We start from the raw sequence: 60,564 nt of genomic DNA, 5'->3' as shown, positions 1-60,564 counted from the left end.
GTGTTTTGAAATGTGCTGGTCAACAATTCCTAATGCAACCTGAGTTTTAGGTTGTGTTCACACTTGGCAAGTTTGCTTTGATTAAAAGAAATTCTGGTTTAATTGCTCTGTTAGTGCTGTTAATTTTAGTAAGTGTGAATTCTAGGGTTGTCGTGGTGAAGGAATTGTATTATCTCCATATATGTGTGTGTGTCTGTTTAAATGTGTTACAGTATAACGAGGTCATATTCAGTAACCAATAAAACCGAAACCAAACAGGGCTCCAAACAAAAAAAACTTCAGTAAGGAGCTATTGGCTCCTATAAGAAAAAAACATAGGTGCCATATAATTTTTTTTATGTGCCACAGAATAAACGTGTTTCATTTTATTTTATTGTATTACTATGATTATTTTTTACATTTTTAACATTACATTTCAGTTATACTGTCATGTGTGTCTCCTCTTTTCTTAACCTTATCAGCATTTAATCCATCTTGTCTTGTAACTAAATGTCTTTTCCGACTTGAAATATACAGTCACAAAGACTTGTTCATTATCTGTACCAATATCATGTACCATAAGCATCCCTTGGCCAGTTTGCGCTCCTCCTCAATGCATCCTGTAAATGTTGTCATACACTCTTAAAAATAAAGGTGCTTCATGATGCCATAGAAGAACCTTTTGTGTCTAAATGGTTTCATAAAGAACCTTTAACATCTGAAGAACCTTTACGTTTCACAAAAGGTTCTTTGTAGCGAAAGAAGGTACTTCAGATTATAAAAAGTTGAGAAAGATATGTTTTTTTTTAAAGAACCTTTGACTGAATGTTTCTTTGTGGAACCAAAAATGGTTCTGTGAAGAACCTTTTAAGCACCTTTATTTTTAATAGTGTATGTCTTTTACACTTTCAGTCTTTTTTTGTTAATTAGTAAAATGCAATTTTATAGGAGGAGTTGAATCATGTAAACAACAGGTTAAGTAAAAATATTAAAATGCAATAGCGCTTAAATGTAGCAAAATGCTCCTCTTTATAGCTATTATTAATGATAATAAACAAGAATCGTTAACGATATTGCCAATATCCACACAGCTGACAGCTTTACCTTATGTAGTTTAAATAGACTCTGCTTTTCTACACTTTCACTTCTTATGTCTCCATCATTTCAGCCTCTCTCACACTGCACAACTGAGCTGTGTTTAGCACGGCAGACTGTTTGAAACTCTTTTTTCCACTAAAACTTTAATGCGCATTAGGGCTGTAGCTATCGAATATTTTAGTAATCGAGTATTCTACCAAAAATAAATGTGTGGATAAAATTTGTTTTTACTTAATTATATTGACCCGATATTGATGTGCGCATGCGCAGTAAACCCGGGTAGGGAAATCTGACGGGTAGGATAAAATGTCTGGACACTGGACTTTTATTTTGACGGGTTGACGTACCTTTACAGTTCTGTGTATGTGATGTGCTAGATTTACTTAAATCAAACGGTCAAATGCTCATGAAGTGACTGTCAGAGCAGTTCTGGAGATGTTGTTCATGTGTTCACGTTCTTATTTAGTGAGAAAGCAGACGCTGAAATTACCGCGAGCGTCACACATGCTTCAGTGTGTGCTAGTGACACACTGGCTGCGTGGTGTTTCTGCTGCGTGGCACCAGAATCTTGCCTGGCGCGCTGCTGCTGCTGTAGGTGACATAGAGGGAGGCCGCCGACAGACCAGGCTCTTGTCTTCACGACAACAATTTAAACCTATTTAAATTTATCACCGTATCATCACAAAATATCTTAAATTGTCTTCCAAAGATGAACGGAGCTTTTATGGGTTTGGAATGACACGGGGGTAAGTGATTTAATGACAACATTTTCATTTTAGGGTGGTGTATCCCTTTAATAAGGTATCTTTTCTAAGGGTGTAATAACACTTGGAAATGTATCAATGCATAAAAAATCATTTTGAATTCATATCCTGACCGCTAGATAGCGGTCTTCAACTCTGAACTTGACAGGAAATAGTATCATTAAGGCACGCCACTATCATTAGCGTTAATATAGTTTGCTGCCAGTAATGGAGGATGAAAGAATTGTTCCAGTTCCCATTTTCAATGTACAAAGCTGAAGTGACGGTCACAAGACTCCAGGTTTTCATCCAAAATATCTTAAATTATGTTCCGAAGACGAACAAAATCTTTTCCAGGTTTGGAACGACATGGGGGGTAAGTGATTGAAACTTTTTTTCTTTTGGGGTGGAGTATCCCTTTGAGCATGATTAGTGGATGATTTTGGATATCAGCTCACTCGCTTGCAATGCAGAAAATGCGAATGTAATCGCAGAATCCCTCCGGGATATTTATCTCGAGAAAGATGGGAGAGGAGAAAAAAGATAAAAAAAGATAAATGTTCTGGTTCTCAGACACACTGCCGCTCGGCCCCCCACCAGCTGTGTGAACTCTTCCGTGGTGCCTGGCAGTGGCACTAAATGGCCCTCGGTGGGCGGCACGACACTCCTCCACCGGCCGGTGGACGGTGACGGCTCCTCCGCTTTCGGGCAGCCAGCAGGAATGCTCCTCCCCAATCATGGTGGATGGCAGCAGGCTCCGGCCTCCTGGCGAATGGCGCCAACTCCTCTGCTCCCTCATGAACGGCAGCCACCCCTCCACATTGCTTGCGGCGGCAGCGAGTTCGTCCGTCTCCCTGGCAACTCTCTCCATTCCACCACCTCAAGCGTCCACAGCGCCAGACTGCTTCGCCCTGCTCGATGCCCCCGCAGATTCACCCCAGCAGCAAGGGATCTTCAGCGGCGCGTCCCTCCTTCCTCCCGGGCTTCGGCACTAGTGTAACGACGTAAAAACTTCACAATCAAGGGAAGGAGGAGGCAGGAACCGGCGGACATTTAAATAAAACTTTAATAATATAATTAACATAAAACAGCATGACAGCCCCTCACGGACGACTGCCGCGCACAAAAAAAAAACCAAAACACAAAATAAATCCCAGGCCTGGTCCTCTCTCGTCCTTCACTGTCGTCGCTCCTCTTTTGTATCCTTCCAATCTCCTCTGTGGGACTCGAGACCGGGGAGTGGCGCAGGTGTCGCTCATTTCCAAATCACTCCACCGGCCTCGCTCCATTCCCGCGGCTCTCGGCCCTGCCCCACTCGTCACAATGAACTAAGATTAATAAATGCTGAAGAACTATTATTCATTCTTAGTTTGTTATCTAAAGTAGTTAACTAATGAACTTTATTGTAAAGTGTTACCAATATTAATATAAATTCTGTCTAGTTTTATTGTTAGTTTCAGTCAATGTGTGGTTATTTTATTGGCTTGTGTTTTTTTATTTTTATTGTTTTTATTCATTTTGTTATTCAGTATCATAAAAATGTAGTTACATTTTTAAAAAGTCTTACAAAATTATATTATTTAATAAAAAGATAAATAATCATTACAAAGCATTTTCGGCCAATTGCATCCAGAATTTTCGGTTTCCGTTTTTGCCCAGAATTTTCAGTGCATCCCTAGATGTAAGACTAAATGTTTTTTTTTTATTAATTAAATTAAAATTTAACAGTAATTTACTTTCAAATGCCTAAATTGCTGAAGGCTCTGCACAACATTTTTGTATAAAATCAAGTTGCACTGTTATATCGCAATATATTTAAAATCGCAATAATATTGTATCGTGACAAGTATCGTGATAATACCGTATCGTGAGGCCTCTGCTGATTCCCACCCCTAATATATATATATATATATATATATATATATATATATATAGACACACACACACCTGTTTGGAACCCTCCATAGATGACTAATATGGTTCACTGCAATAAAAGGTGGAAACCAACACATAATTTTGGATTAAGCGGGTTAAGATTTCATGACATTTATGATGTCTACTGTACTGTCTATGAAGATTTACTACTGATTACAGAACCGGCTTTACTGACAAGATGCACATTCGATTAATCATGCAGCCCAAATTATAATCAGTCATTGAAACTGCAAAATGTAGGTTTGTGCATAATACCAGTTCAGTAATCACATTGAAAGATCAAGTCATGTTATTTAGTTGTTTTCCAGTTGTTTGCTTCAGCTTTTCAAGGTTATTAGTCTGTCTGCTTTCATGGTCATGGCATTCTAAAAAATAAATATCCTAAAAAGAGTACTTTAACCAAAAAATAAAAATGACCTTACATGATATTTTAGAAGTATTGATGATGGAATATATTTTTTCTTAGCTCTCTTTTTTATATCAGACAAAGTAATTGTAGACTCCTTTTGCATGAGTTAGTTCATATTGATTTGCTACTATGAATTGCACATTCACCCCTTTATTCATTAATTGATGAGAACAACTGTCACCTACCAGCTGTTACTCTAAGATCCTTTTCCTTTATTTTCAGCTGTTTCCACCTGCAGCATCAACTTTGTTATGATTGTGTGTTTTTTTTATACATAATTTAGACTGGTTACGTTAAATTGGTTTTACAAAAAAAATAATATAGACCCCATGACATCAAAAGGCTTTTGTGTTCTTATGGCATCTATGTTAGTGTGTTCCTGAAAGTTGGCAAAATTAACTTTTATCAGATTAAAATGTGTACAGTACAGGTGCTCAAACTAGTCATGATTAGGGATGGGTACCGAGAACCGGTATTTTTTTGGACCGTGGTGCTTGTCATTTCCCTTCACTGAATGATGTGGCCGATGTTTGCTTGACGTGCATGTGATATCCAGCGCATGTGCGGTGTGTGTTTGTGTGCAAAGAGTGAAATGTTCGAAAGTGTGGGCTATCGTTACAAAACTAAGCAACCCCAGTGTCCGATGCAATATATGCAATAGTGAATGAAGGAGTCAACACAAGTAATACAATGAAACATTTACTAACAAAACCTAACATCTACCTCAAGGAATGCGCTGTATTATGTCTCGCGGCTCTAGGTCCAACTGCAATTCGTGAGACACTCACATCAAGGACCCTATAATACACACGGAGCAATGCAACGCAAAGCGCAGCGCAAGTTTGTTTGCTAGTTTCAGTCCGGCGCCGTTCGCATTTTCCCGTCCAGCGCCACGTCGTTCAATTAACAAATGCGTTTGCGCTCATTTTTGCACCCATGGGCATGCTGGTCTAAAAAAGAGGTGTGTTTTAAGGAGCTGAAAATAGACTGTGCCATAGACCAGCTAGAACCTGGTCTAAAGTCTGGTGCAATGTTTTTTCTTTGTTATTTAAAGAGCGTACACACTGCTTATTAAACACAGGGATCCACAGCACATTATAATATGCCTACATGTCATAATGGATAGTCATCACATGTATCAGAATTAGGCTATTTGCTCACACACGAGCAGCTCTGTTTCATTTTGGAGACGCATTCTGTCTTTGCTTTTGTCAAATTTCGCCGTGTAAATAGCAAATCCATCATGCCACTTGTGCAACTGGCTATTAAAGGGAATGGAAGATGAGACTCTGATTGGTTTATTGCACGTTATGCCCAAAAAACACCCATTACTCATTAAGAGAATAGGTACAACCCATTTAGACCATGCTCCCGGGCGTGCCAACCGTTTTTCCGCCGTTAAAATAGCAAAAGTGGATTTGGACAAGACCTAAGTGCACCTGCGCCGTGCGCTTTACACTTTGCGTTTAGATCGTTAAAATAGGGCCCCAAATGTCAATTCAGCAGGGAGTTACACTCACGAGACACTGCACTTATTTGCTATCACAAAAGTACATTATTTGCATGTGCTTTAAGGCTTTGCTGGTAAAACGTTTTATTTGTGTGCTATTCTAACGTGCTTATTCAGAGCACATACACCCGAAGTGTCCATACTAGTGACTAGGGTCCCGCTTTTATGAAATTATTTGGCCCGCCCCGCAAATAAAGTAAAAGTTCTTTACCCACCCCGACCCGCGCATTGGGGACATCACGGAAGATACGTTGCTACTTAGACCTTCGTATTGTAACCTTATCAAAGAACCTAATAAAATATATATATGAAAATATATATTCCCAAATATTTAATATAGGCTATATGAAATTGCACTTGTGATTGTTTGTCCGTAAACGAATCTTTTAGATGAATGAATCGTTCTCGTTCAGGTAACCCACTGACTTATATTTCTCGTTCACTAAAGTTCCTCTCTCCACAGCAGCGCGCGAGCTCGGCGCTATTAGCAGCGCATGCGCATCTCGTGAACAGCTCTGTGAACTGTTTCATCCTGTCAAAGAGTTACTCAAGATGTGACGGAGCATGTGATTTGTTGAATGTAGTGAACGAATCCACCCTTCACTGAACGAGATCGAGAGATCTTCTCATTCGTGAATGAGTTGAATAAACTGACACATCTCGTTCGTGAATGAAATGAATGAGTATACATGGTCAGTGAGCCAAGCATGTAAATCTCGATCAGCAATCAGCAGATACTAAGCGCAGTTATAGGTGCTGTGCAGAAATGCTCGTTTTCATATTTAGTATACAGAACATAACTCCACGTTTAATCCCCGATTAATGTGAATATTATATATGAACTGTCTGACCAAACAATTAAAATGTTAATTATGCAAAAAAAACACGTGCTTTGTTCATCTGAACAACTTATTTAAATTATTTAATGCGATTATGCACACATTTTAGTAAAGCCAAATCAGTTTAGTAAAGCCACTAATGCAGCCATCTCGCTGTAGTGCTTTTTTGCTTGCGTGAGGAGAAAAAACAGACGTCCATAGGGAGGCACTGGAAGCGTGCGTTGCACACACCAACATAAAATAATTATCTTACAAATCTGGAACGCAGTCATTATTTGAAGTATCGATACTAATACATTTAGGAATCGTGACGTTTTTAATTTCCGAGAATTGCGATACTTTTGTAGTATCGGTGCACCGTGCAACACTATAATAAAATATGAAAATATGTATTCCAGATATTTAATATAGGCTATAGGTAATTGCACTATGATGGTTCGTTCGTGAACAAATCTTTTAGGTGAACGAATCGTTCTCGTTCACGTAATCCACTGACCATAAACAGTAAAAAACTCATATTTCTTGTTCAATGAAGTTCCTCCCTCCACAGCAGTGCGCGAGCTCGGCGCTATTAGCAGCGAATGTTCAGCTCGTGAACAGCTCTGTGAACGGTTTCATCCTGTCAAAGAGTTACTCAAGATGTGACGGAGCATGTGATTTGTTCAATGTAGTGAACGAATACAATCTTCTCGTAGGTGAACGAGTTGAATGAACTGATACATCTCGTTCGTGAACGAAATTAATGAGAGTATACAGGGTCAGTCGGTCAAGCATGTAAATCTCAATCAGCAATCAGCAGATACAAAGCGCAGTGTCAAAAACATACAAGGTTTAAATATAAACACAGTTTATGATGTCTAAAGTGAAAGTAAAAAGGAAGAGAGAAATGGGTGCGTGCATCTCTTAAATGTTGTACCAAACATGTTTTCATATTTTTTTTTCTTGTGCTGAACACAAAAGAAGATATTTTGAAGAATGTGGGTAACAACAGTTGCAGGTTCCCACTAACTTTGATAATAGAAAAAAAAAAAAGTCACTGGGGACCAGCAACTGTTTAGTTTCCAACATTCTTCAGAATAATAACTTATATTCTGTAGAAGAAGAAAATCATTCAGGTTTAAAGCTACTTGAGAGTGAGTAAATAACACAATTTTCATTTTTGGGTGAACTATTCCTTTAATGTTAATAAAATAAAACACATTGAGAAAAAAAACTCACTGCTCTTAACTTGAGAACATTAATACAGTTATACAGCAGTAATAAAATATCTTGAAATTTTCAACTGCTTTTCACTTCATATCTTTTTGCACCAAATAGTATTGATAACAGTATCGATAAGTATCGGTATCTGTAAAGTGTAAACGATGCCCATCCCTAGTCATGATAGTATTGCTGTACACATGCTTGTTTCATGATGTGTGTGTGGTTTCATGATGTAGTTGGCAATACCCAGCCCTAATGTGTGTGCACACTTTCAGAAAGCCTTGAGGCTTTGCAAACATCCAGACATTACCTTAGTTTGCATAACATTTGATAGTGAAAGCTTATGTGATGTCATTTCAATGTGTTTTTGGTTAACTAAGAGAAACTGGTTAGAGATTGCCCTACAGATGTCTCTGTAATTAAGGTCAGTGTCCCCCCCCCCCTATTGTTTAGTGTCAATAAAAGGGCTTATTCTTCAGTCTGGCCTGTGATGTCTCTGCTTACGATGTTTGAGCATTCATTTGAATGTGGCTTGATGGTGTATATAATTGGGCTGCAACAACTCATTGATAAAATCAATAATGAAAACATAAGCAAATAATATAAGTTTAGTTTATGTAATGTCACTGTGGATGCTTCGAACACATCACTATGTAGCACTTTATGCTTCAAACATTTTTTATGCTTGTACATAAAATACATTGGAGAGAGAAAGCACAGTCATTTTGATAAAAAAAAAAAAAACTATATATATATATATATTTCACTGAAATAATCTGGACTCTAGAGTTTTTACAACAAAATGATGTAAAAAAAATTATCTTTGAAAAATTGTAGCCTAAACAATGCCATGTAACAATACGTTTACCTCAGAATAACTATTCGGTGTCCATAAGCTCATCAGCCAACCAGAAAAGAATAACTATAAATAGAATCATTTTGCTAAATTTTGTGTTATATTGCATTTTCATATTTTTACTTAACCTGTTGACATAAGAATGCAAGGAGCTAAAGGTTAAACTACACTCAGTGGCCAAGTGATGCTGACATTATGGTCCGTGATATTGGCACAGATACAGTGTAATAAAAAGTTCTTGGTGATTGTATATAATTCTGTTGGAAAAGACATTTAATTCCTAATTTAAGTGACCCTTAGTTTCCAGGACATCTACAAGATGGATTAAAATGCTGATAAAGACAAGAAAAGATGAGACAGACACACATGACAGTATGTGTAAAAAAAAAAAAAATAGAACACATTTATTCTGTTGCACCTAAAAAAAAAAAACATAATTTGTTGCCAAATTTAGTCTTATAGGAGCCAGTGTCTCTTTAATTGGAGCCCTGTAATAGACAATTTAATTGCCAAATTTTTTGTTTTGTGTCAGCCCTACCATTTAAAATTTTCTGCTCAAGCCTTTTTTGGCTCAGAATTCTAATTTTTTTTCTCTCTTTTGTTCTTTTCAGGTGGAGTTTATTTCCATTCTCTCCGGCACACCCACTCAAAGACCCCATCATTGGATGAGTGCATGCTTACTCTCTCTGTGTGTGTGTGTGTGTGTGTGTGTGTGTGTGAATGTGCGTATGGTCAGCTGAAAGAGGAGAACTCCACGGAGTCAGAGAAGAAGGCGTAGGCATGGCTCAAGGCACTCCCTTGAGGCTGCGTCCCCCTGAGGTCCTTATGTAATGCTGCCTCATCTTCTAATAGATGGCAGCAGGACCTGATACACCCACACGTACACATTTAAAGAAGTCTCTGAAATGTCCCAAAGGGGGAGAAGTTGAACTCTTGTTTGTTTTCTTTTTGAATCAATCTTCACATACTCACCTGTGGATCCCAGGATTCAAAAGCTCCAAAGTCTTTTTTTTTCTGAATCGCTCCACTGACCTGGATCAATTCCCAGTAATGTTGAGATGTGTGCTAGCTAAGCGCTGCTCTTCTCACCTGTTTTTTGTCTCTGTGCAAGCTCCATCAAGAGAGGTGTTTTAGCTGGAGCATTCCTCTCATTTCATGCCTCTTGTCTCAAAAAGCAAGAATTTTGATCTAATCAGACATGCAGGTGTAAGCCTGTTTACTTGTAAAGATACTGGCCTGTCCTTCGAAACTAACCTGTGGATCAGCAATGCATCGACTCTGGAGAGAGACACTAGAGATTCCATTTCTTAAGGTGCAGTGTAGCGCACTCATTGGTTGAAATGAAGGAAAGACATTTTTATATTTTCTGATGGTGTGGATGGTGGGGTTAAACTGTTAACGGTTGATTCCGTCTGATTCCTTCGCTGTCATTTCTCCCTTCAAAAGTGAACTACACCAAAACTGAGAAAAATCCTTTGTGTCTTTTGCGGTTTCATTTTTTTTTTATTAATTTTTTTTTTTTTATCCAATTTCACAGCAGAAGGTAACTCCAGGGCATTAATTGACTTCAGGCCTGCTTATCAAAACATCAAACCCAAATATAATATTTTTTAATTTGTCAGCATCCAAAAAAAAAAAAAAAGAGGAAAAAAACTCATAACCGTTGCTCTCCTCTACCTCTTATTTTATACAGTAACACCAAATCTTTTTCATGAGAAAAACAATTATATAAAAAAAAGCACCTCACATTTTTATTCTTCTTCTTTTTAAAGCAGTTCCCATATTACAGTCCTTTTGAAACTTTTTTCCTAAATAGTCAGAAAATATTTAGACATTAAAGCTTTTCAGCCATTTTTGTTAAATGATTAATAATTTATAAGCCAGTGTCCAAATATCAGAAACTTTAAATCAGTTTGTTAAAAGCCCTAATTTATTCATTTTACCACTTTTTTTTTATTTTTTTATCCTTTGTTAATCCTTTTTAACTTTGAGAATTTGTTTTGTACTGTTGAAACCATGCTCATCATGTGGCCTTTTTCTATAATGCTAAAAGACCAACGGCTTCTCCTCTAGCCTTTTTTTGCATTTGTGCTGTCTCAACAACACAAACACTCAAATATATAATTTTCTGGGGTGCGCTGCCATCCTGCCCCCTGGGTGATGCCGAGCGGCAGCATGAGTGGGGGCCTGTCTGGACCCACTTCCCCACCCCACCCCACTGTCCCATCCAGACCTCTCCGGCCTAGTCGCTACGTGCCGGTCTCTGCCGCAACGGCCTTCTTGGTTGGAGCAACCACCCTCTTCTTCTGCTTCACGTGAGTACACAGACACGTTTACCAACACTGATTGCTGCAATCATTTATGATGGATGAGTAAACATGTACCAGTAAATAACAGTGATCAAAAAGTGTATTGTATTCTTTTACGAAATAACATGCAACTTTTATCATTTTTTATATTTTTAAAAATCCCTTTTAAAACTCTCCAAACACACATGATTCCAATATTTTACATTACAAAATAGCTTGCCTGATGATGATCATACGGCAGCAGTTGCTAAGTAGGACAGTATAGTTAACATCATTTCAGTCAGTGTTGTCATTTTTTATCATTAAATGAGTCACATCTAAGAGTGTTATAGTCTTAGTATTCAAATAACTGGAATTGTCTTTTTGTATTGTCTTTTCTTTTTTTGTTGTTGAGATTTTTGACCGCTTACATCTAAGGAATTCACTTCTAATAATATCCTCAGTTCTTAAGTTAATGTTCAATACAGCAGGCTCTTAAATATCAGAAAGGTTTTTCACACAGCTTCGAAGATCAGAATCTACCTTGCCTGTGCTGTATTAAAAGGTCTCTTTGCTTAATCATTTTTATTAACGTTTTGAATGACAACAAGATCAATCCTCTACAGATTTTTCTTGATTTAGATTTTCAAAAGACTCACAACTTTCAACAATTCTGATCTAACTTAAATGAGCCTCTGTGTCCTATTTAATTTCTTAGATGAGGCAATATAAAAGATTTTTCTAGTCAGGAATGCATTATGCATTTTGACAAAGTAACCCTAACTCTAACATTGATGTAATTCCGTACAGCATGTCTGGTCTCAGGAGACACTTTTCTGCCAATGTTACAGTACAAATAAAGTTACATAAAAAAAAAGAAAATACCAAGGCAGACATGCATAGGAATTTGTTATTTACAGCACCTTCGCCAAAGTCCTCTGTGAAGAAAATAGCTAGACCTATTAACATTGAAATGGACATAATGTTTGTATGAAATACATGTTTACATAAATAAAAGGTCTTAATGCTAAGCTCTTTAATGACCTACTTAATGGCTTGTGCACACACAGACTGATAATGCAGTATCAGCATTAAAAGTGCAGTCAGAGCTCTTTTGATGAGAAATCATGTCAACTTCCTGTTGACTTCTTGTGGCCTGGATTCTGTATGTCGTTACCTGTAAATATAGCAGGAATATGAAATAGTCATCATGCCAAAAAAATAAATGAACAGCCCTTCCAGTTGGCACAGAAGAGGAAATCTGGGGGTTTTAAGTCAGATGCCTTGTCACGTCTGTTCATTCTTGTCATTTGCCCCCTCTGATCCCTCTCTTCTCACCAACCCATCAGATTAATCACTGAAGGGCAATGAAAATTAGGACAGCATCTGTCATAAAGTGCCACTTTCCTCTCTCTTTTTTTTCTTTTTATTCCTCCCTTCTTCCTGTTTTTGTGTTCTCACACATTGTATATTTTGTGGTACCCTCTGTTTCCCAGGAGGAATTGAGTGGTTATCTGTACATCTGTATCGCTTATAGTAAGGAAGTGGCTAAAACATTATCAGTCAGTGTGTTCCCTTGACAACCAGTTCTTTTTCCCTAAATTAAGATGGTTAAGCAGACTAGCACACTTGAGAAAGATTACATAAAACATACATGTGATTTCAGTCCCATTCTGTCTCTTACAGGTGCCCTTGGCTTTCGGAGCAGTTTTCCGCCGCTGTGCCGATATACAATGGCATTATATTTCTGTTTGTTCTGGCCAATTTCTGTATGGCCACCTTTATGGATCCTGGCATCTTCCCTAGAGGTAGTGAAGCCATCTTTGATATGATGCTTCTGTGTGTGAGAGTATACAACGTCAGCTAAATCAACCTTAAAGCAGTGTTCTTATTGTTAACTAACAAAAATTATTTTTAATGTTTTTAATTGAAATAAACTAAAATATAAATATTAGATAAAACTTGTTGATAAACTTGATAACTTGATAAAACTAAACAAAGATTAGAAATGTTGCCTAAACTAAAAAATAAGTTGAAGCCAGACATGGGGACTTGTGACTTGGTGACTTGGACTCGAGTCGACTCGAGTCGCTATTTTTATGACTTGTGACTTGACTTGACAAAAAATAAAATACTTGAGACTTGACTCGGACTTGGAAGTTAAAGACTCGGGACTTGACTTGACTTGAGACAGGATGACTTGAATGACTTGAGTGTTAATCACATTATGTTTTCAGTTTGAATATAAAATATATAAATTATTTTTAAAAAATAAAATTGATTACTCAGCTGGAGCGCAGGCTGAGAATCGCGTTGTCATGTCATGACATCATCAGTCATGCCCTCTCTACCTTACGCAGACCACGCCCACTTAGATCAGATATCACATCACATCAATATCTCAGCTTGAGGGGTACTGAGGGTCATCGCTTTTGTCGTCAATAATTCGCGCCTAAAAACGCGTGGAAATCGCTAGTCGCGCCGCTGTCTCCTTGTTTCCAAAGCGCTCGGGCAGTTGCGCCCCTGAGGCGTCGAGCGTGTCGCACCGCGTGCGCGTCGCGACCGCGTTGCTTCCATTGTGAGCGCGCATACCGGTGGCGCATACATGGTGGGATAGGCCACATCGTGCTCGGCTTGCAGACAAGACTCTCGAATCTTATATTTTGCAAGTGCAATACCTTGTAATAGAGGTAATGACTTACGGATGTACTCTGAGAGAGAGATTGTGTGTGTGTGTGAGAGAGAGAGAGAGAGTGAGAGAGAAACACACTCGTGCTTCACCTGATGAAGGAAATCCAAACTGAGTCTGACTCCAATCACAACCCCAACATTCAGAAACTAATTGACAAAAATCTGAAGTATAATTAAGATGAAAAATGAAAAAATAAATTTGAGCTCCAAACCAAACTCCAGTGTTATTCGGCCCTAAACAGAACCACAAAACTGGCAAAGTACTTATCACTCAAGCAATTAAAAGAAAGACAAATCCTTTCAAAATATCGACTCAGTGATCATGATTTGGAAATAGAGATTGGTAGACATAAAAGATCCTGGCTACCGAGAGAAGAGAGGCAAACACTGTGAGCTGAATCAAACAGAGGATGAGAAACACTTCCTTCTTGTCTGTCCCAAATACAGCACTACAAGAGAAACATTCTTCCCACAGTTTGAAGCTTTGAATCATTCATTCTTGTCTCTAAATGACTCGGAGAAACTACTCCATATACTTGGAGAGAATGAGACGGCAGTCACAATAGCTGCTAAATATTTATACACCATACACACCATACAAAAGGGATAATTTATTGTATTTAACTGTTTTATTTGATATTCTTAATTGTATATAATTACTATTATTAATATTAGAAATATTATCTGCTGCTGCTATTTTTATTGTATTTTATTGTAATCATATTTTATTCTGTATCTAAATGCTAAATTTGGCAATACTGTAACTCAAATGTCATGCCAATAAAGCAACTTGAACTTGAACTTGAGAGAGAGGAGAAATGTAAGAAAGTTTAATGTTGTATGTAAACTGTGTTTGAGGGGAAGTTGTGGCCTAATGGTTAGAGGGTCGGACTTGAAATCAAAGGGTTGTGAGTTTGAGTCCCGGGCCGGCAGGAATTGTGGGTGGGGGCAGTGCATGTACAGTTCTCTCTCCACCCTCAATACCATGACTTAGGTGCCCTTGAGCAAGAGAGGAGAGGGGAGGGGGGGTGTTCAGAGAGGAGTCTGTTGGATGTTTAGCTGTTATTTGTTTTATGGACTCAATATTGATAATGTAAAACATTTCTGTTGGCAGAAGTGAAAAATAAATAATTTTATGAAGTTACAATTTTGTTTGATTCCATGATGTATTTTACTGAACATGAGTATTTACAATGCAAATCCAAATTATTTTAATTTACTGTTACTTATATCTTGTCTTTAACTTTATTAAGATCAGATTCTGCAGGTAAAATTACAATAATAAGGTGACTTGACTTGGACTTGACTTGACTTACTACAAGACTTGACTTGACTTGACTTGACATAACTTGTGACTTGACTTGACTTGACTTGCCCAAGAAAAAAATACTTGGGACTTACTTGAGACTTGAAGGTCAAGACTTGAGACTTACTTGAGACTTGCACATGTGTGACTTGGTCCGATCTCTGGTTGAAGCACTCAAATTATTACAAATAAAACAAAAAATAAAATGTAATATTAAATGTTAATCAATACTATAATAGTATATACTAACATAACACTGCATTTAAAGTCCATTTTACGTCCCTAATGTTCCTAAAGGGGGAATGGAATAATCAATCTACAAAAAAAAATAAAAAAATCTGTATATTAATTGGCTATTAGTGATGTCACTTGAATATGTGTATTAATTTTATGGAAAAACTATGAAGACCGTTTTTATTCATTTGGAGTAGCGTTGTACTGATGAATTGTGCAGAAGATGTGTGCTAAGAAACACAAAGGTCATAAAGTAAACAGGGTTTGGATTCCATGTTGACTTTTAAGCAGGAGGTTAATAAAATACAAGTGTAATTTGATGTTGCAGCTGAGGAAGATGAGGATAAAGAGGATGATTTCCGGGCTCCTCTTTACAAGACTGTGGAGATTAGAGGCATTCAAGTCCGGATGAAGTGGTGCTCCACCTGCCGTTTCTATAGACCTCCACGTTGCTCACACTGCTCTGTGTGCGACAACTGTGTGGAGGTAAACACATACACACACCTTATTCCAGTGATTGTGTTCAGCAGTGACCCTAGTATGTCCCTTAAAAAAAACATGACGTTACAGTACATAGCAATTATCATAACATTTGTATTTATTTTTACTATCTTGTCTATGTAAGGATGTATCTTTGTCGTTAATCAGTCTGTCCACTCTTGCTCTGAATAATGCTTTGCAGACTAAATGATTGATTTGTGTTAATTAGAGAAGTGTGTTTGCTTTGGACAGCCTTAAGCTTTTCTCTCTCTCTTTCATCATTATGATTCCCATACACTCAACTTGCCTCTTCTCTCCTTGCAGGATTTTGATCATCACTGTCCGTGGGTCAACAACTGTATCGGCCGGAGGAACTACCGCTACTTCTTCCTGTTCCTGCTCTCTTTGACGGCTCACATAATGGGAGTGTTTGGCTTCGGCCTGCTGTATATTCTCTACCACACCCAGCAGCTGGACAGAGTGCATTCGGCTGTCACGTATCCTCAAACAATTGTTACATTTTATGTGTGCTCAAACCCAAAGTTTCTGTCCAAAATTCAGAGTGTGACTGTGCAACAATCTCTGCAGTGTCTTTGAGTGAGAGCTGAACTTGACTGACTTGTATTACGATGTGCTGTCTCTTCCTTGACCCTTTATCAGTATGGCTGTCATGTGTGTCGCTGGGCTTTTTTTCATCCCAGTAGCAGGTCTCACTGGTTTCCATGTCGTTCTGGTGGCAAGAGGCAGGACCACCAATGAGCAGGTTGTTATATGCGCAACCATAATCTTCTGTTGTGGTGTTTGTGTTCCTGTCAATAACCATGTTGTTGTTGGTGGTGGTGAACTGGGATTCAAATCCCTATCAAGCAGTTTTATTATCCTACAAAATATGACTTTCTCTCAGCCCTCCTTCTTTAGATTATCTCATCTTAATCCTTTTCCCAAACCAGTTTCCTGCCTTCTTTTTTTCCCATCTCTCCTCCTCTTTATGTGTTGACTACATGAGTCTCACTAGTTTTCTCTACTGCCTCTTTTCATCCCTTTTTTATGTTTAAATGTTACTTTTCACTTTAATTTTTTACTATTTTTTAAAAAATTATAATTTGAATTGACAAATAACTAATAAAGTAGCTAATAAGGTTATTGTTTAATGGTCAACTGTTTGTAGGTAACAGGGAAGTTCAGAGGAGGTGTGAACCCCTTCACAAACGGCTGCTTGAGGAACGTCTCGCACGTTCTGTGTAGCTCACAGGCACCCAGGTATGTTTTCTCCTGCATTTATAACTTTGACCTATATGTTTTATTTTCTCATTGAAGTTTTAACTCAGTGTGTTGTATTCTGATCTCTTAGGTATCTGGGTAGAAAGAGGAAGGCTGAGACAGTGTCTATTCAGCCTCCTTTCCTCCGACCACAGCTTACTGAGGCTCAGCTGGCAGCCAAGGTGCTCGACAACGGAATCCAAGGAGACCTTCACCGGGTAAGGAAATAATGTCTTCGTACTTATTTGCTTCAGTGCTCTCACGGCTTCTGTCCAGCCATCTGCTTTTGGACAAGAAGTCTCTCAATTGGGATGAAATATCTGCAAATATTTAAATTGTATTTTCTAGACCTCAGAAAGCCATAGAAATGAATAAAATTGTAGATATTGCTCTTTTTTTTGTGAGCAAGTTGTACCTTTAGAGTCTGGTCTTTTTTAATAGATTGATTCACAAATCACTAATTGTTCTAAACGATTAATTAGGAAGTCTGAATTTGAATGATTAAAAAAAAAAAGATCAGTTATTTAGATGGCCATGGAAATATATAACTTAAATGTTTGAATGTGGCCATGACTGTTACCTCTGCCACTTGATGCAGATGTTCCTGCTGAAGCCAAAATCCCTTTACAAACAAGCTCCAATTCCCCTCTCTGGCAGACGAAGCTCAGAAAATATCTGTTTGTGCCATTTACCATCTGATTGAGGACAGCTAGCACAGACAGGCTTGCATTAAAGGGTTAGTTCACCCAAAAATGAAAATTATGTCATTAATTTTTCACCCTCATGTTGTTTCAAACCCGTAAGACCTCCGTTTATCTTTGGAACACAGTTTAAGATATTTTAGATTTAGTCCGAGAGCTCTCAGTCCCTCCATTGAAGCTGTGTGTAGGGTATACTGTCCATGTCCAGAAAGGTAAGAAAAACATCATCAAAGTAGTCCATGTGACATCAGAGGGTCAGTTAGAATATGTTGAAGCATCGAGAATACATTTTGGTCCAAAAATAGCAAAATCTACGACTTTATTCATGATTGTCTTCTATTCCGGGTCTGTTGTGAGAGTTGCACTGCAGTAACACTATTGGGCGCACCAGAAAACACGTCAGCAGCGTCGTGAATGCACTTACAACAGGTTTGGAACGACATGAGGGTGAGTCATTAATGACATAATTTTCATTTTCGAGTGAACTAACCCTTTAATATGGCTGAAATGTAGACTGGTTTTTAAACTGTCAAACATTCTTTCTTATTCCATAATGAAAGGTTGCGTTCTGAAATGTCACTTGATTTTTGTTCTTTAAGAATACAGGAACTTTCTATCAATTTGGAGCACTTCATTAAATGTTTGACATTTTTCAACATTGCAGCCTGGAGTTATGCTTTTTGGGATGGCATGGATTTTTGTATTAATGGTTTATAAAATGAAAGGCTCAGTCAGCTTGTAGCTTGCTGAGTTGTAAGCGCGGATAGCAAGAGGGAGGAAGGAGGTGCAGAATGCCAGAGAGAGCTGCTTGATAAATGTGCACCACTGTGCAGAAATGGAAGGAACTGATTATTGGAAATGTTCATACACTTTTCCTCCATTAGCTTCAGAATTCCCGGTCTTATCGCTCTAATAAGGTTGCTGAATCTTTTGGCATCCTCTAATGTAATACCATTGCACTAGTCCCAAATATTACAGAGGTGTGCCTGCTGCAACCTGCGATTACTCATGGAAAGTTGGCACACCAAATGTTCCAGAACCTGAGAAAGGGCCTAAAGTGTCCACAAGTTGCCTCACCCTGAACTTGTTGGTCTGTGATAAATAGGCTTGCATGGTATTGTGCTTCCACGATGATGGTTAAACTGGTAATCACAATTTCTTTGCTCAAATCATAATCACGATTAATAATAAATGCTAATAAAGTATTCATTACAAATTACCAATCAAGAGAATGCCAATTCGCAAGGTTTATATTATCTTATCCAGATTCCTGATGTGTTCTATAAATCATATAATTAAAAACAACACATGAAAACTGTACAAACACACACAAACACACACTCACACAGATCAGAGTCCTGCACGCGGGAGCTTACCTGATGGGTAAACTGCTAATATTGGATGTAACGGAGGGAAAAATAAATGTATGTGTTGAGCGGGTACAGGTTGGATGGGCGACAGGCGGACAGGGTGTGGGTCCAATAGCCAAGACTATTTTGACTCACTCCAGTGGAAGCTGATAGACAGCTGCTTTCAAACAGTCCCATGCTTGTGTTCACGCTCTGTTTGAAGACTGTTAAAAGCAACTATTCACAAAGTAAATAAAGGGAAGTCGTGGCCTAATTGTTATAGTGTCAGACTTGTAACCCAAAGGTTGCGGGTTCGAGTCTCGTGCCGGCAGGGAATGTAGGTTGGGGGTAGTGTATGTACAGCTCTTTCTCCCACCTTCAATACCACAACTGACATGCCCAAGGCACTGAACCCCCAACTGCTCCCCGGGCCCCCAGCATAAATGGCTGCCCACTGCTCCGGGTGTGTGTTCATGCTGTGTGTGTATTCACTGGTGTGTGTGTGTTTGTGTGTGCACTTAAGATGGGTTAAATGCAGAGCACAAGTTCCGAGTATATCCAAACTTGTCCACATGACACATCACTTTCACAAAAGTTTTAGACTACTTTTCAGGACAAATGGTCACGTATACACTGCAGAGAATGCACAATTTTTTCAAAATAGATTGTTCACATGATGTACACAATATTTTTATGGCAATTTTTCTATTTGCACTGTGTAAATAGCAATTAGATGCTATTTAGACTTAGTGAAAATAGCATATTTTCTTTGCAATGGATGTTATTTACACTATGCAAACAGCGATGGATGCTATTTACACTGTGCAAATAGATATCGATTCTTCTTACACTACACTATGTAAGATTTTATCAGGATTTTCTGCTATTTATACTTTTTTTTTTTGCAAATAGTACCAATTATCTGCACCTCAGTATTGTAGTAGATAATACAATTCTAAAACAGTATGCAAAAACTTATTGACTGTAAATTTTATTCAAATTATCAAATGGATGCCACCTTATTGGGACAATACAGCCCTCCCCACACCTACCCTAACCCTACCCTATACTTCATTTTCAACTTTTTTATTATTTCCTTCATTTTCATTGAAAATAAATGCTTTTCTGATGTTACTTGAAATTTGAATAGCGAGAAAAAGTTAGCCAAAAGGCAGATTCAAACCCTGGTTGATAGGTTAAAAATGGTTACGACACACATTGCATCATCTGCATCACTGAAGCTGACAACTGTCGACAGTCTTTCGTAATGTTGACTAGCTCAGTGGTTCCCAAACTTTTCCATTCCACGACCCACCTAGACAAGTGTAATCTATTTCATGACCCACCACAATATTTGAGGAAAAAAAAGGTTGATATTACTTTAAGCCTAATCTTACTTAAAAGTTTGATGACAGAAATGAAGTATTTAAGAAAAAAAAACTTTTTATTTTAGAGTAGGCCTACACCTGAAAAAAATCACTATTAATATTTAAGTTTTAATTTTTGTTTACAGACTTTAGAATATGTAGTGTCCATAAAAACGTTAAACAGGCTCACTCCAGTGAACTGTAATCTGCGCTGCTGTGTTTTGTTGCAGAAAATGCATTCACGATCCTTCCGTGTGTGTCGGTGAGAACGGAGCACAATCCAACACTTTTTTTAGAAAAAGCATAAGAAGCAAAGCAGAACTATCTAAAACTGTTTGGAGATTAAAATAATTGTGAAATAGGTAAAAAATAATAATAAACATGTGTCTCGTTTTAAATAAACAAAAAAAAAAAAAACTGGATGACATTAAGTTCAGGCAGAAATTTATTTTAGCAATGGTTAAATTAATGTTCAGCAATATCTTCAAAAGATTTCTGAACTTTGGCAAATTTTTCTCTAAAAAGAGATGATACGTCAAGGAGTATTGCATTATTTTTTTGTGCATTTTGTTATGTGGAAATGTTTAAATCTTGTAGTGTTACAATTAACCCTGCGTTTGTGCACTGCTCACCCTGTACATGTGAAATGCTTTTTACAAACCGTTTCCCGAACGAAAAAAGTGCACAGAGCTCAAACGGACGATAGAAATGAATGAACATGGCCTACCTGAAACCGTTTTCGTAACATTTGTTTTCTGGTGTATGCAATCTCATGCGGAATATAGTGTATTGAAGTGAGCAAGTTTTTCTCTTTTAATAATGCGGACCGATTGAACCTTTTAATGACATTGCTCTGAGACCTTCACTGTTATTACAACTCGTGCGCGCCCGCGCTTCAAAACACGCAAAGCACGCGGACTTAATTGCAATTCGAAAATCACACTAAGGATATTGCAGTCCTTATTAATGTTGGTGGGCTATATCATTGTGACGAGTGGGTTCCCGGTTCCCGCCTCCTCCTTCCCGTGATTGAGAAGTTTTTAATGTGTTAGACTGGTGCCGAAGCCTGGGAGGAAGGAGGGACGCGCTGCCGAAGATCCCTCGGCACTGAGGTGAATCCGCAGTGCCATCGAGTAGGGCGAAGGAGGATGCTCGAGGCGGTGGGCTGGAGTGAGTTGCCGGGGAGACGGACGCTCCTCTTTTGTATCCTTCCGATCTCCTCCGTGGTTCTCGAGACTGGTGAGTCGAGCAGGTGTCGCTCAATTCCAATCACTCCACCGGCCTCGCACCGTTCCCACTCGTCACTTTCGTGCAGCCCTAGACTGAACTGTGTGTGTGTGTGTCATTGAAACGCAAATTTAGCTGCAGCCAAGTGACTTTGTGCGACCCACCTTGTTCCATTCTGTGACCCACAAGTGGGTCGCGACCCACAGTTTGAAAACCCCTGGACTAGCTGAATCCCACGTTCGCCAACAAGGCGGGCTATTTGCACTTAGTCTAAATAGACACTCCGTATTTTTATATCGTTTACAGGATGTCGGATGGATGTTTTTTTGTTAACAGTTTGGCCTGCGTGTCTGTTATTTTTTTCTTTAATACATTAACTCAGAATGCCTAATGGTTTATTGCTTATGTTACATGAGAAAATAAATGTTTACCTCATGTAGGAGTTTTGTTTACCTCATGTAGGAGATTTTAATGCGGGTGTGTTACGGGTCATAGTTTTTATGTGAAAAGGGTCAGGTACGGAATTAAATTAGTGTTGCTGTCGGATAACAGGTTGGGCGATTTCTTTTAATCACTGCTGGTGTGGGTTTATCAAACAGGACCCTTGCAGGACTCTCGTATACACACACACTCCTTTTTTTTTCATATATAAACCTTCAGAATCACGTTTCACTTGTTCCATTTGTTTAATATTCAATTTAGATTTAGACAACCTTAATTTTTTCAGTGACTTTGGCATTGGGGAGAAAGGAGTCAGACTTTGAATGTTTTTCCAATCTTGACACTCTGATAAATACCCTTATTCAGCTGTTTTGTCTCTTCCTTTATTTAATTGACCTTCTGTTTTATCCTCTCTTTTTTGTGCAATATTTCAGTCTAAGAGCAGTTTGATGGAGAGTCAGTCTGCGGACGCCGAGCCTCCGCCTCCACCCAAACCAGAGCTCAGATACCCTGGGCTGTCCCGAGGACCTGCCGGACACTCTGAGGGTTAGAGCAAACAAACATGACAAATTACACCAGCATTTTAATTGATTAATATCTCTCAAATGTTCATAGATCATTACTGCCTTATTTGTGCAGTATTTATTTTTATTTTTTTAAGATTTACTTTACCTTTAAGATATGACTTGCATTGAATAGTGTTGAGTCAAGCTTTCAAAATGTAACAGCAGTAATGTCACATGATGCTTCTTGTCTTTCTTGCATATATTTAGCCATTTATGAAACTAATATTAATATTTGGAGTGGAGCAGGATTGGAATTCGAGTACTCGATTTAAAGAAAATCCTCCACTGTATTTTCCCGGTGTTGAAAAACCGGCAAAATGTTGGAAATATCGGACGAGAATCCATGAAACGCATTATCAGACTAGAGAATACAATCAAGGGGGAATACATCAATATCCTTCTCAATATGTTAACTGTTCATCGTGTTTTCTAAATATACGTTTAAACCCTCACTTTGAGTTTTTGATGTCAGCATATTCAAGAAATTACAGTAGCTGTAGCATTTCTGTCATAAAGAAATATTAAAGATTAAATGGACATTTGAATCAACTAAATGTTGAATCAATATTAAACAAGGATTAGATCACACTGTAAAGTGAAAAAATTATTGTTAGGCCGTTGTTGTCAGGCATTTGTTATAATGCGTAATGTACATTAGCTCGGTTAAATTATGAATTTAATTCCAGTTCTGTTCAATAAAACCCTATGATTGTCTTTGATACTTTATTTGAACTAATTATTATTGCTATTATACAGTATATGTATTTTAAGTTACTTTAAATGCTATTGTTTGCTTTGGTCTATTTTTATCACCACAAAAAAATTATTATAATTATCTGATTAAAGATCAGAATAATCAACTGATTACTCGATTAACGAAATAATCATTAGAGAGAGCCCTTGAATAAGGTATTAAGGCCTGATCATACCAAGAATAACTATAAATGAACAACTAAATGAGAACTATATTAGCAGTCACACTAAAGCATGATTAGTTTATTATAAGCAGGCGCTGCAGTAATGTTGTGTGCCACTTTAATCCTCAAGCTCTTTAAGATCTGGACAATTCTTATTGTCTGTCAGTGTATTTAATGTTCATCAGTTAGAGAAAAATCATTTGCAAAGTGATTTGAATGATAGTGTTCCTCTGGGTCATTATTGTTATAGTTGTGATGTGAACTTCTCTATTCTTGTAGAATAAGAACTATAATTAAAACTTTATAGTTGTGATTGTTGTTAATGTGCTTGTAATTAATTACCTGTTGCAAAGCTGTTGTGTCAACGTAATTCACTTAACACATTACTAAAATGTGTTTACAGCTCTAAATCTGATCTTTCATTATTGTTTGTTTGCAGAGAGTAGTCTGTTGAATAAAGCCCCTCCCACCCCCACCATGTTCAAGTACAGGCCCACATACAGCAGTCCGGCCAAGAACCACACTGCCCTCACACATGCCTACGCCAACCAGGTAACTTTTCTCTGTTGATGTACAGTATGTGTTGCTTATCCACGGTAAAGAGGTCTGTGTATTCATTCACATCTATGGTGATGATTCACTAAATTTAATTTGACGTCCATCATGTTCTTTTGCATGACTGTAATTATTATTTCCTTTGTACCACACATTAAGTCTTTTTTTTTTTCTCTAACATTTTTTTCTATCCATTCAATTGTTTTCCCCCTCCAATTTGATTGACTCAGTGGCTTTCAGTTGAACAGTATCAGTAAGTTTACACTACTACTTTTTCTGTGTCTCTGTGTGCGTTATTGTTTAATTATGTGCCAATGGTCCTCTCCTTACTCTAATATGTTTATGCATATGCATTCATTTTAAATGCAGCTTGTTAATGCTACTGAGTTTCTATTATATTGTCATTGTTTTATGAATTTCCCACTATTTAGTTTTCCACTATAGTAGTTATTTTGTATCTTTATCTTAAGTAAAGGTTATTATATAAAGATGTTGTCTCTGATGCTTTCTCAAAACGACAGCCACTTGTACAAAGGAAAAAATTGGTTGTTTATGAAACAAAAGCATAAATAAAATCTCTTCCTTTTGTTTAATTATACTCTAGTAGTGTTAATAAAGTCTACAGGTTGACAACAGTTGGCTACAATCAAATCAAAAATGTTAGGCTAACGGGATAAATGTCAAGCTTGCTTGTAGCTTACTGTTTATACATGAGGTACCAGGGCTTTTTACCTCCTACCAAAAAAGACCACAAAACAAAAAAAAGTGAGATGATGTGGTCTTTAAATTGGTGCCTACTGTGGTCTTTTAACGTCGCTCATGCGATGTGGTGTGCTATACTGAAACAAAAGCAAAAATGACATGCATTCAGACTCCTGTGGAAAACGCTCTGCCTTCGGTGCATCTAAGTTTGTTCCCCTGCCTTTCCAAGCTTAGCCTCTCTGTCTGTCATAATGCTGCCTCTTTATCATAGCTAGAGAAAATGCTTTCCTAAATCATGTGTCCCCAGTGGCCCACACGATCAGTACCCAGGGGTTTGTCCTTGACCTCCCTTTGAATTTAGCTTTCAGATTTCCTTTGTAACTTTATAAACTCTTCTGCTTGCTGTCTCTCTCTCGCTCTCTCTCTCTCTGTAGATGAGTCGTGGGGACAGTCTTAAAGAGTCCTCCTCCTCTCTCCTCCAGTCCAGTCAGCAGCCAGGCTATCGCTCTGAGCCCAGTCTGGATGGGCACGAGGGGGGTGGAGTTGAACGAAGCGGGCCAGAGCGAACAGGTGGGGGTCCCGGAGGACCTCCAGGCTCAGGGATCACAGGATACTCTCTAGGAGGGCGTTCATATCCCTCCTTCTCTGATCCCCCAGTTCTTGCCGGAGGGGCCTCGCGGTCCTCTAGTGTTCGCTCTTCTCACAATGCCCCACCATCTGAGGCTACCACCTCCACCAGCTACAAGAGCTTAGCCAATCAGACGCCACCACCGGCTCCTAGGAACGGCAGTCTGTCATATGATAGTCTACTTACACCTTCCGAAAGCCCAGATTTTGAGTCTGCAGTGCCAGAGGTGTCACCAGGGCGCCCGCGCACACCTGTTGGATACAGTTCGCCTTTCCTGTCGGCACAGATCGCCCAGCAGCGGGAGGCAGAGCTCCACCAGCCGTGTGCCTCCAGCACCGCCCTCCTTGCCTCCCCGCAACACGCCGGCTATCTACGTGGCTTCACCTCCTCTCCTCCCGCTCCACCTGAACGAGAGCGGGAACGACAGCTGCATGACTCTCAACCACCCCACCACCATCATCATCATCACCACCACCATCATCACCATCACCATCGGCCGCCCCGCTTCTCTCGACCCCCTCTGCTCTCTGACTCGGGCCCATCTCAGCCCTCATATCCGTACCGCACTCGCTCCACTGACACGCCTCTGCCGAACACCACCCACCCTCTACACTCGCCCCACCCCCCGCCGCTGGGGAAGTCTCTGTCTTACTCTAGCGCTGCTGCTGCAGAGATGCAGTACCGCCTGGTCCGCAAAGCCTCGGCCTCGGTCGGGGGAGGGGGCATACAGGGGCCAAAGTGAGTAACTCCCCATCAACCTTACGACGCTCTGCGCAGCCTGCTGCCTCCTTCCTTCTACTCTTCCTCCTCCTCCTCCTCCCAGACTCCTGTGAGTGTATCTCTTTCACTTCTTCCTGCTGCTTTGTCCATACCAGTCTTAACTCATTCTGTCTGGGCAACTCTCCAGTAATATTACACTTTCAGTAGTGATCATCTGTTGCTCTGTGCTACTTGGTGTCATCATGTTGAACTTTTGTGAATCATTCTTACCAAATTAAAATGGCATAAAATCAGTTATCTTGTTTGATTAATTGTTGATTAAAAGACGTTGTAAATTAAATTCCATTTTTTCTCATTAACCCTCTCAAGGCAGGCGTTGCTGATTTGCAACAGTTAAAAACTAAAAACCTTATTACTCCAGATACATATTTTATGTATCTGGAGTACTAAAAACTTTACTAAAGTTACTAAGTTACTAAAACTTAATTTGAGCCTGAGAGGGTTAAAACAAATTGCCTAGACATTAAAAAAATAAATAAATAATAATAATAATGAAATTTAATTGAATACATTCATTAACCATTGAATTTAAAATGTCCAGTTTTATAATTATTTAGATTATAAGCTCCATTATGGTTGTTGTTACTATTGTTACTTTATTAGTTAAAAAGTTCTATAAATCTCTAAATAAGATTGTTAAAGGTATTACTAATTCAACTTAAAACATCATCTTTTCAACATCACAACCTTTTAATATTAAATATCTGGTCAACCATTACAGGTTTTAAAGAAATCAAAGACTTTGTTCACACAAGCACTGTAATTTCTTTTATGTCTTTTGTTTTGAACGAAAAAAAAAAAAAACTTTTAACTTGGCTTTTCGTTTAATCTCAACAATCAGGTCAGTTTTCAGGTTGTTTTTCTTGCAATTTAGGACAGCATCAGACTTTTGCGTGAATGCATAACATTTAGTAATGCCTCTTATGTATCATGTGCCTTAGTTGTCTCAGTGCCATATCATGATGTCATAGTAAACATGAATAGAATTAAATAAAGCACTTGTCTGTGTGGAGAGACAAGATGGAAAAATTTTAAAAATCTTTTGACATCATGCTGCCACTTAAGTTTTTACCATGGTGACCTACGTAGATAAACTGGATATTGTGTACTTCAGAATAAACCGATCCAGTTTAATAACTGGCAGAATGGCTAAATGGGTAGATCTGAGACAGACAGAAAGCTTCATCACTGTTCTCATTCAGAAGTCTGGAAAGCCTGCTTTGGCCTGAGTTATTATTCAGCATTTTAAAAGCAACAAAAAATCAACATGGTGTCTACCAAGAAGCAAAGAATAAATCTTTTCTTTACCGGAAACATTGTTATTTGGAAGCAAACCAAGGACCAAACAATGATCTCTCATCATTAACAGTCATTTCAGTTGCCTGCTGATGGTTGTAATAAACCTGTCATGCTTCAGTGCTTAAGAGAACGTTTTCTTTCCAAATTGTGTGGCAGAGAAATGAAATTGACTAGCAGCCAAGGCTGAATATGCCACTGTGGTTTAACTGTTTTCAATGGTGCGTCATTATTCACTTATTATTCTCATTATAAACATGGTCAAAACTTTTCCACACCTCAGACTTTGCTTTAATTGCTGGTGCAACCAAAACGTAATCACCAGAGGCAAGCCTCCGTTTCACCTACACAACATCCATTTTCGCATCTTTCTCGCGCTAATTGAAACATCACATGACCGCTCGTTTACCTCGCAAACCGGAGCACAAGCCCGAGCCTGTGTTAAATGATCTAAATTAAGACCCGTCGGGTTCCAATTGGGTTCGGACAAAGATCTTCAGCTCTAGATCATACCTTTACTCTCACACACTGCTGTTTTAAAGTTTGGGGTGGGTTTTTTTTTTGTCTGCATTTATTTAACTAATAATAATTCAACTAATAACTAGTTTACTATTTTAATATCCCTGTGATGTTAAAGCTAAATTTTCATTAGCCATTACTCCAGTTTCCAGTTTTACACTTTGACCCTATACTTTTGAACAGTATTGTAAGTACTATACAAGTGTTTATACTAATGTAAATTTTTCTCTCTGTTTTTCTGGTTTAGGGACGAGATTCAGATGAAGGCGTATAGTCGGACAAATGGGCAGCCAAAACCTTTTTCCACCCCCTTGTCCCCCTCTAATCCTGTCAGCGTGTCCACTCGGCCAGGACAGGCGTATTCCAGTGCTGGCTCTTCTCAGAGCCCCGCCCACAAGCCTGGAGGCGGAGTGAAGAAGGTGACGGGCGTTGGAGGGACCACTTACGAGATATCGGTGTGAGATCTCGAGTCACTGTTCTGAGCCGTGGAATTATTTTCTTCACTCTGTTTGGCGGACAATTATTGGTGCCTACTGGAAAGATCTGAAAACCTCTTCAAAATTGAAGCAGACCTCTGCTGTTATTTTTTAAAACAGATGTAATGGTGACCAGCAGTTTTTTTTTGGAGGAGGAGGAGGAGCAGTTCAAGCCCTGACATAGTGAACTTCAGGACTCCTCACCAGTAAGGAGCTGGAACACAGAATCGGTGTGACTGCAAAGGACCAGTTTGCCTTCAAAACATTTCAGTACAATACAACAACAAAAAAAGATTTTTATCCAACATAAAGGTGTAAATTTTCCTGTATAGAGAAAAAAAGGTAATTGTTTTCTTTTTTCACCGGGTGGAATTGAATTTTACAATAGGGGACCTGTGGTATTCAGTATCCATTTCAGACCACTGTGATTGGCATGCGACAACGTTTTGTCGGTATCCGTTGTGGACTTTTATCTAATCGGAGGGATAAAGAGCTAATGGCCACTCCAGCCAGAGAGATCAGCTGGTAATCAAAGGGTTAATCGTAGCATAAAAATGCATCTCAAGCTGGGACGTTTTTCAATTTTTATACAGGAAAAAACATTGATTGGCTGCCTCTTAGATGTTGTTGTTTTTTTTTTTTTTTTTTTTATGAATATGTGAGAGCCAAATCTCACCGGTGGCCTTGACTAGCCAGCCATATAGGATTTAAAGCTTCCTGTTCACAATGCCACAGAATGCTGGGTAACCAATTCGGTTCCCTCTGATTGGACACCAGTTGAACCAATCAATGGAAGTTAGCTGTCATTATGAATCCGTGAAAGCCTTTTATTTTTAATGATTCAATTCCTACCTATTGCATTCGAGAAGATTGAGACTCATTTCAGTCATCGTCTGTCTTGTCAGGGGTATTGATCAATATTTAGATCAGAGCTGGCCAATCAGGGGACAGAATGTATTTGCTGACTGATACAAAAGCCAATGAGTACACTTATAGGAATATTTTGGATCAAAAGATGGACTGCGGAGAGGGAAAGAAAGAAAAGAATGTGTACTGTGTAGTTCAGTGTGAGTGAACATGGTTGTGAATGTGTATGCGTGCGTGTGTGTTTGAGCATTGGTAATAAACTCTTTATAAATCAGTTGTGCTTTTGGCTTTATTTGTCTCTTTATGCATTGCTTCTGTTTTAATAGACAAAATCTTCAGAAAACTACACACCCAAAAAACTAAATTCTGTCCATCCGCAAATCTGTGAATCCCTGTTGTCAGTGTAGACAAAAGATATTTTGGCACCTTATTAATTTGTTGCAGCATTGGAAAATAACCTGGTGTACCTAGAAATACTGAAAATGTTCGATGTGCTCCCTTGTTTGTTTCATGAATCTCAGCTCAGAGAATTTTTTGATGCTGAGACAATATATAACTTTTTTTTGTCGTTTTTACATTTTAATATTTTTTTGTAAGCTTTTGTAATTAGTCTTAAAATTAAGCTTTTCATTTTTAGATTTATATAAATGTATATAAATAATTGCAAGTTTATGAAAGAATGTATTTGGTACTTGGATAATTTATGGTTTTGAAACGGCCTATTAATGTGACGAACCTGTGGTTACTATGAAATTAGTGAAGATAGTTCTGAAAGGTCTACCAAGAAAAGGTTTTATTTAACATAAGATTTTTCTTTTTGGTAGCCACTGCACATGGTATGTCATTGTGAAGAATGTGTAGATTGTTTAAGTGCAAATTTCAAATGCTAATTGAAGAATGCTTTAATGAGTGATTTAGATCAGCTGAAATAAGCACAATAATTTGACAAACATCTGCTTGGTTACTCTAAATTTGGAGCAAACCGATAAAATGCACAACTTCAAAAAAACAGGAGGTGAAGAACAAAGTGTTTTATTGAAATAGCAAAAAAAAAAAACATTCAAAGCACTTAGCACATCTTTCAGACATCAATTCATCAAATATTAGTGAAAAATCAAGAATTGTTTACTCGATAGGGAACTAAAACAATATTGCTTTTTTTGTGGGGGAATTAATGACACTGTTCTACATGAACAAATTGACAATAAAAGCTTCCAACTGTCAATGTAATGACTAGAAAAGGTTTAATCGTGAAGACTGCCTGCAGCTTTCTTCCGTGCCTGTCAGTTTAACATAAAAAATAAAAGCTTATATCATTCGGCATAAAGAAAATTAAAATAATACATTTAATATACAAAACATTTAAGACTTCAGTATACTGCAGTATACTCTCTCTAAAATGAAATGTGTAACTGGGTCTCAATGTCAAAGGTAACCGAATCTGAACTTTTGGCATAAAAGACCCTCTCTTTTTGGACCACTGAATTCAGTCTAATAGTCAGTACCATTACCCAATCAAGCTACGTTTCAGAAATATATTAAAAAACCCTAGGAGTGACGATGGAATGGGAGGATTAACAGTACAACAGAAAAAGAACTGATAAAATTTTTGTTCCCCAATAGTGATGCATATGCATCACAAATAACCCCTTACTAATGATCACTTCACAATGATCAACCATATTCGAGGTAGATGTCCAATGTTTCATGGTTTAACTTGTTTAAATTAAAACCGAGATTGAATATCAATGTCCCAAATACCAAGTTTTGCCTGTGCATACTGTGTCCAGCATATCAATGATTATGAAATCTAAATATGTATTAATATATGGATTTACTATATTATTGGACTGATTTTGCACTTAACTAATACATTATACAAAAAGAAACAATAACACAATCATTCCGTTGATAACTTCATAAAGACTCTTTCTCTGCATTCTCCGCTCCAGTCCCATAGCGATCCCCAGTGCTCTTTCTATTTGTCCTTCTTGCTCTCTGTGTCCATCGCAGCGATGGTCTCGGCCTCCGGTTCCTCCTCTTCAGGCACAGGGGCAAACGCAGATTCAGTGGGCCTCTCAAACTTCTCTCCTTTAGTCTTGTCAAGCTTCTTCGATTTCTGATACAATTCGTTGAGGTTAAACTCGCGGATGATGTTTTCCTGGAAACAAAAATAATAATAATAAATCACACCACATTTATCTGTATAGTACAGAAACGTATACAAAGAGTAAAAACCGCTGAAGTGTTTGAAGGTTGTTTCTGACAAAGTTTGTCACTCTGAAGGTCTGATTAAACGGATAATTATGCACAAAAAAATATTCTCATAGCTTCATTAAATTAAGGCTGAACCACCAATGTCACATTTGATGTAACTTTTTTGGGCCATAAAATAAAACGTTTCAGTTACGTTGCTGTCTATGCAGAAAAAGAAAAAAAGAAAGCTCTTGGATTAAATTTAAAATAACTTCATTTGTGGTTTGAAGATGAATGAAGGCTTTACAGGTTTGGAATGACATAAGGGTGAGTAATTAATGGTAATTTTCATTTTTGGGTCGAGTATCCCTTTAAGCCTGACCTCTGTGAAGGTCCAAGACACTGCCCGTCCCTTTTTGTCCACCTGAGGGCGCCTCATAACTTCCTTTCCTCCCTGGAAGAGCACCAGAGAGGGCAGCTGCTTCGAGAGAGGAGAAGTGCTGACCCTGTACCTGAAGGGAAACAAAAACCAAAATAACACAGCGTTGCATATTGTCCCAGTCAGATGGAATTAGCTCAGAGAAACAGTGAGACACAGCAGAGCTGAATTTACTTTTTGGATACTTCGCTGTAACGACCGATGTCCACCTTGCCAAATTTCAGCCCTGCACAGTTGTACCTGCGTTAGAGAGAAGTGAATTGTTTCTATTCAGAATATTTCAGAAATTCAGATGAGCAGCTGAATGTAACACTCGAAAGATCGAGGTCGGTAAGATATATGAAACGGAAATATTTGGACAAATTATTGTTTTACTGTCGCTTTTGATCCATTGAATGTGTCTGCTGAATTTTTTTTTTTTTTTACTTTTAAACCATAGTGAAGAGCAGTGTACGTACTTCAAGGACAGATCAGCGTAAACCGAGGCGAAAGACTGACACTCTGGTGACCAGTTAGCAAAAAACTCCACGATCCAGGTCACTCTGTTATCCTTCTCCAACTCGTCCTAAAGACAGAAGAAAAGTGATCATCTGCACTCACTAGCATAAACTGAACAGTTTCAAACATATATCTGAATACGATCTTCCCCTCAGGCTGCTGAAGTTAAAGTTCAACTATGAATGTGGCTGAAGTTTGAGCGTATATTACCATTGGTTTAAAACTCTCTTTGAATGAATGATTGTTTTTAAACACCCAAAGGCTTATTTGCAAAGAATATTGGGCTGCAATAGTGATAAGCATTTATGGCCTTTGAATTTCTGTTACTAATAAGTCAAGCACACTCGGGCAGGTTCCCTTTGATGTTTTAAGTCAGCCATTAGTATGCCATGAGACGCCCCATCACTGGTGCTCTTCTACTATACATCTCCCCAATCATTCTCTTCATATCGTTCCGCTCTTCTTTTTCCATTCTGTGCAAATCATCAAGTGCTTGTTTCTAAAGCAGACTGGCTAATATGAGCTCATACTCACATCAATGGTTTTATCACTGAAGTACTTGATGTATTCAGGGCCCATGTAGAGAGGAGGTTTGCAGGTCATCAGGAAAACTGCGTCAATGATAAGAGAAAACATCAGTGTCATTTAAGGATCAGTTATATACTATTATAGTTTGTGTTCATATTTTAATTAGACTTTATTGATATATTTTCAGTTTTCATTTTAATTTTAGTTCAACTTTTTGTATTTTTTATAGTCATGTTTTTTTTAATGTGTCTAAGTAGTTTTATTATTATTATTTATTTTAGTATTTTAGCTTAACAAAAATGAGAAGTGCTGCCTTGACAACTAGCTGAAATAAAATAATTTTAAAGTTTTTGATATTTTATTTCAGATAATGTTTATTTTTTATTTTTTTAGATTTAGTTAATAAATAATAAACCTGTACTACGTTTCCCTTATATTTGGTTGTAGTCTAGAGTTCTTTCGAAGGAAGAGGACTCCATTTACATGTTTCCATCGAGTGACTGTTTGCAATCTTGTGAAAAGATTAAAAAAATACTGACCAATACACAATGTCAAGTAGAGAAGCCCCAAACGTATGTCCAGTCTGAAGAACAGAATCACATTGGCTACTTTACTAAAGAGGATGATGTTCCCCAAGTGCTGCTCAATGGTAACTGGGGAGCAAAGATATAAAAAAAGAACATATTTTCATATTGCAATGTTTTGTGATTCAAAAACACTCACGCAAAGGGGTCGAGTTGAACAGCAAAGCTGGAGGAGGGGGACAGAGGGTAACAGAAACACTGAATGACAAGAGAAACTGATTCAACAACAAACACAACGTCAACCGTCACTGAGAGCACAAAGACTCACAGGTGCCCCAACGTTTAGTGTATAAACAAAACCTTCAAATCCAACCTTAGCATGGTCAGATTCAGTACACATGGGGATTATCTGCTGAAATTTCAATGTTAATAATGCATGCTGTAAAGAAAATAAAACATAAAGATGAAAAAGAGTATTTTAAGAGGGAGAAACTCTTACTTGCTCTTCTGTTCTTCATCATGACTATAGCGCTTAAGAACATCAGTATCTCCACCTCTCTCTGAAAAAAAGTGAATGAACCAAGGCTATCATTCATTTAAATGTTAGTGCATAGTAAAGACACTTAATAATATAAAACGAAAATAATATAGCGTTATATATATATATATATATATATATATATATATATATATATATATATATATATATATAAAGAGAGAGAGAGAGTACAGTTTTAATATGCTTTTTTTTTTTACACATTATTGTGTATTTAACAGTGCCTGTTTCTGCTGTATTGTTCAGGCTGTTGGACCTCATTGTGTGCCATGTTTATATAAGAAAAAAAATTATATATATATAAGACAACAGTGAATGGCACAGATGCACCATACGTGGGACCATGCCGTGTTTCTTATTTCCACATGCATCATTTATATGCATGGTAGTCCAAATTCTTGCCAGTTAAATAGCAACCCCCAAATTCTGCTGGCCACTGCCCAGTCCCCATTAACTGTATCCGTTATCATTCAGCAAACATTTGTTAAAACCCCCAAAGGTCTGCTTTATACATACCCAGTCAAAATCGCATGAATTGCCGTCCTCGCGCTGCGTCGAAAGGTGTTCGCAGATCCCAGGTGTTTTGCGGACAAGCAGGAACGCGACAGACATAAATAACGAGGCGATGTAGTATGGCTTTAGGAGCCATTTGTAAACCTGCGGCAAATGATACAGAAACGCGAAGAGAGGTGTTAATAAAGCCATTCTTTGTTTTTATTTTATTTCTTTTAGAGAATGAGTGCTGAGGTGATCCGAGACAGCAGGGTCTGCATCAATGCGAGACAATATTCGTCGGCAAATGAATTAAAGGATTTAAAGGGACAGAGGTCACCGCGGACGAAGGAAAAATTCGCCCCGCCTCTTTGAAACACGCCCGTTGATTGGTCACTTTTCTGAAACGACGTCGCTTATTGGTCATGATGTCACATAAAGTGAAGGACGAGAGGAAGTATGTCATTTTTTTCATTTACCGTAATAAATAAACTTCCGTCGACGATTTTAACATGAATTTGTGATAAACAAACATTACATATTTGTCTCATCTTATATAATTATTTATGCAAATAAAGTACAGTGTTACACAATATGATGCATTTTTAGGACGCATTATCTAAGTCTGATGTTTGGTCAAATTTAGAAACTGTGCACAATACGATCACGTACTTGATAAATTACGGTAAATTTCTTCAAACAACCGGAAACAATTGTCAACATCGTCAGGGAAGTCGTGCGGTAGTAAAGCGAAGACAACCGTCCACAAAATGATAAGGTCGTAGTGTAGGTTATTTTTGTTGTCATGACAGAGATGTTGTCCTCGCTGTATGGTCAGCCTGACTCACAGGGTCCAGCAGGGCCATCTGCGCTCGCCTTTGGATCTGGGAAGCCTCGGGTAACGTTATCCCAAAACATGGGTCCGATGTGTTTCCCTCATCAGATGGTGGATGAAAGGGGTCCGATCAGAACACCCGCCGCGATGAACGAGCCTTTCTACATGCTGCAAGAACTGCCCAGTGAGCTCCTCTTTTGTGTATTTAATATTAAGGATATTATTGATTTTGTCGTAATAATGTAACTTATAATAAAGGGCTGCGTCCGAGTCGGTGCCATTCTTGAGTGCTTGTATAGTATGTACCCAGGTATTTACATGAGAATACCATGGTACTATGTCCAAATAACCATGGTACTTTACTGTATCCTGGTAACAACAAAACCATACCATGGCATACAATATATGTCACATCATGTAAGACATTACTAAGATTACCCAATAACAGCATCACAGTTATTCAAAAACTAAAAATAAATAAATAAATACAGTTTGTTTTTATTAACAATATTCATTGTATTTTATGCTGTGGTTTTTAACCTGGGAGCCGGGGTGATATCTGGGAGTGGAAAAGTCACTTGGCATAATTTAATAATGCATAATTATAATTATTAATGAAAGTCTTACAATTATTTGACCATTAAATATGCATTACAAACCGTTCTTTTATATTGATTGAAAAGAGTGAGATCCGTAAAGAAAATGTTACATTTATAACTTCAGGGATTCTAAAATATATAATTAATTAAAATTTTTGTTTGATACTTGTAATCTGTGATAATAAACTTTTGAAAACAAAACATTGTCATTCATTACAGCAGATGTACCAGAGGAAACATTAGCCTTGGAGTCAAAAAGATTGAGAAACTTTAGTTATATCGTGTTAAATTTTGGAAGAGGGTTATTTTAGAGTTAAAAGAGCTGTTTTGGTCACCTTCGTGGACCTGTTAACCCTCTCATGTCTTCTTCACAGTGGAGAATGAGCTGACGGGAGACACGAATCTCATCACACACTACAACCTGGAGCACGCTTATAACAAGTTCTGCGGGAAGAAGGTGAAGGAGAAACTCAGCAACTTTCTCCCTGAGCTTCCTGGTGTGTATGCAAACTTTTACCTTTCACTGCCGATTTGACAGCGGTTCTAGAATCTTAAAGGTGTAGTAAACCTAAAAATGTTTCTTGTTACTTGTTTCTTTGTTCTTATGAATACAAAAGAAGATATTTTGAAGAATGTGGGTAACCAAGTTGACGGTAGCTATTGACTTCCATAGTATAATAATATTATGGAAGTCAATTTTGGTTACCAACATTCTTTATTTTCATTTTTAGGTGATCTATCCCTTTAAGCCTTGTGCACACAAAAAAAATTGCCCATTGTACCTGTATTGAAAGTACACCATGTTTGATTCTTCTGTACTCCAGGTATGATCGACAGCCCAAGCATTCAGGACAACAGCTCTATGCGATCTCTCATTGAGAAGCCACCAGTGTGCAACAACTCGTTCAGTCCTCTCACTGGGGCTATGCTGACTGGCTTCAGGCTACACACCGGCCCTGTAAGTGTGTGTGTGTGTGTGTGCGCATGAGAGAGACAAAAGAAGGATCGCCTTTTAGGGAGGCAAGTGTAACTGATGCTGCCTCTGCTTTGTCAGATGTTTGTTGTTGTTTTGCATGCATGATTTATGTGACTATCTCTGTCCTGACAAAGTTACCAGAGCAGTACAGACTGATGCATATTCAACCACAGAAGAAGAAGAACAAGCACAAGCATAAACATCATCGGCCTCAGGATCCCTTACCACCAGGTGACAGTCAAACACAAGCACACAAAGAAATCAAGGTATGCTTTAAATCTTAACCGTCAATCTCACATCTTCACCACAGAAATGCCATCAGATTCAGACCATAAGAAGAAGAAGAAGAAGAAGGACGATGACCCAGACAGAAAGAAAAAGAAGAAAGATAAGAAGAAGAAGAAGGTAAATTGGAGTTATTATGGCCTTTATATCACTGTACAGATTACACATTAATTAATCTACGCTATTGTTTAAAAGTTTGGGGTCAGTAGGTTTCTATGTTTCTTATGCTCACCAAGGCTGCAATTATTTGATCAAAATACAGTAAAAACATTGTGAAATATTATTACAATTTAAAGTAAATGTTTTCTATTTTAAAATATGTTGTTTATATGTATGATGGCACAGCTGCATTTTCAGCATCATTACTTCAGTCTTCAGTGTCACGTGATCCTTCAGAAATCATTTTTATAATATGCTGAACTGCTGCTCAAGAAACATGAAAATATTCCTTTCTTTTAAAGTCACACTGACTATAAAGCTTTTCACTGTAGAGGATTTCTTTTTCATTTGTTTTATACATTATCATACATTAGTAAATAGTCGGTAAATAGTACACCTGATATCACTGATACAAATACAGTAAAATGTATACAGTATTGTTATTTCTACATTTGCAGAATCGCCATAGCCCTGATCAGCCAGGCATGACTGGGGCTCAGCCCAGCAGCAGCTTGAGATGAGAACTGCCTCGGTGGCAGGAAAAACTAGATGAAAAACAAGCTGGATAATTGGGCCTTTTCTGGGACCTCACAGATTTAATGTTACAGTGGGTCAGATGGCAGATGTGTGTATATATGTGTAAGAGTATATGTAATGTACCAGAACACCTCTCAACTTCACAACTGTACTATGAAATACAGAGAAACAAAAATTCATGTACAGTTTTACAATAATAGACACAGCTATTTGTGTATATATTGTGTAACACTGTCTATTTGTATTGTTATATTCTTCTGATATTGCTGTTCAAAAGTTTGGGCTTAGTAAGATTTTTAATTATTTAAAAAACCTCCTACACTCACCAAGACTGCATTTATTTGATCAAAAATGCAGTAAAACAGTAATATTGTGAAATATGACTTTAACTGTTTTCTTTATTCCTGTCTTCAGTATCACACGATCCTACAGAAATCACTCTAATATGCTGATGTGCGACTCAAGAAACATTTCATATTGTTATCAATGTTGAAAATAGTTGTGCTGCATTATATTTTTTGGGATATTCTCATGGATTGAACGTTCAAAAGAATAGCTTTTATTTGAAATATAAATCTTTTGTGATATTATAAAAGTCTTTACTTGTCAAATTTGCTTAACTTAATCCACCCTTGCTAAATAAGTATTATTTTATTATATATCGTTTTGAAATTAAATGTAAAAAATAATAAGTACAGTGCATGTTGTGATATTTTTGGACTTATAGTGTATTTAGCATTTACCTACTTGTATCTGACATCCTCAGGGTCAGGAAAAGATTCTCCTGGCCAATTAATAAAATAATTAAAAGCAGTTGAGGAAGACGAGGCAGGCAAACCCTGCCCATAACCAGAATATAACAGAAAAAGAGACGTCCACATCGTAGATCAGCTAGAGGACAAGACAGAAAGAGTCATGTTCAAATGCCACACTGTAAGACAAAAGCATTTGTCCAAATACTTTGCATCGGTGTTGCTTACAGTGTTTGTTGTTGTATGTATTTAAATAAATCTCTACCTTGACTCCTGGAAAAGTGACAGCCGAGGAGGCGTATGAGCCAATCATCAGTGAAAGAATCGTAGACCGCACATTTCCAAACCTATTTGGCAACTGAGAAAATCAATCATGAAGAAAAGAATCATAAATTAACATACTAATGTATTCAAACTGTAACGTTTGTCTATTGCCACTAGAAAGCAGTATGAGCTTGAAGTTGGAAACAACCCTCAGCCACACAACATCAGCAATGTGGGTGTTTGCTACTGATTCAAAAGTTTGATGATGATATGTTCGTCAATAAATAAATGCATCATTTTATGGTGCTATTTTATTTAATCATAATTAAATATAATTATTATACATAATCGCTTTTATGTAGTTTATCAAATAAATTATATACAAAAACAAATAAAATTATATGAATTAATTGATTTATATAATTGTATTTATTTGTTTTATATATAATTATATATGTATCACATGAAATAAATACATAAATGTTTTAGGATTTATTTTTATTTTAGTTTAATATGTAATTATATTTATTATGTGATATATAATTTACATTAACATTTACATTTAATCATTTAGCAGACGCTTTTATCCAAAGCGACTTACAAATGAGAACAATAGAAGCAGTCAGACCAACAAGAGAACAACAACAGTTTACAAGTGCCATGACAAGTCTCAGTTAGTCTAGTACAGAACACATAGCCAGGGTTTTTTTTATTTTATTTTTTTATATATGTATATGAAAGACAATAAAAGTCCTAGTATTAGTTGGTTAAGTGCTGGCGAAAAAGATGAGTCTTAATATGTTTCTTGAAAATGAGTAAATTATATATAATTATATTTCAATGCATACATACACACACACACACACACACACACACACACACACACACAGGCTGAGTGATACTAGAGAGATTAAGCAAAAAAAAAACAGGCATATAATCCTGCAAGTGTAGCACTCGGGTTACTGCCCATCTTTTTTTTCCTCTGAATCTAAATCCAAATGTTCCATACACTCTTTAGAAAAAGAAGTACAAACCTGTCACTGGGTCACCTTATTTAACCATAAATGGTACATATTAGTACTTTAAAAATACATATAGTACCTTTTGAAAGTGAACTGCACCAGTGGCACTTTTGTACTTTTTTCTGAGTGTAAAATTGCCTCTGATTTACTTGAAACATTTAGCATAGAATAATATATTTGTGGGTATGATAAAACGCTGAGCTAGGCATGTGCTGCTGTGCCAACAATGCTCTACCATTTCCTAGCAGATAAACACACACACACATGCCAAACAGAACTCAAAAACAAACAGAGACACAGATATCCCTATTCAGACTGATGCAAACACAAACAGTTCATTTCAAGCTCTACTCTACTCTATTCAAACCTACTATTTTAGTATATAAATAGGCTGCTGAAATGAAATACTTTCAGGAAGCTGAAATGTCATTCAGTGTGACATACGATACTCCATTTAGAAATTTTTAAAGAGCAGTTTGCCATTTTGTTTATATTATATACATGCAGTTCATACAGTATACATGCGAAGCTCATATAAAAACAGGTTTTTTATCTTAGTTCAACTCAGAGCATGTGTGTTTGTGTGTGTGTGTGTTTGTGTGTGTGTGTGTGTGTGTGTGTGTGTGTGTGTGTGTGTGTGTGTGTGTGTGTGTGTGTGTGCCAGTCTGGGACTATTAAATTTGACGGGCAGGACAGTAAACACACAGATCACAGAAACAGAGAGAAGAAATGGGACAGAAAGAGGAGAGTGGAAGAGTTCAGTGCGGTTGGTAAAGTAAAAAGGGAACATTGTGGCAATGTTTGCATGTCTTTAAGACAAAATGATCTAACTAGAAAAAAATAATGTATCACATCTTCAAGTTTCATAACATCCACATTTTTCTTGTTGAATATGGATTATAGTAAAATGGTATTTTTAAAATTAAAATCAAAAGTAAAATGGGTTGTGGACTTTGTGATGGCACAAATACCCAAATGCATAAATGAAGTGAATTACAAAATATAATCCCCATTTAAATTCATCCTAATAATAAATTGATGGTACATTTCTGGTTGTGTAAAAACAGGAGCATGTGAGGGAAAGCCAGGAAAGTGCATGTTAATGTGCGCTGTGTTGGAGACTTGGTGGAGTAGAGGGCGTGAAGACTGATCTGTGCTGTGATTGGCTGAGATCAGCATGCCAAACTGTAGAGTGAGGGGATGGAAAACGTACTCGGTTACTAACGTAACCTCGGTTCCCTGAGATGAGGGAACGAGTACTGCGTAAGCTAGCTTACGCTATGGGAAAAGGTCCCCTTTTCTCGAGAATATGAAGCCAAAAATTATCCTTAATTTTTAAATAATGTAAAACGCAGTGCTGCAGCACAGCAGACCCAAGCGAAGCGGCTCGCGCGCTTATTGGCTGTGCTGCGGCAACTGCAGCAACCTATGGTGAGGCGGCGGAGAGTAACGAACCAATGGGGGCGCTTCGCGCCCATTGGACGTCAGAGCGAGCCAAAATAGGCATGGCTGGAACTATATAAGCCACCGCTTCACCATAGGGATCAGGTTTTAAATCGACTGAAGCGATCACCCGGTCCGAGCACATAGCACGGCAGGTTACGCAGTACTCGTTCCCTCATCTCAGGGAACCGAGGTTACGTTAGTAACCGAGTACGTTCCCTTTCGAGAGTACTCTCGTACTGCGTAAGCTAGCTTACGCTATGGGAACACAATGTAAAACGCCGTGCGTGCTCGGGAACTTCGACCTGTCACAGCCCGAGGCGAGAGCTCGGGGCTTTATAGCAGGAGAAATCCCAGTCCCAACAGCCAACCTTAGTGAGCTTTATATAGGGAACGAAAAAAGGGGGACGTGATAAGGCTTAGCACGTCTATATAGAAAGTACCCTGGCCTGCAGGGCAGGGACTTGCAGATTATAGAATCTAATAAATGTGGACGGAGAGGCCCAGCCTGCCGCCGCACAGATATCATCCAGTGGTATCCCGCAGGACCACGCCCATGACGAGGCCATACCTCGGATGGAATGGGCCCTGATGCCGAACGGGCAGTGAAGGCCCTTAGATTTGTAAGCCAGCGAGATAGTGTCTACTATCCATCGCGATAGGCTTTGCTTCGTGGTGGCGAGACCTCGGGTGCGCCCACCAAAGCATATGAAGAGCTGGTCCGACCTCCTGAATAAGGCGGAGCGCGCAATATAGGTTTTAAGAGCCCTGACGGGGCAGATGAAGCTCGCGTTGCTTTCGTCGCTTTGCGAGGAAAGGGCTGACAGCGAGATGACCTGCGCTCTGAACGGTGTTGAGAGCACCTTGGGGACATAGCCGTGTCTTGGTCTGAGAATGACTCTGGAGTCATTAGGCCCAAACTCGAGACAGTCAGCGCTTACAGATAGCGCATGTAAATCCCCCACTCGCTTGACTGAGGCCAGAGCCAGTAGAAAAGCGGTTTTGAACGAAAGAAGCTTCAGGGGCCTCTAGGACCGTAGACAGGTCCCAGGAAGGGATTGAAGGGGGTCGGGGAGGGTTCATCCGACGAGCTCCCTTAAGGAAACGAATGACCAGTTCGTTTTTTCCCAGTGATAGGCCGGCCACCGGAGCATGAGAAGCTGCAATGGCTGCCACATACACTTTGAGCGTAGACGGGGATCTGCCCGCATCTAAACGCTCCTGTAGGAAGGAGAGTATCTCCGACACGTCACATAAGTGAGGGTCTAGGTTCCGTGTCCCGCACCAGGTGGAGAACACTGACCATTTCTGCGCGTATAGGCGCCTGGTTGAGGGCGCTCTGGCTTCCGTAATGGTCTTTAACACTCCCTCAGGGAGGTTCCCGGGTACCCGTTGAGGGGCCATACATGAAGGGCCCAAAGTTCGGGGTGGGGATGCCAGAGCGCGCCCCTCAGCTGCGTGAGGAGATCTTTCCGCAGCGGTATTGGCCATGGGGCTGTACTGGACAGCTGCATCAGCTCGGAGAACCAAGGTTGGGTCGTCCAGAGTGGGGCTACTAGCAGCATAGCACATCTGCTCTTCCTGACCCGGTCGATGACCTGCGGTAGCATCGCGACCGGTGGGAAGGCATAAAGCGGGCGTCTGGGCCAATCGAGGGCCAGCGCGTCCCTGCTCTTTGAAAAATATATTGGGCAATGAGCGTTGTCTTCTGAGGCGAAGAGGTCGACCTCTGCCCTGCCGAAGATGCTCCACATCAACTGAACCGTCTGTGGGTGAAGAGACCACTCCCCAGGGGGAACATTCGCCCTGGAAAGCATGTCCGGGCCCCGGTTCAGGATGCCAGGTACATGCGCTGCCTTTAGCGAGCGCAGATTGTAATGTGCCCATGTCAGAAGACGCTCGGTCAGGGTGTGCAAGGTTTCTGACCTGACACCACCCTGGCGATTTATGTAGGCCACCACTGAAATGCTGTCTGATCTGACCAGAACGTGGTGGCCCTTTAAAAATGGGAGGAAAGCTTTCAGGGATAGCATTTCCTGAAATCGTTTGAGCGGGTAAAGAGACCCGGCTTTGAACGACACGGCTAAATGCTGAATAGTGAGAGCGCGCTGTGACGTCAGACGCGCTGTACATGTCACAGAGTCTATGTCTATCCCCAAAAAGGAAATCCTCTGGCTGGGAGACAGAGCGCTCTTGACAGTGTTGATCGTGAGACCCAGGCATTCTAAATGGCTGAGGATCCAGGATCTGTGTGTCATCAGTAGTTCCTCGGAATGGGCTAAAACTAGCCAGTCGTCGAGGTAGTTCAATACTCGCACTCCCCGCATTCTCAGGGGTGCGAGAGCGGCATCCATGCACCGTGTAAACATACGGGGCGCTACGGAGAGGCCGAATGGAAGAACCATGTACTGATAAGTCTGCCCCTCGAAGGCGAATCTCAAGAGTGGCCTGTGATGGGGTGCTATTTGAATGTGAAAGTAAGCGTCTTTCAGATCCACTGAGAAAAACCAATCCCTCGGGCGAATTTGCGCGAGTATTTGTTTGGTAGTTAACATTTTGAACGATCGCGTCATAAGCGCTTTGTTCAAACGTCTGAGATCTAGGATGGGTCTGAGACCGCCATCCTTTTTTGGTACGAGGAAGTAGCGGCTGTAAAAGCCTGACTCGCGCTGCGCAGGGGGGACAGTTTCTATCGCCCCTTTTGCAAGAAGGTTTATCAGTTCGGCGCGAAGGACGTGTGTCATTTCGCTTTTCACTTTCGTTTCGACCACGGCGCGAAAGCGCAGCGGTCTGCGAGCGAACTGGAGCGAGTAACCTCGTTTTATTATATTCAAAACCCAATCTGATATGCCGGGGATGGCCTGCCATGCAGCGGCTCGTGCGGCTATGGGTTGAATGTGTTTCGGGCACTGGCCGCCTGTTATGAGGGGACCAGTAGCTCGAGTATGCTGTGCTTGTGACACTGTGGTGACAGCGCTTATTTGTAGGGTTGCGCACTGAGAAGTGGGCACGCGCGCTACATTTAGAGCACCTCCGGCGCGAGCGGGAAGGTGGGCATGAAAGGAGACCCGAGTGAGTCTTTGTGACACTTGGGGGAGTGTGTATACATGTAGGGGTGCGTACTGTGTAGTGGGCACACTGCCTACATAGAAAAAGCTCTTTTTGTGCTTTATTGAGGTCGCCGTGAAAACGGTGTTTGTGTGCAAGCGTGCGTGCATTGTAACAGGCTCGTTTACTGCAGTATAGACATCTCCAACCGCCTTTAGTGAGGGGATTGGAGGAAGCATGTGAGGTTTCTTGTGTGGTGGTCCGGCCGCAGCGGGACTTAACCACGGTCTTTTCAGCCCGAAGGTCAGGAGGTCTTCGGAGGCTCGGGGTTCAGCACAATCCTGGGCCGAGGTCCCCGTCTCTCTGGCGGTTTGCGGCTCGTAGAGCGAGAGCGGTGCTGGGTTTTGGTCGCTGGGCGAGACTGTAAGTCTGGCTGCGATGGCTTCGAGGTCTGAGGGGGCGGCGCATTTCTACGGCGTCCCGCAGCAGAGCTAGAGCGTTTCGGCAGGAAGTGTCTCATTGCCTGCGACGTTTTCTGAGCCTCAGTGAAGCGTTCAGCGAAACCCTTAACCGACTGGCCAAAGAGGCCGGAAGGCGAGATAGGAGAGTCGAGAAAGGCGGATTTGTCGGCGTCTTTCATCTCCGTGAGCGTGAGCCAGAGGTGTCGCTCTAAAACAGCGAGGCTTGCCATGCTTCGGCCGATCGCTTGTGCTGTGGTCTTTGTCGCACGCAGGGCTAGATCAGTAGCGCTGCGGAGATCTTTAAAGTCATAGGTATCTGGGGCAGACTCGTCCAGGTTACGGAGAAGTCTGGCCTGAAAAACCTGCAGCACAGCCATGGTGTGTAGAGCCGAAGCAGCTTGACCAGCGGAGGTGTAAGCTCGGCCAGCGAGAGCTGAGGTGGTGCGGCACGGCTTGGATGGATGCACAGGCTTCGACCGCCATCCAGCGGCTGAGGGCGGGCAGAGGTGTGCAGCAATAGCCTCCTCGAGAGGGGGGAGGCTCTCGTAACCGTGGTCTCGGGCGCCGTCGACAGAGGAGAGCGCTGACGAGACAGAAGTCTTCAAGCGTGCGGAGAATGGGGCTTTCCACGACTTCGTGAGTTCATTGTGAACTTCCGGGAAGAAGGGGGCGTTTCTTTGCGGAGGGGCCGAAGGGCGCCCCTGCAGGAACCATTCATCCAGCCTGCTTTTAGCGGGCTCGTCTGGAGGAGACCAGTCGAGCTGAAGGTCGCTGACAGCCCTTGTAAGCACGCGAGTAAGCTCCGCGTCGATATCGGCGCGTTGTCCGGTGCAGCTGGGTGCTGTAGAGGGGGGGGGGGGTCCGCAATGGAGCCCGACCATTCCTCACTACTGGACGCGGCGAGAGAAAGGCTGTCGTGTCTGTCCTCTTCCGCCTCAGGCGCTCCGAAGGAGAAGGGGGCGCTGGTGAGCAGGGACTGGCGCTGCTCGTCCACGAAGAGGACAGGCGAAGGAGCGAGAGCGGGCGAGGCACGCGGGGAGTATTCCGGCGTGAGCTCGCATGTAACAGTATGCTCAGGCATTCTCTGATCGCGGCGTTTCTTACGCGGCACTTGAGAGAGAAGAGGCGGAGCGGGTGGAGCATCGTGGCTGGTTTGAGCTAATCGAGCCCGCAGGGTCTCTGCCCCCAGGCTTCTCCGGAGAAGACAGCGAAGTGCAGGTGAGATCGCTGAAGGAGATGAAATCTGATCCCTATGGTGAAGCGGTGGCTTATATAGTTCCAGCCACGCCTATTTTGGCGCGCTCTGACGTCCAATGGGCGCGAAGCGCCCCCATTGGTTCGTTACTCTCCGCCGCCTCACCATAGGTTGCTGCAGTTGCCGCAGCACAGCCAATAAGCGCGCGAGCCGCTTCGCTTGGGTCTGCTGTGCTGCAGCACTGCGTTTTACATTATTTAAAAATTAAGGATAATTTTTGGCTTCATATTCTCGAGAAAAGGGGACCTTTTCCCATAGCGTAAGCTAGCTTACGCAGTACGAGAGTACTCTCGAAAGGGAACATGTGCAGCACTCAAGTGATCAGCAACAGACAAAAGCAGTAGCTCTCATGCAAGTACAGAAATTGGCATCTTATGCACAAAAAGAAATGCAACAATCACGTGTTTTGATATTACATATTGAGGAGCAGTATTCAAATAGCAATTAAGGTAAAATAAACATAGCCTAAAGGCGCCATACATTTCACCTTACACGTCCTCAATAGGACCTCAGAATATAGAATAGGTCAAATGGAAACGTTGCAAAGTTATCATTATTATACAAACCCAATTTCAAAAAAGTTGGGACACTGTACAAATTGTGAGTAAGAAAGGAATGGAATAATTTACAAATCTCATAAACTTATATTTTATTCACAATGAAATATAGATAACATATCAAATGTTGAAAGCAGGGCCGTAGCTGGGGTTTGCGGGGCCCCGGTGCAGGTTGTATCAGTGGGCCCTGTTTGAAATTGTTTAATTTATATGTTCATTCTATTTATTTATTTGTTCTAATTGCACAATGTTTAAGTTGTTTCATGTTTGTAGGTGTACAGGTACAGAAAACAAATAATTAAATATAAAATAGCACTGCATAGTCTTCACTGTAAAAATTAAATTAACTGTCAAACCAAAATGTATTCAGACACCTTCAACATTTCTTACATTATCACAGTTTATTTGCTCTAGTTTATAAAATGGTAATAAAATATGATAAGAAATCAGAGTTGAACTGTCAGAACAAATTCATCTTGATAATATCAGATAACTTTGATAGAAAGATATGTAATGGATAACAATCAAACCAAACTTCAGACAACTGTTAGTATGGCAATATTTACACTATCGATACTTTGTTGAACAATTACCAAGCAATGCTTAATTCTGTTTAGTCTGTGATGTGAAAAGGTTGCATTAGCAATTAAAGAAAAAAAAAACCCTTAGCAAACCATGAGGTCAAAGTGTCTGAATATTTATATACATTTTATATATATACCTTTTTATATATACATATATGAATATTTATATATATACATTTTTTTCTATCAATTTCACTAGTTGTCCACTGTATGAAGTTTTTTGGGGGGTATAATATGTCACAGTTCGCTTTACTTTGCTATACTCACTTACCTAAATTAATTATAGTGTCCTGCAATTTATTATATATAATATATGGTGTCTGAATAATTTCTGGTTTGACTGTGCACTCATTCTTGTTAAAACTACGGAGTAATTCAGTCAAGAGCAGTGAGTGATTTTCTTAATTTAATTTTCTTGGATTAACATTACAGCAGCTAGAAGCTAAATAAGGTGCGGTCACTTTAAGAGACAATGAAAGCATCCAATATAATACACATCCGATTTTTTCCTCAACTGTTTACTTTCACTTAAGACATAACCAACAGTTTTTTAGAACATACTTTCCAAGACGGGTATTTTGACATATCTGTATTAGTCGGCAAAAGAGCAAAAAGAGGCAAATTATGTGTTCAAGTGTTTTGAGATGCCTTTCTCTGCTTGAGCTCTAAACGCCAGAACACCACGGTGCTGAATTGGGCATTTTCACATCCTTTTCTGTTTGTTTAAACTGCGGTTTGTAATTGTTCGTCCAGGTGCAGGAGGAAGTTCGAGGAGAACTTCGCAAAGGAGAGCTCGGTTCAGTGTCGCTGTCTGTGAGATGCGGCTCTGAGACTGTGAGATGCGTGCGCACCGAACACAGCGTGCGAGTAACCAGTTCAGCTTTTCCGCGTCTTGTGTTTGAATGATTTAAACTCTTTTGAACGTTTAAATTGGAAAGTGGCCAGGCTTAAAAAAATATGCAAATGATAAGCTTTCGTGACGACATGCAGCAGTGGCCTGTCAACTGTCCTGATCATCTTTTTAGGCTAGCCTCAGCCAGTCGGTTGATCGCCGGGGGCCCCCACTCATCCGTGGGCCCCTATAATCATCACCACCTTTCACCCCACTTGCGACGGCCCTGGTTGAAAGTGAGAAATTTTGAAATGTCATGCCAAATATTGGCTCATTTTGGATTTCATGAGAGCTACACATTCCAAAAAAGTTGGGACAGGTAGCAATAAGAGGCAGGAAAAGTTAAATGTACATATAAGGAACAGCTGGAGGACCAATTTGCAACTTATTAGGTCAATTGGGAACATGATTGGATTGAATTCCCCCAATGCTGTGGTGAAAAATAGTGGAGCAATATCAAAAAGGAGTTTCTCAGTGAAAATTTGCAAAGAATTTGAAGTTATCATCATCTACAGTGCATAATATCATCCAAAGATTCAGAGAATCTGGAACAATCTCTGTGCGTAAGGGTCAATTATTACAACATCATGGCTGTGTAAGGATCTGGGTACTGAAATGGCCAGCCTGCAGTCCAGATCTTTCACCCATAGAAAACATTTGGCGCATCATAAAGAGGAAGATGCGACAAAAAAGACCGAAGACAGTTGAGCAACTAGAAGCCTGTATTAGACAAGAATGGGACAACATTCCTATTCCTAAACTTAAGCAACTTGTCTCCTCAGTCCCCAGACGTTTGCAGACTGTTTTTGAGATGTGTTGATCCCATGAAATTTAAAATCAACTTTTCCCCCCTTAAAATGATACATTTACTCAGCTTAAACATTTGATATCTCATCTATGTTGTATTCTGAATAAAATATTGAAATTTGAAACTTCCACATTATTGCATTCTGTTTTTATTCACAATTTGTACAGTGTCCCAACTTTTTTGGAATCGGGTTTGTAGTTATCTTGGATATATATATATATATATATATATATATATATATATATATATATATATATATATATATATATATATATATATATATATACAGGTCCTTCTCAAAAAATTAGCATATTGTGATAAAGTTCATTATTTTCCATAATGTAATGATAAAAATTAAACTTTCATATATTTTAGATTCATTGCACACCAACTAAAATATTTCAGGTCTTTTATTGTTTTAATACTGATGATTTTGGCATACAGCTCATGAAAACCCAAAATGCCTGTCTCAAATAATTAGCATATTTCATCCGACCAATAAAGGAAAAGTGTTTTTAATACAAAAAAGTCAACCTTCAACTAATTATGTTGAGTTATGCACTCAATACTTGGTCGGGAATCCTTTTGCAGAAATGACTGCTTCAATGCGGCGTGGCATGGAGGCAATCAGCCTGTGGCACTGCTGAGGTGTTATGGAGGCCCAGGATGCTTCGATAGCGGCCTTAAGCTCATCCAGAGTGTTGGGTCTTGCGTCTCTCAACTTTCTCTTCACAATATCCCACAGATTCTCTATGGGGTTCAGGTCAGGAGAGTTGGCAGGCCAATTGAGCACAGTAATACCATGGTCAGTAAACCATTTGCCAGTGGTTTTGGCACTGTGAGCAGGTGCCAGGTCATGCCGAAAAACGAAATCTTCATCTCCATAAAGCTTTTCAGCAGATGGAAGCACGAAGTGCTCCAAAATCTCCTGATAGCTAGCTGCATTGACCCTGCCCTTGATAAAACACAGTGGACCAACACCAGCAGCTGACATGGCACCCCAGACCATCACTGACTGTGGGTACTTGACACTGGACTTTAGGCATTTTGGCATTTCCTTCTCCCCAGTCTTCCTCCAGACTCTGGCACCTTGATTTCCGAATGACATGCAAAATTTGTCCAAAAGTCCAGTGCTGCTTCTCTGTAACCCAGGTCAGGCGCTTCTGCCGCTGTTTCTGGTTCAAAAGTGGCTTGACCTGGGGAATGCGGCACCTGTAGCCCATTTCCTGCACACGCCTGTGCACGGTGGCTCTGGATGTTTCTACTCCAGACTCAGTCCACTGCTTCCGCAGGTCCCCCCAGGGCTGGAATCGGTCCTTCTCCACAATCTTCCTCAGGGTCCGGTCACCTCTTCTCGTTGTGCATTGTGCAGCGTTTTTTGCCACACTTTTTCCTTCCCACAGACTTCCCACTGAGTTGCCTTGATACAGCACTCTGGGAACAGCCTGTTCGTTCAGAAATTTCTTTCTGTGTCTTACCCTCTTGCTTGAGGGTGTCAATGATGGCCTTCTGGACAGCAGTCTTACCCATGATTGCGGTTTTGAGTAATGAACCAGGCTGGGAGTTTTTAAAAGCCTCAGGAATCTTTTGCAGGTGTTTAGAGTTAATTAGTTGATTCAGATGATTAGGTTAATAGCTTGTTTAGAGAACCTTTTCATGATATGCAAATTTTTTGAGACAGGAATTTTGGGTTTTCATGAGCTGTATGCCAAAATCATCAGTATTAAAAGAATAAAAGACCTGAAATATTTCAGTTGCAATGAATCTAAAATATATGAAAGTTTAATTTTTATCATTACATTATGGAAAATAATGAACTTTATCACAATATGCTAATTTTTTTAGAAGGACCTGTATATATATATATATATATATATATATATATATATATATATATATATATATAAGAAGAGTTGACATAAGCACCATATATCTAAGGAAAATGCTGATGCAAGTCAGTCTACTTTTAATGTGTTTTTTTATATTTGTGTGTACGTGTTTGAGTACACATGTCTTACTGTTAGTGAAGTGAAGGTTAGACAGATTCCTCCAAACCCATTCATGGACACAGCAATAAATATGAGAGCTGATAATACTGTGCAAGAAAAGAAGAAACAATGCCTTCATTTCTTTAAAAAAAATTTTAAATATGCAGATTAACTAATTGCTGACCTATGGAATTACTTAGCAGTATATACTAATACTGACCTTTTGGATCATAAGATGCTACTGCAATCAAAACCATGGAGAATGCAAAGCATGAACTACGAAATTCATAAAACAGAGAGTTGCTGGAAGTGACCAAGATGTGGGTTGCAAGTAGATCGTATTGAAAACTTTCAGGCAAGACTTTGTCAAGCCAACATTCAACATCAGTTGGAATTGTGCTTGTCTAATTTTATACGGATAGCTGTGTGTTTCTCACCTGACAAACAATCTGACTGGACGTTCACAAACTTGTCCATCAGGACACCTAGCAGCAAAGTGGCTGCGCTGATGATGAACGAGCCAATCGTAAAGCCCAGATTCAGAATCTCCTCTTGCTCAATACAGCTCGGCCAAACCGTCTGTTCCGTTAAACTCACATTAGTGTCAGCCTCTGTGACATTCTCTAATAGTATCACAGGAAGAATTAGTCAAAATACTTTAAAGCCTTGCGTCATACCGCTGTTTTATAAAACTGCTCCGAATAAGACTTTCCCTGCCAGTGTGCATGCCTACCAACCATGTACTTGTACACAGGTGTGAGTAGAAGCCCTCATTCTTCAGCATAATAAAAAGGGAGCCCCAACCCAACAATACAGCAGAGAAGAGCAGGTTTTCTATGATTGATGTGACAGCCATCCACCAGCGCCTCCTGTAGGCCTGCGAGAGCGATACAGCCATTGCACTTAAAGCGTTAGTTCACCCAAAAATGAAAATTATGTCATTAATGCCTCACCCTCATGTCATTCCAAACCAGTGAGACCTCCGTTTATCTTCGGAACACAGTTTAAGATATTTTAGATTTAGTCCGATAGCTCTCAGTCCCTCCATTGAAGCTGTGTGTACGGTATACTGTCCATGTCCAGAAAGGTAAGAAAAACATCATCAAAGTAGTCCATGTGACATCAGAATTTTTTGAAGCATCGAAAAAACATTTTGGTCCAAAAATAGCAAAAACTATTAACCCTTCACCCTTTAAGAATGAAAGAAACCACAAGAAAGGGTACATATAATGTTGTACAGTCAATCAGAATAGGGCTTCTTAATGCAAACACAAAATTATATCAGAAGAGGAAGGGACATCTTTCTTTGTTTGATTTGGTAAAATACAATGCAACACATAAAACATTTGAACACTTAATTCAATTTTAACGAAAAACATAAAATTTGACGCTCTTGTCCATCAAGTCTTTGGTGGTCTACTTTCAGATTACTTGCCCAAAGTTTTATACACACACACACACAAAAAAAAAAAAGAATAATTAAAAAAACTCATTCATTCTTGAATGTGTACCGAAGACCACAAATGTGAAGGTAAGCAGGTATGAATAGACACTTTCTTTTCATATTAACCTGCACTCATTTAGGACACCAAGATTCATTAATCTATTGCTTGTGTGAGAACAAATGAAATGTGAAGTATCCAGGAGGAAATGCAGGAAAGAGGTCTGCTACAAATTTGCCAAGACTTGTCCTCTTTGTTCAGCACATTTTTGACTTGAACATCATGTCTATGTTGCAAAATGAAATGGGAGTTTAATGTGAATTAAAACAGAGTGCAAGCGTCATCTCCCAAATGATTGCTTAAGTATGTTTCTTCAAAAAAGTGTTTACATGTTTATATACATGTTCATGTTTTGAACGCAGCTTTTTATACGTGTTCTCATCACATAATGCAGGCCGAACTATTTTTATTACACGGAGAGCACATGTCCACACACCCTCCCTCTAACCTGCTGACACCAGAAGTAGTCACAGACCCTCATGACACACCATGAGCATCACTGGTTTGACTGATTTCATGTTTTTCAATGCTGTAATTCATGTACTTCAACTTCCCAATCTAACTACAAACTCCTAACTGAATATTTTCCACAGACATATTATCGCATTAAATTAAAGGCATTGATGTTTGCATACAAAACTACCACAGGCTCTGCACCCCTTTACCTAAATTCATTACTTCAGACTTATGTGCCCTCTAGAAGCTTGCATTCTGCAAGTGAATGTCACTTTATTGTGCCATCCCAAAGAAGCACAAAATCACTTACCCTGACTTTTAGATTAACTGTTCCCTCCTGGTGGAATGACCTGCCCAACTCAATCCAAGCAGCTTACTGAATCGACTAAAAACACATCTCTTCCATCTTTATTTGACCCTCTAACTCTAGGACTCTCTATTCTAATTCTATTCTTTAAAAAACATGCCCCTTTTAGACTTGCACTCTATTCATTTACTGACTGCTTGTTTTCTTTAAAAAAGTGTGCTCTATTCTTTTTCTATTGTATGGTTTTTATTATATAATAATAACAATAATAAAAAACTTGCTACGTGTACTGCGTTAAGCTAACTGAGACTTGTTATAAGACTTGCATATCATTGCTCTCTTGTTAATTTTGATTACTTAAATTGCCCTCATTTGTAGGTTGATTTGGATAAAAGCGCCTGCTAAATAACTACATGTATATTGAAGAATAGAAGAAAGGCATTCAATTTATTAACTGTTTCTGCAAGAAAAGTTTATACAGTATACTGAGAGTTTTTTCCTATTCAAACAGAAAAATAGAGTTCCATTCAAAGAGTTTCCTGTTGGTTTACACCTTTTTAAGCAAGCATGAACTTTTTTTTCTGATATACAGAAGATCCGCAATAGGCAGCCATTTCAACTGCTTTAGTTAAAAGCACATTAAGTTTTTGAATGATGTAACTTATATTTACATATTTCTGACATGAACATATATGACACCACAAATATGTTGCAGATCCAAGCATTGATTTAGTCTGATTAATGAACAAGCAAGTATAAGGGTGCTTTCACACTTGGTTCACTTGCCTGGTCCGAACCCGAGTTCGGTTGCTCCCCCCTCCCCCTGCCCCCGCTGGACTGTTTTCATATTATAATATTTGAGTCAGAACCGCGGTTCGCTTGCGTCATCAAGCCAGCAGCTGTTTACCCCGTTGCTTAGTAATGACAGCGCAGGAGAAGGCGGCAAATGCATAACAAATGTCTTACAAATGTACTGAAAATGCTCTAAAGAACGTTGAAGGTGAACATAAATGAGATTTACAGCTCTCTGCTTGCAGCGCGTCAGTCACGCTCATCAGGTAAGTGAGTGAAACATACACACAAACACACATTTTCATTAAATAATTTGTCATTAAAAGCGGTTCACTTCCACGATTTGGTACGATTGCGTTCACATAAGCAGCGAACCGTACCAGAGTTCACATGAAGCGTACCCCAGGCCACTGTTTTTAAGTGGACTCGGGTACGGTTCGCGGGTGCGCATCCGAGTATGGAAGACAGCGTTCACATCATCCAAATGAACCGAACTCTGACGTCAATCGAACCCGTGTGCGCACCAAAAGTGCTAGTGTGAAAGCACCCTAGAGTCTGTTGTTTTAATGAATCATTCAAAAATACTCACAAATTCAGCAGTTAACTGCTTGAATCAGTCTGATGAATCTTTTACTGAAGGATACTCATTGAATCTATCAGAGATTCTTTTCTTACACCAATACTGTCCATCACTTACTGAACTGCAACCATGGACCACCAGACACACATAAAAGCTACTTAAAAGCCATTATGCAAAATATTTTTCATAACTTACACACATAAGTGTTGATGAGAAGAACAACTTCTGAATTTTTTGTTGAAATTTATGTCTCAACAACATTTTATTTGCCTGGTGCAACTTAACCCCAATACACCATATTTCCTCATTGTAGTACTGCAGGTGTTTATCAGATATTTCTTGCTTCCTCTGAGATTGTTAAAAATACAAAAAACATTCTTTTAACACAACATTTTGTACAGGACTGTAATATAAGAGAAGCTTGGCATTTGACCGCCAAAAAAAAAAAAAAAAAATGCTTGAGAGGGAACGAAAGCATATCAGGGAACGCAGGGGAATGCAAAAGGTTGAGATTTCCCCACCCAACTCATATTTTCTTTCATCACTGTTTCCCTTTATGGGCTCTGTACAAACGTTTACCTATTTAAGAATTTTTTTTTTTAACTAATTATGCAATGACTTGTAGGCTACTGTTGAAATGGTGCTTCCACTCAAGATTAGATAAACTGAATTTAAAAGGTCAAAAGCCTCCACACACACACACACACACACATTTATCTTAATGGGGACATTACATAGACTTCTATAGTTTTTATATACAGATAGTTATACATTTTATAAGCTAATCCTAACCCACACCCTACCCCTTAAATAAAAATATTCTGCATTTTTATAATATATATATATATATATATATATATATATATATATGGGGCGGGATGAGGGCTTTATAGGTAAATTAGTAGTCGTATAAGTTTTCTTTACTTTATTGCAAATATTTTGTAAACTTTTTCAAAATAAATAAAAAAACTAAATTACAAAAATATATATATATATATATATATATATATATTTAAATTAAAAGAAATTTATGCATTTAGCAAACGGTTTTATCCAAAGCGACTTACAGTGCATTCAGGCTATCAATTTTTACATATCATGTAAAATATACACACACACACACACACACACACACATATATATATATATATATATATATATATACCAGTTCAACAAATGAAGATGTACCCAAAGGGTGTCTTTTGGAGATTTTGTCAGGTTTTGTCAGTAGGTACACACACACAGCTGTTTCCTTCTGTTACGATCGGAGACCCAGTGAAACGCAGGAGACGAGAGATCCAATCGCAGTATTGGTTTTAATGGGTAATCCAAAGAGAAATCAACAAGCAGGGGTCAAAACCATAAATCCATCCAACAAATAAACAAACAGAGAAGGAACAGGAATGGGAACAGGAATGGGAACAGGAACTCGGAAGACGAGGAACTCGGAAGGTGAGGAAACTGGGTGACGGAAAGAAAGGACTCCATGAAAACAAATGGAAACAGAACCGGATATATAGGCAGGGTAATGACTATCAAGTGAAGACACCTGAGTGCAATTAACAGGAGTGCAATTACTGTGATGAAGGGACAAGGCTTTGTGGGAAATGTAGTGCCTGCGGTGAGGTGCCTATGGGGAAGTGAGACCACTAGTGGATACCCAGGGAAACAGAGACCAGACAGCGTGACTTTACCCCCTCCTCCACGGAGCAGCTACCAGACGGTCCACCCGAACCCAAGAAGAGACCAAGGAACACAGAGACCAGGAGGGAGGTGGAGCGGCGGAGGACCAGGGGGAGGGACGGAGGGCCAGGTAAAATGGGGAAACAGAGACAAGAAGTGCAAAAAACTAAAACAAGGAGCCCAGGAGGGAGGTGGACCGGTGGAGGATCAGAGGGAGGGACGGAGGGCCAGGTCCATAGAGGGAAACAGAGAGAAAAACAAAAACAAGGAACCCAGGAGGGAGGTGGACCGGCGGAAGATCAGGGGGAGGGACGGAGGGCCAGGTCCATAGAGGGAAACAGAGAGCAAAACAAAAACAAGGAGCCCAGGAGGGAGGTGGACCGGCGGAGGATCAGGGGGAGGGACGGAGGGCCAGGTCCATAGAGGGAAACAGAGAGAAAAACAAAAACAAGGAGCCCAGGAGGGAGGTGGACCGGCGGAGGATCAGGAGGAGGGACGGAGGGCCAGGTCCATAGATGGAAACAGAGAGAAGAGGAGCAAAAACAAAAAACTAAAACAAAACTTCAACAAAACACAAGTCCAGGAAGGACATAACGTTCATTGTCCCAGGGCCGAACCAACAGGGCAGGAATCCAGAGAGGAGCAAGGTGGAATTGGAGCCCTGCGGTCGAGACAGAAGCCCACCAGGGCGGCGCAGAAGACCACCGCATCCGTGCGGTAGAGACAGACGCCCACCCAGGCGGCGCAAAAAGACCACCACATCTGTGCGGTAGAGACAGAAGCCCACCCGGGCGCCGCAGAAGACCACCACATCCGTGCGGTCGAGACAGAAGCCCACCAGGGCGGCGCTTAAGACCACCACGTCCGTGCGGTCGAGACAGAAGCCCACCAGGGCGGCGCAGAAGACCACCACATCCGTGCGGTCGAGACAGAAGCCCACCCGGGCGACGCAGAAGACCACCACCTCCGTGCGGTCAAGACAGAAGCCCACCCGGGCGGGGCAGAAGACCACAACATCCATGCGGTCGAGACAGAAGAGCAAGTCTGGTTAGGCAAGTCTGAAACAGAGAACATGGACAAGTTAAGGGTGGCCTCCGTGACCACGACAGGATCAGTCAAGCACTCAGAGAGTTCGGCTGAGACGTGACGAGGCTCTGGAAGTTCCACAGAAATGAGGAGAGGCTTTGGTAGTTCAGCCGAGACGAGGAGAGGCTCTGGTAGTTCAGCCGAGACGAGGGGAGGCTCTGGTAGTTCAGCAGAGACGCGGGGAATCTCTGGTAGTTCAGCAGCGATGCGGAGAGACTCTGGTAATTCCGTGGTGTTTAGACTGGATTCAGGAAGATCAATTTAACTTGACTCTGCTCATGAAGATCATTGGTGACTTGCATTTGTTCATGAAGATCAATGGTGACATGACTCTGCTCATGAAGATCAATGGTGACATGACTCTGCTTATGAAGATCAATGGTGACTTGCCTTTGCACATGAAGAACACTGGTGACTGGACTTTGCCCATGAATATCAATGGTGACTTGCCTTTGCCCATGAAGAACACCGGTGACTAGCCCCGACTCTGGAGGGTCAACGGTGACCTGACTCGACTCTGGAGGGTCAGTGGTGACCTGACTCGACTCTGGAGGGTCGGCGGCCATCTTGGGCAGTGGCGCTGGGCCGGCGGCCATCTTGGGCAGTGGCACTGAGCCGGCGGCCATCTTGCGCAGTGGCGCTGGGCCGGCGGCCATCTTGGGCAGTGGCGCTGGGCCGGCGGCCATCTTGGGCAGTGGCGCTGGGCCGGTGGCCATCTTTTGCCGTGGCGCTGGGCTGGCGACCACCTTGTGCTGTGGCGCTGGGCTGGTGGCCATCTTGCATCGTGGCGCTGGGCTGGCGACCACCTTGTGCTGTGGCGCTGGGCTGGCGGTCCTCCTGTTTGTAGACCCCGGTCTAGAATCGGCCATCCCACCGGGAGAGACAGGTGTGGCTGGGGTATTCCACGGAGACTGATGTCGGAAATAGAATACAAACTCCCAGAAATTATAAGCGTCCAACTGCTCAATTTCATTTCGAAGAACTGGGTCATCCAGCCCGGTGTTGAAAGTGTCCTTTAGGGCCGCATCATTATACCCCATACCCTCAGCTAGGGTCCAGAACATTTGTGCCATAGCACCCACCTCAATCCCCTCTTGGCGGACGGTGGTCAATTTGACGTAGCGTGCCCTTCGTTCCACCATACTGGCTGGGGAACGGGTATGAAGTCCCACACCGCTGGATCTCGACATTGATGGAGTCCTTCTGTTACGATCGGAGACCCAGTGAATGCAGGAGATGAGAGATCCAATCGCAGTATGGGTTTTAATGGGTAATCCAAAGAGAAATCAACAAGCAGGGGTCAAAACCATAAATCCATCCAACAAATAAACAAACAAGGAAGGAACAGGAACGGGAACAGGAACTCGGAAGGCGAGGAAACTGGGTGACGGAAAGAAAGGACTCCATGAAAACAAATGGAAACAGAACCGGATATATAGGCAGGCTAATGACTATCAAGTGAAGACACCTGAGTGCAATTACCAGGAGTGCAATTACTGTTATGAAGGGACAAGGCTTTGTGGGAAATGTAGTGCCTTCGGTGAGGTGCCTATGGGGAAGTGAGACCACTAGTGGCCACCCAGGGAAACAGAGACCAGACAGCGTGACACCTTCACACTGACTGCAGCTGCTACCGCGTTCTCAGCAGAGCCGTTGAAAAACAGACTTGCGACACTCCCATAGACTGCCATAGGAACTTTGGAATGCGGAAGTAGCGCGTGTCATGGAGCAGCCAATAGTTCCAAACACTGATAGTTCCAGCGCTGAACTCCACACATTTTCAATGTTTCTGAAGTACGCTCGCTGGTAAGTTGATGAAATTACTGTATTTTCGACATTTAAACGCATTAGCCTACCTCTCATGAATCTATATAATAGTTGTATTTTATGTAGCCAGCTTTATCTTAATCACTGCTATCTTAAGTAACAAACACTTAACTAATATTAGCTACCAAAATCTGATGTTGGGCTACATTTAACTTACCTCAAATTTTCTTCAAGTTCGTTGGCTGACAACGTTTATCGTCGGTTATTAGATTTGTTGTTAAAGTGATTTACACTTGTATGCGACCGTATTAGTACACCTGATTACAATTAACTTTAGCCAGTTTAGCTAGAATTATTAGTATTAATTTTTTTTAGCTAGCTCAACTAGATAATATGGGTAGCTTGTATCTAGCAAGGTTGTTCCTTGGTTAATTTAGTCATTGAAGTTACACAGACCGTTTGTTAGACAGTGCATTGTGATTATATGATAAGTAGTATAAATGTGGATTATCCCAGCAAATAAAAAGTGTAATTGCAAAAAAAAAGATTATTAATCTATTTTTAAATTGAAGAGGCTGACATGTGAAACCATTTGAGACTGACTTTTGACCAAAAAACTGAAGTCATGATTTTAATAGTTGTTATTTAGAATAGAGTGAAGTATTTCAGCTGCATAACTCATGTTCATGGCTCTTTAATCTAACAGTCCCGTGTGTGTAATGGAATGAATAAACATGAAACCAGAATACATCTTTGTAAATATTAAGTATTTTTTGATGACATTTTAATTTTTACAATATTTCACTTTTTTCTCTCTTTTAGGAGGTGAAAAATAAGTCTAAACCAAGACTTATACCTAGATAAAGTGACTCAGTAATTTAAGTTCCAGCTGTCGAACAGGTGGGATTTAATTTGCAAAGCCATACAATGTAAGCCATCACTGTATGTGTGAGTTGCCTTGTTTGTTTTCAACAGGATGGATTATCGGTGGGGAGTGTAGCAGTGGCCAGGCTGGGGAGCTTATGGCTCCTGTAAGCAATGGAGTGATGATGAAGCTGGTTTACTTACCCTCTCACAGGATGTAATGTTTAATTAAATGTTTTGTTGAATGCAATTGGTTGCCTTGTATATTTTTTTGCCTTTTATCTTTCTTGACTTAAAACTGAGCAGCTTCTGGCATTCATTGATATTCACTTGTTGTGCATGTATATATTTATGTGAATGTGTCTTAGCAATATATACAGTAATATTAACATTAACACAACTGGGTGAGGAACAGCGAAACTCGGCTAACAAGGTTGCTGAAGACAGTTTACTGTGTAAAAAACATATACCACGGCAAGACGCAGCAACAAGGCACAAGGCAGATGTGCTGCCCAAGCTCTGTTGAAGAAGCACAAAGAAATTGAGGACTGGTCAGCAGTGTCACACTTACTGCAGCAGATGAAAGGCACATCATGCTTACTTGCCT

The 60,564-nt window shown here is 40.0% G+C and overlaps 3 protein-coding genes and 1 pseudogene across 4 annotated transcripts; 2 read left to right on the top strand and 2 right to left on the bottom strand.

Moving 5' to 3' along the window:
• Nucleotides 1–10,371: 10,371 nt before the first annotated feature.
• LOC132142598 (palmitoyltransferase ZDHHC5-A-like) lies at nucleotides 10,372–28,807 on the top strand. Of its 2 annotated transcripts, none has more exons than XR_009434086.1 (11): nucleotides 10,372–10,887; nucleotides 12,547–12,668; nucleotides 15,420–15,577; nucleotides 15,896–16,068; nucleotides 16,232–16,334; nucleotides 16,740–16,831; nucleotides 16,923–17,049; nucleotides 22,351–22,462; nucleotides 23,839–23,951; nucleotides 25,091–26,113; nucleotides 28,127–28,266. XR_009434086.1 is itself a non-coding variant. In XM_059552590.1 (11 exons), exons 1-11 carry the CDS (start codon nucleotides 10,733–10,735, stop codon nucleotides 28,338–28,340), a joined length of 2,301 nt encoding a protein of 766 aa, XP_059408573.1. In that variant the 5' UTR covers nucleotides 10,372–10,732; the 3' UTR covers nucleotides 28,341–28,807. The 2 variants fall into 2 exon arrangements, 1 of the variants encoding a protein (XP_059408573.1); XM_059552590.1 differs by having other exon boundaries at nucleotides 25,091–26,022; nucleotides 28,127–28,807.
• Nucleotides 28,808–30,238: 1,431 nt separating this feature from the next.
• On the bottom strand, nucleotides 30,239–34,786 carry LOC132142601 (thioredoxin-related transmembrane protein 2-B). Its single transcript, XM_059552595.1, has 8 exons — nucleotides 34,480–34,786; nucleotides 33,907–33,967; nucleotides 33,423–33,536; nucleotides 32,890–32,966; nucleotides 32,316–32,422; nucleotides 32,032–32,097; nucleotides 31,801–31,930; nucleotides 30,239–31,383 (listed from the first exon to the last, which is right to left on the bottom strand). Exons 1-8 carry the CDS (start codon nucleotides 34,666–34,668, stop codon nucleotides 31,201–31,203), a joined length of 927 nt encoding a protein of 308 aa, XP_059408578.1. The 5' UTR covers nucleotides 34,669–34,786; the 3' UTR covers nucleotides 30,239–31,200.
• A 370-nt stretch (nucleotides 34,787–35,156) lies between these two features.
• On the top strand, nucleotides 35,157–37,973 carry LOC132142602 (mediator of RNA polymerase II transcription subunit 19-B-like). Its single transcript, XM_059552596.1, has 6 exons — nucleotides 35,157–35,474; nucleotides 36,264–36,386; nucleotides 36,714–36,847; nucleotides 37,000–37,096; nucleotides 37,176–37,270; nucleotides 37,768–37,973. The coding sequence occupies exons 1-6, from the start codon at nucleotides 35,261–35,263 to the stop codon at nucleotides 37,828–37,830; spliced, it is 726 nt and encodes a 241-aa protein (XP_059408579.1). The 5' UTR covers nucleotides 35,157–35,260; the 3' UTR covers nucleotides 37,831–37,973.
• Nucleotides 37,974–38,589: 616 nt separating this feature from the next.
• LOC132141688 (large neutral amino acids transporter small subunit 3-like) lies at nucleotides 38,590–51,818 on the bottom strand (annotated as a pseudogene).
• Nucleotides 51,819–60,564: the final 8,746 nt, after the last annotated feature.

Source organism: Carassius carassius, chromosome 6 (assembly GCF_963082965.1).
Source record: "Carassius carassius chromosome 6, fCarCar2.1, whole genome shotgun sequence".
In the NCBI taxonomy this organism is placed as follows: Eukaryota; Metazoa; Chordata; class Actinopteri; order Cypriniformes; family Cyprinidae; genus Carassius; species Carassius carassius.
Note: the sequence above shows the minus strand (reverse complement) of the source record. Positions and strands in the feature narration are given on the sequence as shown.

Coding starts and splice junctions, on each gene's coding strand:
- LOC132142602 (XM_059552596.1), top strand. CDS start 35,261: ATGACAGAGATGTTGTCCTCGCTGTATGGTCAGCCTGACTCACAGGGT. Junction 36,848..36,999: donor TCAGGCTACACACCGGCCCT/GTAAGTGTGTGT, acceptor GTCCTGACAAAG/TTACCAGAGCAGTACAGACT. Junction 37,097..37,175: donor TCAGGATCCCTTACCACCAG/GTGACAGTCAAA, acceptor TCTTCACCACAG/AAATGCCATCAGATTCAGAC.
- LOC132142598 (XM_059552590.1), top strand. CDS start 10,733: ATGCCGAGCGGCAGCATGAGTGGGGGCCTGTCTGGACCCACTTCCCCA. Junction 16,832..16,922: donor TGTAGCTCACAGGCACCCAG/GTATGTTTTCTC, acceptor CTGATCTCTTAG/GTATCTGGGTAGAAAGAGGA. Junction 26,023..28,126: donor GGGGGCATACAGGGGCCAAA/GTGAGTAACTCC, acceptor TTTCTGGTTTAG/GGACGAGATTCAGATGAAGG.
- LOC132142601 (XM_059552595.1), bottom strand. CDS start 34,668: ATGGCTTTATTAACACCTCTCTTCGCGTTTCTGTATCATTTGCCGCAG. Junction 33,968..34,479: donor ATTCATGCGATTTTGACTGG/GTATGTATAAAG, acceptor ACTTTTTTTCAG/AGAGAGGTGGAGATACTGAT. Junction 31,384..31,800: donor TGTCTTGGACCTTCACAGAG/GTCAGGCTTAAA, acceptor TTTTGTTTCCAG/GAAAACATCATCCGCGAGTT.